Source organism: Oxyura jamaicensis, chromosome 5 (genome assembly GCF_011077185.1).
Source record: "Oxyura jamaicensis isolate SHBP4307 breed ruddy duck chromosome 5, BPBGC_Ojam_1.0, whole genome shotgun sequence".
Lineage (NCBI taxonomy): Eukaryota > Metazoa > Chordata > Aves > Anseriformes > Anatidae > Oxyura > Oxyura jamaicensis.
This window is the reverse complement of record NC_048897.1, coordinates 38200696-38263084: the sequence shown is the minus strand read 5'-3', so window position 1 is coordinate 38263084 and position 62389 is coordinate 38200696. Positions and strand designations below refer to the sequence as shown.

The 62389-nt window shown below is 40.2% G+C and overlaps 1 protein-coding gene and 1 long non-coding RNA gene across 8 annotated transcripts; both read left to right on the top strand.

Moving 5' to 3' along the window:
- The first annotated feature begins 1904 nt into the window (after positions 1–1904).
- On the top strand, positions 1905–8473 carry LOC118168662. Its single transcript, XR_004751722.1, has 2 exons — positions 1905–2080; positions 5548–8473. It is a non-coding gene; the product is annotated as an uncharacterized LOC118168662 (long non-coding RNA).
- Positions 8474–9948: 1475 nt separating this feature from the next.
- TC2N (tandem C2 domains, nuclear) lies at positions 9949–44167 on the top strand. Of its 7 annotated transcripts, XM_035328608.1 has the most exons (14): positions 10027–10084; positions 19580–19872; positions 21162–21300; positions 24750–24886; positions 25562–25795; positions 29496–29660; positions 33230–33321; positions 33954–34029; positions 34920–35020; positions 35802–35918; positions 36690–36881; positions 38714–38828; positions 39311–39510; positions 41878–44167. In XM_035328608.1, exons 4-14 carry the CDS (start codon positions 24820–24822, stop codon positions 41986–41988), a joined length of 1470 nt encoding a protein of 489 aa, XP_035184499.1. In that variant the 5' UTR covers positions 10027–10084; positions 19580–19872; positions 21162–21300; positions 24750–24819; the 3' UTR covers positions 41989–44167. The 7 variants fall into 7 exon arrangements, with proteins under 7 accessions (XP_035184504.1, XP_035184497.1, XP_035184501.1 ...); XM_035328610.1 differs by lacking the exon at positions 21162–21300 and having other exon boundaries at positions 9974–10084; positions 19586–19872; XM_035328607.1 differs by lacking the exon at positions 21162–21300.
- Positions 44168–62389: the final 18222 nt, after the last annotated feature.

The window sequence follows — 62389 nt, the reverse complement described above, 5'->3', positions numbered from 1 at the left end:
ACAGTATATGTGCAGAGAGAAGGATTCACTGCCCAGATTGACAAATGCTCCACAGAATTTCTGCTTCTGCTTAAACACTCACTTCCCTAATCCCTACTTGCAGGCTGTCCAAATTAATAAGCCTGTTATATTTTGCAGTCATAAATATTTTCAAAAGAGAAATATTGTAATTTAAAATGAATGGTTTCCATGACCCTCATCCTGCCACTTTAACCTACAGCCATTTTTTTATTTGCAACAGAAAATGAGCTTTCAACTCTTGTATTGTTTTACAACGTGTGAGCAATTTATGTTGAATATGCCAGCAAGGACTATCTTAAAGCTTTTTTTTTTTTTTTTTTTTTTTTTTTTTTTTTTTTTAATACAAGCTATTGATAACAAACATATAGTTGAATTGTGGTTTGTTTTGATCATTTCCTGGTTTAACGATGATCACAGAGCATCACTCTAAGTGTTCTTGTCAGGACCAGCCTGGATCAGTGTAGACAGGGATTTGTGCAGCAAGCACGAGCTTGTGAGCAGTATTTGGCTTAGCTCTGCAGAATAAGTTAGTCTCTGTAACAAGTAGCATTAATATAAGGTAATTCGGTCTGAACTGTTTTCCTTATACATAAATTATTAACTAGTAGCTAGTTCTCACTCCCACCTGCACTACATAGCTTGTGATTTTAGTACAAGAAAGGATTTTCCACCCACACACTATTCAATGACCCATGCCTAATGGACTTTTGGTGCTCATTGGCTGGGTTTACACTTCACAGGTGGAATGTTCTTATTTCAGCAAATTGCCAGGGCAGAGGAGGCTGGATCTGGTTTGTTTTGTGGGAAGTGAATAAACTTATGGTACACAGCTGCTCTCTCTCATTCTCATCACACAATTCACTGCAGAGATGAGGCAGGTAATACGACATTTGCTAGGCGTTTGATGTTTTACAAGGCACTCAGCTGATAAAGATCTCTATAGCTGTTTTTAACTCAAATGAACTGCTGCTGCTCATTTGGAGTTTCACAAGGACACTTCAGTTCCCTTCGCTGCCCTGCAAACACATTAATTCTGCATCACGTGCTCAAGAAATACTACGCTGAAAGGAAGCTGGCTAACACGCAAAGTGAAAGGGGAGAGGCAGAGTGCAGGAGCTCTGGGCGGAAACAATTCAACCAAGAAGCAACTGAGTCTCTAGAGCTGCTCAAAGAAATAAGAAAACAGGTCTGTGACCCATGACCAAAGCTTTCTGGGTGTTCAATCCCTAGCAGGGTGCCTTGGTAGAAGTGGGCTGACCAGGCAAGCACCTGAGCTGCTAGGCCTTCCGCTCATCTTGAGAGAAAATGGCCACTAGGAAACAAAGCCACCTAGATTTCACTGTTAGCATACGGCTCTTGTGACCTAATTTGAGCTTTTCAGACTTGATTCACTGTATCCTTCTCTCTCTAGATGCTTCCAGTCTGCTTTTCAGGTTGCTTTCATTATATGTGCTGTTGTGTTTGTTTTAGATGTGGTTGCATGTGGGATTGAATAGTATCACTCCTTCCTCTATTTTTGCTCTTTTCACAACACAAGAATAATCTGCTCCTACACTGCCCCTGAAGACAAGGATACCTCTGTTCAGCAAAAGCTCCCACAGGTGTGCAAATGAGAGATCTGCAGCAATGGTATCTCTGGAGATGACTTGCAAGTACAAACAGGAAAAGCAGGTTGCACTTTCTTTTCTCTCAGTACCGTCCAGCCAGCTGATAAAGGACACTGTGCTGCTGGAGAAATGGGCCTTGGCTGGGCTGTAAAACTAATATCCTGCAGGGATTTTAACTCCTGCTACACTTCCTTAAGGGTGAGATATGAACCATGTTTCCCTGAGAAGTCCCATAGGCTGTATTCTGTGCAGTAGAGCTCCTGCTTTCTTCTTCTCCCCCTCTGTTTTCGGTGGCACTGGTTACCACTTGGGCGCACAGGTGTTGCTGACTGCTGTTAAACTGTCCTCCTTGTCAGCCAGTGTGTGTAGCCATCACCACACTGGTGACAGGAAAAAATGAGTCCTGTATGGTTATTCCAGTGAGCCAGATGGCAGTGCCACATCTCATACAGGTGAGCCTCTTTATACAAGTGAGCACTGTCTTGCATTAGTAACTCATTAGGACAGCATGCACAATCCACAGCTCATTCATTCCACTGCAAGGGTTCATAGTCTGTACCCCCTTCGTAAGGACCCTCCCAAATACAAGCTGATATGCTGATCTTTAACAGCATTTTTTGTGCTTTAACAGCATGTTCCTGGTGTTAAATGTCCATTTTTCCTCACTAGCAACTGTTATTTTTCTTTTCCTGGACTCTTCCAAAGTTTAGTCAACATATCATTACAGAATGATCACCAAGGCCCCTTAAAAACAGTTGCGAGACACATCCTCCTTCTGTTTGCTAATAAAACTCTTTGCCAGGCATGGGATTGCTGTATCAGGTTAGTTGAGGGCAAGCAGTTTGTGGCAACCAGTGCACTGGCTGAGAAATGTTTGATTAGGTTTTCTAAGATCTTGAAGAACAAGTTCAATAAATCCTTGCTAGCTTGAATGAGCGTGCCTTTCATGTCCCACCACATTTTTCATTATGTCACTTGGATACAAATGCACGTGTTTTTAATGTGAAGTTAATCCCCGAGCTGCAGTGAAATGATTAACCCTTCACCCTTGAATTCCTTGCTACCATATGATCTAGTTCTTACAGAGCTAAAAGTTAAAGCAATAGTGACAGCTGCAAATGCTTGAGGCGAATGGATATTTGTTCATTATGGAAGGATTTAGTTGTATGTATATATGTTTTTGTCTTGGGGAGCACAGGTAAGGAACATGGCACAGCTACTGTGTCCTGCAAATAAATATTTGTACCTACAGCTATTACTGCTGACTCAGAATTCTTGAAAAAAAAGCTGTCAAGAAAATACTTTTAAGAACAGGCATCCTGCAGTTTGCAGCTATTAAACCTTCTGAACATGAACACAGGTTCATGACACCTGTGGCATTCAGCTCACATGTAAGATCAAGATGTACCAAGAAGGTACAACCCACTTAAGTCTGTTCATTGCGGTACATACTGACGGAGCTGCATGCTCTAATCTCACTGAACATTTATGCATAAAACCAAACACAAATTAAATACGCAGAATCATCTGCCTTGGGGAAAGGGGTCACACAAGGATATCCTTATTCATGCACTAAAATCAGTAGTAATGTGGGTGAAGGTTTTGACTGTGGTATGTTTGCTTTCCCATGACTTACAGCTTGCTGGATGAGGTGCAGCCAATGCTGCAAGAGGGCCTGCAAAGTGACAGCCGGGAAGGTAGGCAGCAGGTTGGCTTCACCTTATTTCATGTAACTTAAGGGTGCTGTGCATTGGTGTGCTTGTCTGGGAACATGGCTGAACTCTCTGCAGCTGGGCTAAAGTTTTAAAACTAGGGTAAAGTCTGATGATAACCTCTGGTTCTGCTTGTGTTATTGCTTATGTGTTTTAAGCCAGACTGTCCTGTTTTTATCTCCTTGCCTCCCTCTGAATGATGTGGCCAAAGCTCTAGCTAGAAGGTCAGTGTGTGCTCTCACACTGAACTGAGTAATTTTAGATGTAGAAGCAGCCTTTCAGTTTCTGTGGGTGACCTGTTACTGGCCTGTACTGATGTCCCCTCAGACTTCCTCATTTCCATGGTGCTGGCAGGCTTTAAAGTGGTGTGATTTCTGGGATAGCTTTTTGCTCTCAGCCCCTTTAAGTGAGGTAAAAGAAGTTTGTTTTCACCTGAAAACAGAGGGAAAAAACAAACAAACAAAACACCCATGTTTTACAACTTGTTGTTTGACTTGGTGCCTTTCAGGAAGGACCTTCTGTGTGCTACCCGTGCTCCAGTGTCTGGGTGACACCTGGCTGGCCCCAGTGTTCCAGGGAGAGGAACATCTGCTTGTCCTCAGGCAGGCCTGTGTCTTTTTTTGGGGGGGGAGAGAGGCCAGCTCTGAGGCACTGACCAGACCCCAGTGAGATGACAGCGAAAAAACGCAGAGCAGGGCAGTAGCACCTGGTCTCAAGGTCCCTGAAAAGGGAGGGGAGGCATGGAGCTGGCAGGCATTTTGACATCTCCGGCCCCTGGGTCGGCTGCCTGCTCCGCCATTTGTTTGGGCTGGCCAGTACCCAGGCCTGGGGGAGACCTGGAGGAACCAGACGGCTGCATCTCGTCCCCTTTTCCACACTGAAAGAGGTGGTTTTGGACAGTATGATAAGCCAATAGGCCTGGAACAATGTTTGAGGAATCACCCCAAAGCACCCCAGGAGGTCACTCTTCCCAGCCTGGTGGGAGAGCACCTCCTGGGCCGAGAGGGCCTCAAAAATAGCTCTGTGTCAGTACTGATATTGGGAAATAGCTGCTCCTGTGAGGTTTCCACTGGCCTGGGCCAGAGAGCAGTGAGAGGGATAGACTGTAGGAGTGAAGATTTCCAGCTCCCCACAGCCCCAGTGCCTGTCCTGTCCCCGTCCCCACAAATGTGCCTGATGTGTGGGGCTGCCCCAATCCCCATGTGGGGCTGTGTGGGGATGGCCTGGCTCCCTCCTGGCTGCCTGGCGGCCGTGCTCTTTGCCAGCTCCCTCCTCCTCCCCTTGCAAGCGGGGGTGTAGTGAAAATACAAATACGTACGTGCAATTAAGCACTTCCCTGCATTTGGACCTTTCTGTCCAACCTATTTCCAAGTGCAGTGCTGAAAAACCACAGGTTTCCACTTCTAGCTGGTCACAGCTATCACTCTTTGACATGCTTTTGAATCGGAGGAACAAAAATAGTTCTGTGAGATCTATTAGTCTCTGGCTTGTAAAATACAATACTTTCTTACTAGGTTACACTAATATTTCGTAATTCATTCTTAATTTTATTCTTCAATAAAACTCTGCACAAACAGTCTATCCCACAGGAGGAACTTCTGCCAGATCCCAGATGTCAAACACATTTGCTTCAAATACATGAGTTCGTGACCTTTTATGTTTGTTAATGTGACGCCATGGAAATTATTTATAATAAATAAGCTTATTTCAGAGTCAGGTGCTCTACAGAGCTTTTTCAGTGATACAACAGTCCTTCCTGAAACAGGTCTTTCCTGTTTTGTTTTTGTCCCTTAACACTGAAGTTTTGGGAACAATTTGAAAACCTGTTATTGAATTGAGTTCAACTGCTGCATTGAGAGGTAGACAGGAAGTCAAAGATAGCTCAGATTTCAAACCTTTCCTGAAATTGGCTGCAGATAACATTCTTCCTTTCTCTTTTATCCTTTACCCTAAAAATTCAGTTTTCAAACAACAGACCGTATAGATCCAAACAAATGCTAAATATATCGGCTTAAAGCACCAAATCTACTGTGAAACTATTGGGATTGTTTGGATTTAAATGACAGATTGAAAAGATTTTTGCACGTAAGATGTTCATTTTAAAGCTAAGGTAGTACCATCCACCCACAGTCTTCAGGTGCAAGAGTTCTAGAAAATCTCTGAAGGTGTCGGTGTGTTGATAATGTAGTTCTATTATCTTTTTTCAGCAAACGTGACAACGTCCTCACAAACCTGTGTGGGACCATTTCCTGTATGAAGAGCAGCTGGCTCTTAATGAAGCCAGACAAGAAAAAGACGCAATTGGAAAACACTCACAGGAACATGCCTTGGCTCTGCTTTGTTCTATTGTCAGCTGTGCATTAAGGTTTATAAAGTCTCCTGAGTTTATTGGATTCATCATCTTGGATTCCTAGACAGTAGCAACAGCAAGAAATGCCTCTTGAGAAGGAAACTGAACCTTTTGCTCCTGCATAAGCATGCAGTCCTGTTTGTCACTGCAGGCTGAAGCTGATGGCACAAAAACTCCAGATCTAGTACAGACTCCTTCCATCAGCGGTTAGCCAGCCAGGAACCTCACCTTGCTTTGTGCTAGTTTTGGGCTGATGGCCACTTACGACATGAAGACTGCCAAGTAGCTGAGAAGCAATTGTTGCAGCCTGCACAGATGCCACAGCCAAACATCTGAGGGACTGTCTGTGGAGAGACAGGACCAAAGTGTTCTGGTGCATGAAGGATGAGCCCACCTTGGACTTATTTTCCGAACGTATTAATGACCTATTTGTGCACAAGGAAAATCTGCCTTATAGCATGAGGCAAGATAAACCAGGCCAGGAAATCTCTTTTCAAATCCACAGTACATCAAATCTAAATGAGAGAAAGAGAGGACTTAATTTGGACGATGAAGTATCTTCATGTAATTTTTCCTCTAGGCATCATAGCAACACTTTCAAAAGATGCTGGACATACTGCAATAAAACTGCTCTTCTACAGCACTGTGGGAGGAAGCAACTGGCTGCAGTCTCAGATGGTGGACAGAATTACAACGGGTTATGTCAGGAAAGCATGACATTAAACGTACATTTGAAAAAAAGGAGAAAACAAAAAACAATAGTCACCGACTGAATTATAGCAGCTTTCTGTAACGAAGTGCGTGGACCCCACCCAGCATCTGCGGTAGAGGAGGGAAGGTGTCAGTTAAACTCAAAGGTTGTAATGGGAATGGAAAAAGCCAGTCTCCAGCTGAGAGTAGGACAGGGAGGATGAGAAATACAGTTTCGTGTTTCTCCCAGCAAAACCCCAGGGGATAAGGATTACTGCTGCAAAAACTTCCATGGTAGTAAAAGTCTCTGGCTGCAGAAGTTGTTTATAACAAAGGTGTATTAACCACTTATAGACTTCAGCAGAAAAGGACTCTGACATTTCACTGAAATCTGAGTTGCAGAATACTTTTTTTTTTTTTTTTTTTTTTTTTTTTTTTTTCCTCAAAAATCCTCTGCATATGAAAACTTCATTTAGTGGCTACACAGGGTGTTTGGCTGTGAACAACTGCATGCCGTGTGCTGGGGTTGTCTTGAAAACGCCCTACTTTAATGTCTGGACAGCTGAGCTCATCACTTGGGTATTACTGTATACACTACATTTTAAATCCAATCATAAGTATATTGTACATCACTTCATGATAATTTCTGAAAATAACTTTGGACATGGAGTTAGATGCTTACTTGCTCTAAAGGACTCTCAACTGCATAATTGCACTTGATATGTTTCAAACTAGGCAAGAACTAGGCAATAATGTTTTCCACAGACATGCACTTTTCTGCTTGAAAGCTTTCAGTGTGCTCTGGGCAAACATGATGTGCAAACTTGGAACTGCTTGAGATTTAAAATGAAAGTTGGCATGATTCAGAAAGTGTGCACAAGTGGTGGGATCTGGTTTCTGATGCAGAGGATCACTAGGGAGAGTTTATCAGGCTAGACTGATGCAAATCAGCAGCCTTTGTGAGCATTCCTGCTCACAAACTTGTTCACTGGCATACTTGTGCAAAGTGAAGAAAAAGGGTTATAGTCTGCTTGAAAGCTTTTGCATAGAGAATTACTCAAGAACACTTGTGTCGGTATTTACACATGGGGTTTTTATTGTTTCAGATTTACTTCTGAAAGGTATGAGGGCCAAGGAGGAAAGAAAGATAAAATGCTCTCCTGCCTGTAGCTCTTCTGTGGTCTTCTCTTCTGGCTTCTCCTCTTTCACCAAGAAAAAAACAAAATAACAAACAAAAAAACAAAACAAAACAAAACAAAAAACACAACACTGAGAAGTTGTAATTCAATAGCATAAAACAGACTTAGCAACAAGTGGAAAGTGTGCTGTGCAGAGGTTCAAAACAGATGCGAAGGGCCTTGCTGGAGAATATGAGAGAAGTGTAGCCCAGACTAATAAATTATCCCTGCTGGCTCTGCTGGTGCTGCTCAAGTATCTCAGCCCTGCACTTCTGGAGCTCAGAGTGCTGTGGTTTGGCTCAGCCAGCCCAAACCAGCCCAATTTATGTGTTTAATCTTAGCACCAGGGTGCCCTGACTGGAGGCAGCATGAGAGGGCAAGAGCAGCTGCAGAGCCCCCTGAAACTAGAAAGGATGAGTGGTTGCAGTGATGGTCCTGGGATGGACATGGAAGAGAGGGGCTGAGAGCAGGTATCAGTAAAGCATGAGAACATCACTGGGTTTCTCAAGTGAACTTTAGTTACATAAAAATTCAGTCAATCACTCAAGCAGAGCATGGGGCACTCTGTATGCTGGCAGGAGGCAGGCAAGGAATGAGGAATGTATCTGCAGTTGGCAGAGAGGTCTAGGCAGCAAAGAACAGAGGTAAATTGGTTTCATTGCTGATCTTCATGCTTAATTTGACTGGGACAAAAATCTTCTAAGGGAGATGGGAGTTATAGTTCCCATCCCAGCTAAAAAAAAAAAAATAGTAATAATAAAAAAATAGCACAGTAATGTTCTGTCCCTCCATGCAAAATAGGTCAGCCACATCCCTCGCCATGTGCAGCTGAACTTTGTGTTTATTGAAACAAACCATCCAATTTTCAAGCAGCTGAAAGGAGAATGGAAGGTGTGTCCCAAACCATCAAAAAAAGAAAAAAGAAAACAACAACAACAAAAAAGGAATGTGAGAAGAAGCCCCCTCAAACTGTGGAGGAGGACCCTTCCTGTGCCCTGAGAAAGAAGGAAGGTAGACTTGCAAAATTTTTCCCCCTATAACTTCCTTGTCAGAAATGCCCTTTATTATGTCCCTTCCTTCATCAGAGACGTGATTTGTGTTCCTGAAGGCTGGCTGCTCCCACACTGCCAGCTCCAGCAGCTGGAGAGCCACTCAGGCAGGACTGGAAATCACTGGAGAGCCTGAAAAATCCTTGAGCTTGAAAATGTTCATGTAATCTGATAATGGCGAGCTGCATACAGGGACTGTATCAGTAGTTAAACAACATGCTTTTATGAACAGTGGAAGAAAGTTGTTCACGTAATTCATTCACGTAAGTGAATTCAATGAGATGCCTTGAAATGTATGCTTAATGTGTGCCTCAAAAGAACTCAGATAATTTTGGAAGCTTACCAGGTTACTTGTATTGCTTTAAAGGAGTGACCACACATAATCTCATCAGCTCCCTTAACAGGAATAAGAACCACTCTGCTATGTGATATCCCAGTGCGGTACTGCTGGCTCTGTACAGAGACTAACAGAGACTCTTTGTTACTTCAAATATTCTGAGCCTGTGCTTTTGGCGAAGGCTCTCTCCTCACAGTGACTCTGGGGTTTGAAGTAGTTGTGTTATGCTGCATGATGACAGGCACGAAACTCTTAGTTAGTATCAGATCCGTGGTGCTATTAAATTGAAAATAAAAACATGTCACCGTAGAAAAACGGCACTCTTGGTGGATGGGGAATCCCCAAAAGGCTGGAGTTCAAGAGCAGCTAGGATGACCATCCCAAAACCTCGCTGACTTACTTGTAATTTTAAAGCACCTTGAAGCATACAAAATTGACTGGAGGAAAAACACCTTTTTTTTCCCTACAAATGCAGCCCCACTTCCTGCTCATACCTGGCTCCAGAGGAGAGGAGAGGCCAGGCAAAACCACCTGGAGACTCACAAAACCTTTGCTTCCTGCAGGGAGATTTTTGAACCAGAAATTCCTGCGGAAATTTCTGAGCCAACCCACCAGTAAGTCGCCCTGCAGGCTGTAGCAGGGGCTTTCCCTCACATGCTTGTGTAAAGCCAAACTTGACAGGGATCGACATCCCAGCTGGAAATGCCATTTGCTAGAAGAATATAAATATATTAAAAAAAAAAAAAAAAAAAAAAAAAAAAAAAAAAAAAGGACTTTTCTCGCTGAAGCAGAGCCCGATGTTGCTTTAGCGTAGCGAGGGGCAGCGTTGGCACTGCCTTTGCCAGCGTATCGGTCCAGCGAGCGACAAGGACGGGCACCTGGGGGCCGCTCGGAGAGAAACCCGGCCCGCTGAGGCGGGGAGCGGCCGGCGGGGAAACTCCCGCTCCGCCCTGGGCCCTCACCGGGACGGCCGCGAGGGCCGGGCCGGGGCGGGAGCGGGGAACGGGGAACGGGGAGCGAGGAGCGAGGAGCGGGGGCCACCCCCTGCAGGCTGGGCCGCAGCCACCGCCCGGGCTCGGAGAAGGCGGCGCCGGCAGCGCGGCGGCAGGTGCGGGCTGGGCGCGGGGAGCCCGGCGGGAGGTGAGCGGCGGGGAGGAGAGAGGCGAGGAGAGGGACCCGGTGGGGGCACGGCGAGGAGGCAGGGGGAAGGCAGGGGGTCCTCGCGGGCGGTGGGTTATTTTCCTCGCTCCTCTGGAGCGTCCCGTTGGGCTCTGCAGCTCCAGGAGAACCGGTGCTGATCGAGACCGCCTCGAGGTGTCCTGCCGGGTGTCCCTGATGTGTCACTTCGTGGCTGCATGCAACGTATCTGCCCTGTTTATTGATGCTTGGGATATTTAAATGTGAATATGCAAGTGATGGTTTTGCAATCTCTAAATTACTGTTTTGTCACTAGGTAGGTAAGTAAGTCCTGGGAAACAAAAGCAACATGATAGGTTTTGTAAATGTGATATATTTCACCTGCATACTGGTTGTTATGTTGAATGGAACAGCATGTTTTTAAAGTCAGAATTCTTCAAGGATCTGAGCGTATTGATCTATGTGTTTTTTCCAAGTAGGCTAAAACGTACCAGAGTCATTCATTTTAGGTTGGATATTAGGAAGAACTTCTTTACTGAACGGGTTGTTAGTCACTGGAATAGGCTGCCCAGGGAAGTGGTGGAGTCACCATCCCTGGAGGTCTTTAAAAGACGTTTAGATGTAGAGCTTAGGGATATGGTTTAGTGGAGGACTTGTTAGTGTTAGGTCAGAGGTTGGACTCAGTGATCTTGGAGGTCTCTTCCAACCTAGACTATTCTGTGATTCTGTGATCTTGCAGAACACTAATGCTTAAAGGCAATATTACTGTGCAGTTTGTGTTACAGGTGATGCTGCAAGTCTGTAATGCCTTGCCACCCCACTATCTTATCAGTGGGGTTTTTGGCATGAAGACCTTTCAGCCTCTGCATTTGGCTTGTTTAGAGTGTGAACTTGACAGCGTGCTTCCAAGATTTGGCTTGGGTCTATATTTTCTAAGAAGCAGCAGACCTTGAGAAATGGAGGCAGGTAGAAAAATGGTAACCATATTCAGCTGTTACAGAATTAAATCTTCATATAAATTAGGCCCAAGATTAAATTGTACTTAAAACAGCCTCAGGCTGGTATTACTATAAGAAAATGCCCTTGTATAATCAAAATATTCTGTCTGAATTAACATCTAAGCTGTTATACCAGGCAAGAAATAAACTAACTAGATCACTTTCTGCAGGACTGCTTCAGGTAACTGGAGATACAGTTTAGCCAAAGCTCAAATGGAGATCATATTAAAGTAAGCTGGTCTTGTAACTTTCCTTTAGTGTGGAAGCATGCCAAGTGTTACATGTGATGCATTTCTCTAGATAAGAATGGAAAGGTAGATATCATGGCCATTCCTTCAGTTTACACTTCCAGTCGGTGCTGTTGTGATTTTGCAGAAAGGGAATGAGATCTCAACAGCAGTTTGCTGGGACAGAACTGTGAAGCACTTTGGCATCTAAATGATCCTGTGGGCACCTGCTCGTCAAGGCTAGACCCTTGCAGTCCTAACCCTCACTTGAGGATCTGCACAGCTCGGGTATTTCTGGTAAGATTTGCTGAATGCATTGAGGTCTGCTTCTTGATGTGGTTTAAGTTTTGACAGTGTTAGTTAGGTGCCTAAGCTGTCCTGGTATCCACAAGTGAGTGAGGTGTTCCTTGACAAGTTGCTCTTGGAGAGATCAATTATCTTTGAATTATACCTAGATAATGGGAGTGTGCTGCTCTGCCTATCCCTCCTTGCTTCTTATTCAGTAGGTTTTGTGTAGAACTGTTACCCAGCCATGAAGGGCAAAGTTCTGAATTTCTGTCTTTCATTTCTCAAGTTTGCGCTAGAGCTGTAAACTTGTATGTTGTTTGGGTCTGGTAGTCTCTGACTCCTTACTTATAAAACTGTTTTGCCTTGCTTTTAGTGCAGAAATATTCATTAGGTGAGCTGTGATCCTGTAACTCACTGGAAAGGCTATAAATTCAGGAGTGGGGAAGTTTGATTTCTAGTCCTTTTTCCATCTGTATGTTGAATATTAAAAATTACTTGTGGAATACATGTAGCTAAGGAATATTGATTTCAAGATAATATATATATTTTAATAAAGTGTCTCTTGATTCTTGTAAATACATGTAAAAGTTACATCTACTAAGAATGCTGCACCTAAATGCATGTTGGACTCCACGGAAGTCCCGTTAGTTCCACTGTCCTTTCCTACACTTAATTTAGGTGATGAATCCCCAAGTGATTAAATCTTCTTTTTTGCTATGCAATGGAAAGAGTGAACATACATGGAATTGTTCAGTCAGTTGTGTTTATAAGCTATTCATTTATTATGGTGGAGAGCAAGCTCAGACTCTGATCTCATTTTCTTTCTCCTAATCATGAGGCTCAATCACTTCACTTGTTTGTTCTGTCACTTCTGTTTCCTACCAGCTGATTTTGATTTTCACTCAGCCTTTGTTCTTCGTAGTCATAGGTGTTTCATTTTCAAATGTTACCCCAGAGTAGTGGGTTGGCTCTGGAGGGGACTGTCCCACTCTGACTCCCTGTTTCCCCAACAGTGCACTTTCGCCCCACCCTTGAACAGTCATCTGCGGGAAAACTTTTTTTTATAATCATATTTATATATTTTGATAGTTTATTTTTCCATCTAATCAGTGAACTGGGCTAACTCATTGTGCAGCTGCATGTTTATTAGATCCAACATGAGTGGTTGTTGGCACAGGAGAGCAGCACTGTCCCTCTTGGTAGCAGCCAGCAGCCCCCTTGCTCTCACCATGCCTGGTAAGCAGAGCCAGAGGGCCTGAATTAGAAGGGCAGCTTCCAGCCAGGCTCTCACTGACTTAGGCCTTCTTGTTCTTCATATGAATCCTACCTGCTTTGCCTTATATCACAAGTACCTCTTGACTTTGCAAATATTAAATTTATTTGCTTGTTAAAAATGTTGCTGATCTCATTCAGTTAACTTTGCATGACATTTATCCAAACCTACTGCTTCTCTGTTCAGACTTTTAATTTTGTAAGAGAACTACTTTGTTTGCTCTGAATTGGTACTTCTGAGATACCTTAAGTCTAGTAAATATTCTCTCACCAATCTAAGTAGGACAATACACAATCTCTGTCAGCAGAGAGCTTAAGATCTCATCTCTTTAAAGTGAAAGGCAAAGTGAAAAGCAAAGTGGACTTTGACTTCAGGTAGGAAAGGCAGAGTTTGGGCAAACCTGTGTTGTCATTCTGGTGAGTAATACTGTTTGGTCTTCTGAAGAATTTCTTGCACAGAGAAAAAGTTCTATAGATCACTTCTTGCAGATGGGATGAATCTTCAGACCTAAACTGAAGAGCCTCATCTGGGAAGAGGTTCGAATCCTGGATTTGATTTCAGCTCATCTGTATTACATCACATCCATTAATCATGTCAATACATCAAACCATGAGGAATTAGTGAGGACACTTCTCTTAAGCATAGTATGAATGAATGTTTGCTTGCCTGTCATCACAGCTGAAGTTTACATTAATGCAGTGCCAGAAAAAAAAAAAATAAATAAAAAACTCAGAAATTTGATGCTTGTCCTTCCTGCAAATTGTACCCCAGTCTTGTTTTGAAGCTTTGTTTCTCAGTGACCTAATAGCCATGCTATTATAACTGGAAGGAACAGATAAATAGGCCTCAGACTAACCCCTTTGGTGTCTGGGGAATTCTTGTCATTGCATTGAGGTTTGGATCTGGCCCTAAAAGCAAGATCTGGAGAGGTGGCATTGCCAGTCAGAACAGCTTTGAAGTCCAAGAAAGCAATCCAGAAGGACTATGCCCCAGTGGCCTCAAAACCTGCTAGGCACTTAAATTAATTTGGCACCTCACCCTGGGAGTCTGAAATAGGCTTGTACGGTGTGCTCCAGCCTGGGGAAGCGGGTGCTTTGCTCCCTGCCTGGCTCTGCAAGGCGGTGAGAGACATGGCTGACCCTGATGGCCTCATAGGCCCAGTGTGCTCAGGGTACATCAGCGCACACGTATAGCTCCACAGCTTCATCTGAAGCATGGAGAGAAAGCAGGCTGCTTCCAGCCTTGGGACAGCCTGGACAGCACTGTGGGGGCTTCTTCCCATATGTTTAAGTTCAACCTCTTGCTCCCACAAAGCCCCTGTATCTCCAGGCTGAGGGGTGGAGGTGGCCCTCTCCACTCTGTTTGGGGAAGCTGGGCCAGCGTGCACAGCACGGGGTGGTTCATGTGGCCAGAATATGGCCAAACCCTCGACCAGGGCTTGGCAGGGACTGACAGGGAGGACAGAAGGGGACTTAGGTGGGCTTCCTTTGAAAAATTCAGACAGGAAGTCTGTTTTGTGGACATCTTCTGGTGAAAAAAGTGCCTGCTGTACAGCAGAGAGGAGAGTTAGTCAGAAGGAGGTTTTACAAGTAGCTCGACCTAGCAGTGCTGCTGTGGCTTGTGATGAACTGGGACAAAAACAAACACCGTGTCCCATTTTGGAGAGATTTGTAAATTTCAGAAGGGCACTCAAGAAGGTTCTCAAGGACAGTTTCAGTTCCCAGCAGAGGAATTTTTTTTTTTTTTTTTTTTTTTTTTTTTTCAAATGAGTTTGTGGCTTTTAGATAGAGGCCTCTTAATCTTCACTTCAGGTTCTCTGTCTTTTTGGCAGTGATTGGAAGGAAACTAAAAATCTTCCTTCACTAAACCTTGACCAAACCCGGAACATCTCCAGATTCATCCTGGCTTTTATTCAACTTAGTGGTATGTTTATTTCCAGATCTAGTTTCACCAATGTGTGAAATCATAGGCCAAAATCTCTTGTGAAGGGTGTTGTTTTAAACTCCACGGGATAATAATAAAAAAGTACATTCCTGGTGTAGCCATTGTTCACTTTGTTTTAAGCAATTCTGTCTGGAGAGGGGAGAAGGGGAATGGTAAGTTCATGGTGCCAGCTTTTGCTCACAGCACCAAGTGGAGCCCCACTGCCTTGCCCCATAGTTGTAGCAGCATCTGGGCAATAATCAGTATGTTAGGTGCTCCTGTAAGTTGAGATGGCTACAATTTCTGCTGGGTTCTTCCCATGTCTGTCTAAAATTCTTTTTAAATACCTCCTCTATGCAGTGTCTGGTTACCACTCATCTACTTGGGCAGCTGCCAGCTACTCCATCCTGTTCACATCTCTGAAAGGAGCTGCTGGGGCTGTTAAAAGTGATTGTGGGCCCCTGGTCTGGGTGGGTTTAAAGCAAAAAATAATAAACAGTTAGACCTTATAATGATGGGATCCTCCTGGACTTCTATTTTTAAGTGTGTTTAGGCAATGTCCTGAGCTCAGTGCACATGTCCTGTAGAGCCATACTCCCAGTCTGGTTCGGATTTGAATTAATTAAGATCAGTTACAGTTTCCTGTTCTTGAGTCATTTATTTAATCTGCTTTCATGTATGGTATGTACTGGAGTCACCTCTTTCCTTTCTTAATCCCAGCCATAGTCTTTTAACCTTGATTTATGGAATTACATATTTCCTTCCTCTCACTGGTGTTTTAACTGGTTATAGAATGTTACAAGAAGCTGAATAAAGTATCTTCATCATATGGAAACTTGTAATTTGCAGTTTTTGTTTTCATCATTAAACAGAATAATAATTATATATAAAATAACTATTACACAATTAAAGTAAAATAACTAACGAGAAATTGCTTCACCTAAAACAAAGCCTAGATGTGTGTGTGCAAGTATATATAAAGAAATTTCCATCTTGACTCTTGTAGGTCACCAGAGTTCCTTTAAAATAGTATTAGTGGTAATGAAACAGTATTTTTCTATGCAAGACTGTTTGGTTTTTTTATGTGTTCTTTTTTTTTTTTTCCATGTATACAGGAAGAACTATTTTTCACGAGCTGTCTGAATATTATATGCATGTCCATGTGTTTTCTGTGTGGCTCCATGGTCATGGCAGATGGCTGAGGATTTCTGGATGCCATTCAGTGTTGCATTGAGCTCAAAGCTAGACCCATTTAGTCTTGCTAGGGAACCCCAGTGTACAGACAGATGCTTTTGTCTAAATACCACCTTTTTGGCTGCCCTGTTGAAAAATGCATCCAGATGTTTCCAGTTCTTTGGTATCAGGGCTACAGAGGGACTGCTGTTGGTTCTATTTTTGTTGCTTGCTGGCTTTACTGCAGAAGGAGAAAATATCGGATTAAAAACTGACACAGAATACATAAAGAAAGTCTTAAGTATTAAGTTAGATTATAAAGTAACCGTCAGTGATAGTCATAATTTTTTCCTAATCTGCTTAGAGCAAAGGACTTATCTTATGTTGAATTCTTTCCATGTTCTCATCAGAGGCCAAGTTCTTTTTACAGAGATTTCAGTCTCTAAGTTTTCTTCTCTGGTGTCCTGACTTCAACTCTTGCTTTGCTGTTTTCCATCTGAGTCCAAAATGATCTGCAGTCCAACATAATGGATTTATTCCTTTGTGTTTACTGCCCCAATACATACCATATTGTACATCCTAGTCCAAGTCAGTGAATTTATCTACAGTTCACAGGAACAGTGTTGTCAGTACAGTAATTGGATGAATTGGTTCCTTGCCTAATGCAGCATTAGGAAGAAATAGTATCTCTATCAACTTTTTACAGCCCAGCGCATAGGGGATTCTGCATATTAAAATCCCAAGTTTTAAGCTTTGTCATGGGATAGATTTATAATGTTCTCTTCTTAATTCAAACATAAATCTCACATGAGAAAAATTGGCTCAGATTTATGAAAACCGTACTTTTGGCCCTTGTAAATGATATTATTAATCTCCTGCATACTGGGGCAAGCTTGGATTAAGTCTGCATTTAAGAGCTGCAGGTGCAAGGCTATAATGCTAAGAGTAGGGTGTCCCTGGGGGGCATGTCAGAAGAACGACTTCTGATCGTGTGCTTGTGCCAGAGCTTGTTCCCCTTCTCCGAGGGGTGTCTGAAGAGCAGAGGCAGTTGTTCCTGTAGCACAATAGCTCAGACACACACCTGCTCAGCTTTATTTTTCTTCAGGGAAGTAGGCAACAGCAATTATTTCTACTTTGTGACTTACTCTCAGTTTGGTGGTCTGTGTCTGGGCTGTGGATGTGATGAAGGCTTTTTGGCCTCCTCCAGTCTGGAGCCCTGGGAAGAAGCAGCTGCTGAGCTCAAGGAGACCACAGCTAGATTGCACAAGAGCTCTTTGCAGAGGGTTCAACTCAGGGCCTGCAGGAAGGGAGGCATGCATTAGATCATCTTCATCAGGTCAGAGAAGTTGGAGGGAGAAGGGGACTTGCATAGTCTTTCACAACCGTACATAGGAAGACATGGCTGTTCCAGGTGAAGCTTCTGCCCTGGTTCCCTTACAGCTAGACCTTCTCAGCATGAGAACATATAAAGCAGCTAGTGGGATGCCAGGAAGCTCTGCTTTTTCCATTATGACAAAGGCTCAGCTAAGAATTGACTTTAAGGTAGTGTTCTTGCCTCAGGAGAAGCCTGTTACACTTGTATAGGTAATGTTTTTGTGTAGTTGTCACATCCTGAGTGCTAATGGTGAAGTATTGAGAACCACTGCTGATTACAAGGGTTTTAAACCTTACATGCAAGTGTTATCTCTAGGAGAGTCCAGCAGACTATCTTCTATGTGAATGCTGTGAATGCTCCCTGCAGTCCCCTGTCCTCCTCCTTTCTCCACTTGCTCAGAATCCAGTCAGGAGGATGCAGAGTCATGGGGGACTGGTCACAGTTCGGGATCTCAGTACAATGCTCTGGGAATGAGAGCAATTTTCTCCTTGGAAGTGTTACTTAAAGACACCATTCTCACCTTAGATTGTTTTGTGATGTTGTTTAATCCGAGGTGTGTAGTTCAACTGTAGTATGAGCATGGAAAAAGGTCAGAGAAGTGGGATAATACATTGAGAAGAACTATACAAACGGATTTGAATGGTGTAAAACATCCAGCCTTAAGTTTGTCCACATGGTTTTGTCCATTTAGCTTACTGAGGAGAAATGTAAGAGGTTAGATCTCAATCTTTTAAAGCCTAAGGAAAAAAAAGACATACTACTGATAATTGTCTTATCAAACACAAAAACTGCAACAACAACAAAAGTCACTGGAAAAAATTATATTGGCTAAAATATTAACGGTGAAGGTGACCAGCTATTAGAGTGTCCTGTGAAATAAAAACCATGCATCTTCCTGCCCAGGTTGCTCAATATGGTGCTGGGGATAGTGGCTGAAATCCAGTGGTGTTGGTAATTCAGGAGGTCGGAACAAAGGAGTTTAAATGTCCTTCTGCTCTCAAAAAGTAAGATTCTGTTTAAGCAAACCATAAGTAAATGAAAGGAATTTGCAGCAAAAGATGTGCTCATTTGGCCTGCTGGCCCATTTAGTTCTGGTTTTCATTTCTAGGTTCAAATGGAAAATGTAAAGCCCCCAAAGAAAATGTAAATACAGCCCCTGCCCCCCAAAGGTGCTTCCTGTGCCTAGGCAGTTGGTGGTTAGTTTGCATCATGGAGCACAACACTTTTCCCAGCAACTTTTGTCTTACTTCTGTTACCACATTTAGTTGTGTAACTGTAAAAATGCTCCTAGGCTCTTTGCCCCAGGAAAGCTATGCAACAGTCCATCGTAAAATCCACATCATCTAAACTGGACAAATGATGCATAGTCTATTTTTCTTTCAGTTTTATATGTGTAGTTACACTTTTTCTTTATTTATTTGCTGCATTAGAAATGTTTTCCATCTCTTTATTGTGTTTCTGTCAAGTTGTTTGCAAGTTGTCTCTCACGAACAAGTTTTTCTGGTTGTCTTTCAAAACCCTTTCCATAACTTCTCTTTTTCTGTTGTGTTATTTCAGTATCTCCTTCGTGATCCACCACTTTCATAGTGAAATCCATTTCTATTTCCAGGCAGAAAAGAAAGGGAAGTCTGTTGCATTTTCTTTTCTTTTTCTTTTTTTTTTTCTTGGAAAGCAGAAATAGAATAATCCATCTGCAAATTCTGAGAGTTTTCATGCTTTCCCTTAAGTTCCAGGTACCAGTGGAGGAGAAGGTTTTATGTACACACACACACACCAGTTACTGCAGATACCAGTGTTGTGGGGTTCTCCCAAACCAGGCATAGTTAGATAGGAGCCTCTTGTCATGCACCCTGTACATGTGCGTTGCCATGATGTTTTTCTTTTTTTCTCCTCTCCTTACAGACAACCTACAGCTGCCAAGGCTTCTGATGAATAGGAACAAAAGCTTGTGTCTGCTCACACGTTCAGACCTATTTGAACTGCCTGCGTCCTCTGTGGGCATTACAGGTCAGACCTGCCTACAGGCACGAAACAAATATAGGACTTTAAAAAAAAAAAAAAAAAAAAAAAAAAAACACCAACAAAAAACTGTAAACTTTGGCAAGTGTATGCCTGTGCCATGCATCTGCATAGGGGTGTGTTTGTGTTTGTGCCATCCTTGCTCACAGAGTAGTAAAATACCCTAGGGGCAAATTTCTGAGAATCACTTAAGCTGTTTTATTAGTGTTCACTTTTTTCAAGATGCAGTGATCACAAGCTACCCCTCTTCAAACGAAGAGCCCCGTTCTGTACAGCTCCCAGACGCTCTCCTTCAGCAACAAAACTGCTGAACAGCTGGCTCTGGAAGCTAAACCATGTGCACAGTCTGTGCCATCAAAGAGAGTCCGTCTGACCTGCAGCAGAAGCAGCTTGTGCTGTGCTGCATTTTTGTTAATCGTCTGGAGACCTGTGGTGGTGCTGTTATGCTCTGTGAAGGATTTTCGTGATTGGAATTGACTGTATCTCCTGGGTCTGAAACGCAGACAGGCAAAGAGGTAAACGTGGTATTTGGCAGAGGTGTGAAACAGCAAGCTTGAGCTCGCTTTTTCCACAGGGAAGATCCTCAGCTGTTGTTCCTCTGGGGCTGCTGGAGTTGTAGACACTTACATCATTCAAGGATTTGTCCCAGATGCTTGATAACAACCGATCATCCCTGTTTCCGGATATTTTCTTTTACACCTCTTGCTTTGTGAGAATTTAGAGCTACTAGAAATATTGCTGTGACGTGTTTCTGGAATACAGATCTGAGAATGTGTTTTATATGTTTATGGCTGGCAATAAATCTCGTAACGATTGAAACCTCTGGCTTAGCCAGCTTTCCCAGTTCAGGATCAGATACTTCACCTTTGTTTCTATTGCAAAATTTTAAGTGTGTTGTTACCTGACCAACTCCTATTGAGCAGTGCTATGACTAAATGCAGTAAAATGTATCAACAGCCTACAGACTTGCTGCAAAACACGCTCCTTCATCATGAGGCAGCTAAGACCTGACATTCTGAGACTGCCTTCAGCTTTTAATATTTAATATTGTGATCATCCGTTTTCTATCATGTTCTTTTTATTTAATGAGTTGTTGAAAATATTTACTTCCTTCTCCAAACATCTCTGTCTTGTAATCATTCTGGCGGCATCTGGAGCTGAAGTCTTCGATACTCTGTTTATCTGATTTAGCTCATTCAAAATTTCTATCAGAGAAATCTGGAAATCATTAAAATAATTTATGTTCTCCATCTAAACCCATTAAAGTAGTAGTGATTGTAATTCTCTGGACTCTGTATGTGTGTGGTTCGCCTTTAAACTTTGTTGGTTCCAGGATGTTCTAATAAACTTGGCTTTCCTTCTACATTAGTGGGGAAGGACTGTTGCTGAATTATATTTGATCATCTTACTTTGGCTTGATATTGGGGAAAGAGAAATGAAAAAGATTACTGAAATCGCTGAAGAACACCAAGAAAGAGAATTTGAGACAGCAATGAGATCTGGCTGCACTTCCTTCTTCTGCTGCAAGTGGTTTGATTTCTCTACTCTTTTTATTGTCTGAAAATCAGCAATTCTTCTTTTCCTCCTGTCCTTTTCTCACTCTAGTATCTCCAAAGTGGCGGATATCTTTAAAGTAATCATATTGCCTAACAGAAACTGACCCCAAGATTTAGAGAGAGGATCAAGGAGTCCCAGCTCCTTGTTAATGTGTGTTGTTGGGATGTCAGTACAGCTCTGGAATTCAGTAGTGTACCGAACAAATGTCTCTCTGCAGTTCTGGTTTATCTGGTAAATCTATTCCCAGACAGATGTAGGTTAGTACAGCCTTTTAACAACTCTTAAATGATACACTGAAGAGTTCTGGGGAGCGGACACCAGCACTAGCTTCTGGCATATGGGTGAAGTTTAACCTTTGATATAGGTACCTGCTTATGTCAAGATCAGTAAATACTTATTTTCTACAAGGTTTTTAGTTCATTTTTAAGTTGATAAAATATAAAACAGAATCTGATAAATTTCTGTCTCACATGGTTAAGACAAAACTTTTACATGCACTGGAAATATTTGCCTATTCATAGGCATTATGTAAAACATAGATATGATAAAATAAATGAACTGAAGAAAAAAATATATATATATTTATCTCTGTAGCTAAATTATGTGGATTTTTTAAAAAAATATTTTATTTTTTTAAATTTTTATGAACAAAGCAAAGTGCTCTAAGCAGCATGAGGGAAACCTATACTCAAATGATCTGCTTCTCGGCAAATGCTGGCCATGCTATAAGTGTATGGAAACAAGTGCAAATTTTATGACTGGCTTTCAAGCCATTATATTTTTAAGGGCAAAAAAGTCTAAGTATCATTCCAGTTTCTTACTGCTGGAACTTTATTTTCAAAATGCTGTATTTAAGCTCAAACTGAATTGGAAACTCTAAACTCTGTGTCTATGTACTTTGCCGTTGGCTACTGATAATGCCCTGCCTACAAAACAAGTATCTGGAAATAGCAATCTTGGAGTGTACTCTTCTGTAGAAGAGGTAGTGACGAATTGCTTTTATATTTGCCTGCAGATAGAAAGAAATGCATGAATGCTTCCTTATCTATAAAATGGGGGCATAGGGAGTGTATTATGGTCTAAGAATATCACAGGCTGCATAGTCTTACTGTGAAAAATGTGGCCTTTCTAATGTTAGGAGTGCAAAAGATATAGAATTGCATTATTACTGTTAGATCATCAACACCAATATATAGTTTTTCTTTCAAATCAAGGCACTCAACCCAGTGATGGGAAGGCAACTGCTTGTAAATGGTGATTTATGTTTATTTACTGACTCACATTTATGGCTCCAGCTAAGAAATTCAGGGGAAAGAAATTACTACCATAAACTGAATTTTCTCTGATGCAGAAAAACTACTTTTTCCACTTCATGTAGCTGGAAAGCTGGGTGGTTGCTAACATTTTGGTTCCTTCACTACCAGTAGTGAATAAATTCAGTCTGGACACTTTGAGATAAAAGATTGTTTTGCCTGAGCAAACTGCCACTGACACTTAGATACCATTGTTGCAAAACTGAGAGCAAACGAAGCAGCTGTTTCAGCCTAGTTTAAACATGGTGAACGAGAGGAAAGCATATTAACTCCAGCTGTGTGCTGATAACAGCTGTGAAGGAAAATCACTGCATGGGAACCTTAAAGTAAACTTCAAATTGTAGCATGCTTGGCTATCGTGAGTACACTTCAGAGGGTGGAGGAGAGGTGAAAAATTTATCCTTAGAAGTGTGGAGAATTTTATGAGAAATCCTTGTGCCTCTTTTTGTGTAAAGGTGCAGCAGGTTCTGTGCTTGGGCGGTATCATCTCCCCAAATTTGCAATATGAATCTCATCCTTTACTTAAACTCGTGGACAGTTTTGTGATCAGTGCAAGTTTTGAGTGGGGGGTTCTGTGCAGAGTAATGGTGTCCCTTTCTAACCAGACAGCAGTGCAATGTCCTGATTTAAGGAGTATTTTTTGGGTATTTTTAAGCATTGTAAGCTCGCAGTGGTGTTCTGTTTTCCAGAATAATGTGTACCAGTCTTCTTCAGGCTATTTCTGAGGTTTTTCTGTACAGGCCACTTGCATCTTGTTCATTTTGGTCTGCTGGGCAAAAAGAGTAGAATAAAATTAGAGGAAGTAATTACTGTCAGTAATAAAAATAGCAACAATTCTCAGAGAATTTGCATTAAAGCAAAAGCTCCCTTAGGTCTTTGCTGCAGTAGAATAATGATTTACTTAAGTTTAGGTCTAATGGGAATACATTTTAAGAACTTCCTTCTAATCAGGTTTCTGTGAAAGCTCATAATTAAGAATAATTCTGGAACAGTTATGTAGTTGTAATAACAAACCTTAGTATATTTCACACTCATATTTTAAAGATGAGAAGTTAATTCAAGCCTTCTCCATGAAGCCATATGCTCTCATGACCTTGCAAAGCCCATAACTTAAATTATAAGTAGCAATTCTGAGAGTATGGAAGAGTGCAAAAGATCGGGTCAGTGAGGATGTGTTGTATGTGGTCATTATTTGCACATTGACACATCTGTTGGTAACATTCAGTTGCACCTACTCATGGAAATAAGTAATGTTAAGAGAAGAAAGCAAGTTTTCTAAGATAAGGTGTCTAATATTTCTATTTGGCATCCAAATTGATTTGTGGGAGTTGGGGAGTAGCGAAAGAAAAGGTTTTGGTTGATAGTTGAGATACTGATGTTATTGCTCTTATCGGTATTTGTGTGGTTCCCTGCCTGTCTTTGAATACCTATACAAACAAAAGGACTGTGCTGTTCAAACTGCAGATAGGAATAGCATCTGGCTGGAGCATGGAAGCTTCCAGCAGTTTCCTGTGACCAAGATAACCAAGCAAACCTGTCCGTTTCTGTGCAATTGTCACACTCTTCCTGCACTATCCCCCTTTCTCCCACTTGCCATCTTTCCCATCCCTCCAAATTCTGTTCATGCTCTCTTTGGTGTCTTTTGCTAACCTCCAAGGAGCTGGCGTCATGTCTTGGGTATTCTGTGCAAAGAACCGTGTGTACTTTAGGTACATGTAAAAAGACTAGATTCAGGCGGCTAAAGTTTTGGACAGGAGGCAACACAGCTGTCTGTGTCCCTCTGAAAAGAGAACATAACCATATAAATAAAGACACTTAAATGAGGCCAGTTAGTATTGTCATAAAGTTATTTTAATGTTAACCAGCTGTTATAGACTTGGTCTCGCTCTTCAGTAGATTGCATGCATTTTGGTTTGCTGGAAGCCAGTGCTCTCTATTTCTGTGTGCATAGCAGACAATTATATAATAAAACAGGTTTTCTGTTTCATGTGCATACAATTATGAGAAAGCAGTAGTTCCTCAAAGAAGGCAATTTTGGCATCACTCATAAAGACTGTTTTCAAATGTAAAATATGGAGTATGCAGAATCCAAAATGTAAATGGCTACGTATGTTAACATTCTACATGAGCAAAAGAGAATAGGAGAAACATGACCAAGGGAAACATCTTACAAATGACTTGCCAAAGCATACGAAAACAGATGTAGAGCTGAGTAAATTGCAAAGCCCAGTGACACACACAAATATGAGGAGAATTTTAGTGTTCCTGAAACAAGGGTACTTATTTGAGTGGGTCACTGAAAGTACTGACATACTGTATGTTAAGGTGAGTTTCTCTTTCCCTGTGCCTTTATATAAACTAATAATTGTCTCAGTAAGAGAAATCTGATGGCTCTGATCCATTTATTACTGACATAATTTTCATTGACCCAGGAACTGAATCCAATTAGCAATCACATATTCAATAACATAATATTGCATGTTAATTTCAAGTATTGTCATCTAATACAGTTGCTCTTATAGTGTTTTTCAGGGTTGGTAGATATGGTGGATCTTTGATTGTGGTTTCTTCTGAGCTGCAACACTGAAAACAATGGCGAAAGAATATATAAAGAACTGCTGTAAATGGTGTTTCTATGCAGAAGAAGAAAAAAACGATCGTGAGTTCTGACATAATCACATTGACTAAGGGTTTTGTTATTCTGGGTTCAGTAATGATGAGATTTTCCATTAATAAAATTATTTTGTCACTCCTGATAAACTTGAATTCTTTTACAACATCCAAAACTCATTCCACACCTCCACTTGGAGATTGGACACGTACTTGTTAGTGTTATGAACTGGAACTGAACAATAAGACTTATCTGAAGTCTGCTCCTTGCAGCCTGAAATGTTGTCCAAAAAGCCAGCTTTTTTACCTAAGGTTGTGTGAAAGTCTTGTGTCTCCCAAGCTCTCTAAAAGTGAATACTTTTTTCTTTTTTTTTTTTTTCTTTTTAACTGCCTGCAGATTTAATGTCAGGATTTTCTCTGGTGGCTTAGTTGTTTGCAAAACTGTTGTATACAAGTGTACAGAGTGCCTCCTCTAAAAATTTACGAAGAGCAAGGCAGCTACAAATATACAAGCTTGGGCAGCAGAGTATGTAATAGTACAACAAGTATCAGGAGGATGAATATCTTATCCAAGTCCTAGACCTGAATGCTAGTAAAACTGAATGCTAGCAACAGTTAAGTAATGTATCAAGCACAGATTCTATTAAATAAGAGATCTGTTCATAGTATTTTCAAAATTTAATGCATATGTGGACTGTCTGTTTTTCTTATTCTTTATTTTTAGCAGTTTCCATCGTACAGGAATCTGAAGCAATAGCTGCAAGAAAGCCAACTATTGTAGAGCAACCTCCATTGTCTTCTGTGTCAGTAAAGCGGCAAGTTGGCTGTTCAGAGGATTATCTTCTTTCTAAACTGCCCCTGGATGGTCAGGAGGTACCATTTGTGGTCCCCCCATTCAAACTGGCTTATGTACAGCCCAAAAACCTTCCTAGTACCTCACATGCTGGAGGGATTCAAGGTAAAATATAAAAAGTATTGCTGAAATAGCATGTGTTTCTGTGGGGAAAACCTGAATAAAAATTACTGTACTTCATTAGGTATGTTAACCAGTGTCACTTTCTAGCCAAAGCCTGAGAAACTTTTTTTTTTTTTTTTGTGAAATTTCTTATTTTGTGCATTGTAACACAATGGTATCTCCCTCACTATTTATGTATTAACTAAATTTACTACTCAGCTTATAGAGCTTTAGAGGAGGAGTATGTCTTTCTTGTTTAATTTATTCTGTCATAGTACTTCAAAATAGTTGTTTAGTATCTGCTGCTCCTTGAAAGTTTTCAAGTATTTCTACTGAAAACATATGTTTGCAAAACTTTTCCTAGAAGCCTGGTCTTCTGGCTTTTCTCTCTGAACATCCAGAGAGCTTTTGGGAAGGATGTTACCCCAGTATGAATCTTCGTGATCTTGCATGAATGAAATGGAAAGAGGGGATTTCACACTAGTGTTCATACTCAAAGTATTAGAAGACGTTGAAGAAAGCCAAAGGTCTGTGAAAGAATTTGTGGAGGCAAGAAAAGACCTAATACATCTCCATTATTCAGATCACTTAAGGAAGGAAGGAGGGTAGTCTTTTGCATTTAATGTTTTAGCATACTAACACATCTTCCTTTTCAAATTTCATCAACAGGAAGCATATGCTACTACTTGGAGGAAAGTGTTTTTTGTTGTTGTTGTTTTTGTTTTCCATTTTTATGTTTTTTTTTTTTGTTTGTTTGTTTTTTCTTGTTTGTTTGTTTCCTATTTCCTGTTCTTTTTGTTACTCTTTGGGTGGCCAGCGGTCAGGTCTCAGCAGCATGTGGGTTGCATATGATGACAGGATGCTTTGCTTCACAACAGTCTTATACTTCAACCTCTGTCAGTCCTACGCTCACACAGCAGAAATGACATGTATGCAATTTAGGCACAGTGGCTTTTTAAAAGAATGGGAGCATGGCCCAGTAACACAAGTCAGAGGTCATGTGCTATCACTAGAGATGATGAGGACTTGAGGTCTTCTCCAGAGATGTGTAGATTTAGATAAGGGAAAATTTTGGTATGAGGGCATAACTGAACAGTTGCTTTCTCTAGAGCTTTTTTGCCTCAAGGACATGATGAGCTGATAATATGTTTTTAGTCTCATGTGACTGGATTTCTTTTCAGAGGGTGGGAACTTAAGTAACTGAAAAAAGTCAGCCACATGTTGCATAATAACTAATGCAGTGCTACCCTTTTCTGTTTGTTCTGTTTGTTGTTGTGATGGTTTTATTCCCATCATTCTCCCTTCTCCCCATGTCTTTGCTGTTGCTTCTTGTCCCTTGCTTCTCTCCTGCTACCAGACTTTCTCCTCTTCCTCACCCACCCCTGCTAATAACACTAGCACGAGAGCCAAGCTAATCAGTATCGCACAGCTGAGTGGTATAGGTTGGCCATTCTGTGCCTGATCTCTCAGTGGGTTTTATTTATGATGTCCACCTCGCCAGCACCCTAATGGTTGGAGTTGGAAAATACAGGGCCCTCCTTGTCTCTGAGCCTGATCTGCTTCAGGTTTTCCGAGAGATGGCCAGCAGAAAGCAATCCTGATGTGTGGGGCTGCTCTCTGCTACCCGCCTGGCAGAGCCAGGCTGCTGTGCCGAGAGATTGCTTGTTGTATATGTTCTTCAGTAGCTAGTTCTTGTAAAGAGTACTTGGAGAAGGTATGGGAATGCAGGACATGCTCCTGGTAAATCGTCTTTCTTACAGGATCCGGGTTCATACTTTATCATGCCTGGTCTTACCTCATACTCAAGATACCGTACAGATGAAGTCCATAAAGGACTCTGAGGCACCAGTGTTCTCCAGGGGGAAGGGAGAAGGAAGATGTGTTTAACGACCTCTAGATAAATGTTTTTTTTTATTCTTGCTGTTCTACAAAATCTTATCAGTCAGTGACTTATAAACCAGTGACTTGGCTTCATTGGGAATTATGCTTCATCATCATTTCTGAAGGGCCTAGTGAACAGAGTGGCCCTTTAGGCTATAAAGCCAAAGATCTTCTGGCAGGATGACCTGGCTGTTCATAATTGTCTCTCTTGAGCAAATATTTTAAATTCTTGAATAAATATTTGAAAAGTGGATCTTATGTCAAGTAGGCAGCTTCCATTTCTTTTTTAAAAGTGAGTATTTATATTTGGAAAGTACAGCTTTAAGCCTCATTAAAGCTGTGTTTAAAATGCAAAGTTTACTTCTAGGAAGATTTACTAAATACAGAGAAGTGTGCTGTCATTCCTTCTTTACATTAACCAAAGCACCAACAATACAAAACAAAACCCCCCCAAAAATAAAACCACTAGAGTATTTGTTTCTTAGATGTTGTTAAATATCTGTAGAAGTCCAAGTTCTTCCCTTTATTCCACTCCATTTTCTGTGCATGTCTGACCATTTTCCTTTATTGAAACAGGACATGCTCAGTGTTAGCTCTTGGCATTCCTCCTTAAAGTAGTTAAGTTCTGGCAGCCCTTCTCAGTATTCACTGCAGCATGTCTCATGGTATTGCAGAAGTAAGCTAGCAGAAGGGAGTGTGCTCCTGGGCTGGAACATTGAATTTTCTGTCACCTGTTGTGCAGCAAAACTTCACAGCCTCACTTCTAGCATTCACCCTCATATGGGTTCTGCTGGAGCCCATTATACTTGAATTCTTGCCTTATCATCTCACATTTCCCACCTCATTGTTCAAGTTATTCTATTTTACTTACTCTGCTACCCCCTTGAGGAAAGGATTTTATAGCAATAATGTTTGCCCCTTACGGTGTAACACGTGCAGAACTGAAGGCACGTGGTAATGGAGTAATGAGCTATTTCACAGGTAGGCTGAAATCCAGAGGGGTGACGTGAAAGAAGCAAATGTCAGAGTTTGGCAGATTCCAGGTCACCCCATCCCCCTTCTCTGCTTGACTGTTCTGTTATTGCAAGGCTTCTTTTCACTCCAGACAGACAAAATGAAGCACTACAGTGGTGTTCTTTGCTGTTCTGCTGACCAAGGAGTGCATGTCTTGTCTGAAATAATTATAAATTATAAATAAAGGAAAGAAAAGTAGGGCAGCTGTGCCGTAATGGACTGAGTAAACGGCTGGGATTCAAGCATTTTCAAATCAGTCTTTTTGTGTCTCAGCCAACAATTCAAGTCATTTTGGACCAGTAATTTTACCACTGACACACTTCCTATGGAAATTGGATGACAAGGAGATTACAGTTGCAAGTTGCATTATCTTTCCATGCAAGACTAAAGGACTGTGGGTCCATTAGCCAATTAGGAATACCCTGGGGGATTGTAGTCATATAAGTCAGAGGTTTTCTGTATGCATGGCCCTACTTTTCTGGTGAATTTCCATCTTGGTCTTTGTCTTTAAAGCCTTCTGTATTTTAACTGGTTAGGCATCTATCATGGAACACTTCAAGACAGGGTACGCATAGATTTTTATGGCCAATTTCATTCCAATATTTCCTAGCATGCTGTTGAAATCTGACGTAATACACGTCTGTTTTCTTTTCTTTTTGTTCTGTGTTTTTGTTTTTTCTTTTTGTTGAAGCAGATAATAATGAAATATTTTGTCCTTTGCCCTGAAGGCACTCAGCCTGCCTTGTGAAAACAAGCAGCATGTGTTATGTCTGGAACTGTTGCATCTGATGTTTACTTGTCTCCACAGAATCTGCCAGAGCTTCATTTGGTGATCGGAAAGCAGAACTATGCAGCATGTACCAATGGCCCCAGTATGATGTATACAACCCATTCTATTTGGAGCATCATGTTTCACCAGATCTGATTAGGCGTTTCCAAGCAAAATCAGATAATAGGAAATTATATGGATCAGGTGAGAAGAGCTGCACTCTTACTTTTCTGTCTTCCTCCAGTTCACACTGTGCATAGGTAAGAGAAAGTCATTAGACTACTGAAGACATGCTTGATTATAGTAGTTTTCAGACTAGTCTGTATACTACAGACATTTCCTGGTTAGTGAGTTGATCTGTGGAGCAGGCTCTGCTTGATTTCCAGATGTGCTTTTACTTTCTGTCATTTGGGGGTTTAATAAGGCTTGTATGCATCACACAACAGTAGACATATTGGCAAAGAGAACTAGTGTAGCTGCCTTTGATCCAAAACACGATGTAGGACCGAGAGTCTAGCTACCAGAAAGAGGAGTATTTGAGGGAGAAGGAACAAGGAAATCAAGTAGTATGTTGAGTGGAAGAGTACCCGAGGAACATATATATGGAGAGGGAAACAAGCACTAAGAAAAACATTCAGGAGCAGATTATGAGAATAGGAACAAAATGGGAAGGTGATGCTGTATGCCTGCTTTTATGTACTTTGCTTTTGAAGATGTAGAAATGTCTCCAGTTCTTACTGTGTAAGTATGTTTAGTAACAGGGGAGGGCTGTGAGATATAATCAGTTAAAGTTCAGATACAAAGTGTTTGGCTACCTAGGTAAAACTTTTGTACTGTTCATTGGTTTATGTATCTTGTGTAATGCATGCTGTTTACAGTAAAGTAGATGACTAAGTGCTGCGTACTGTAAGTGATTGCTAAGGTAAACCCATTCAGAAAACTCACGCTCGAAGAAATGTACACACATCTCCATCAGATAGGAAGCTGGCAACAGCATGCATTTTTAAAGATGCCTTTGTTAGAAAGGTGCAGCATGCTTCTTTTACAGGTGGGAAAAATGTCTCAGTCAGTGTCCTGTTGTAAAATTAATTTTGAATCACCATAGAAACTAAATGAAAAGATTATTCCATATATATTTTTTTAAGAGGAGAACAAAACACATGTATAATTTAAGCACACATATGGTTTTGCTAGGCTTTGCAAGCACCTGTGGGAGCCAAATGGTTTCATAAAATTGTCTTGAACATCTTCCCTTCAGTTCATCATCTCTTCCTCCGTTTTTCTTCAAGCCAAGTAAACACTTCACTAGTTTTTGTCTTGGTAAGCTCAAACACAAAAAAGGTCACTTAAGTATGTCTAGAGTACAGTTACAATATTCCTTCTTCCTCCAGAGTTTTTTAACAGCTGTTTCAAAAGCTAGTTTATTTTCTTCGTGTGTATCTATAGACTCTAGGCAAAACTCTAAGCCTATTTTGTTGCACTAAGTGTTGAAATACTTTTCACTTGAGTTGACTCAAAACTACAGAATGTTTATTTGGAAAGCATGAAGTGAACTCTCTGATTTTTCATGTGAAGTCCCCCCTCTTCATCTTAACAAATAACTGAAAAATAAATTGATTAATATTCTTCCAAAATTGTAGTATTTTTTGTCAGCAAAGTATCTTTGATTTTTTTTTTCTGCTGCTTTATATCTTATAGACAGCTTTCTCAGTGTAGAAGCTATTTTTTTCCATTCAAAACTTAAGTTTTTGAAAAGCACCATCTCTCCTCCTTGTCCCCATGTTCACCCTGAGGTTCTTCAAAAACTTTAACTAGCTTTACTAAGAACCCATAGCAGATTGTGCTGTCTTTAAAGCATTTCAGTGATTTACTATCTTGTTGTGGTTTAACCCGACAGGCAGCTAAGTACCACATAGCTGTTTGCCCATGTGGAATGGGGGAGAGAATTGTAAAAGGTAAAAGAGGGAGAACTTGTAGGTTGAGATAAGGACAGTTTAATGATAAATAAATAAGAAAAGAAGAAGAAAAAAAAAAAAGTGATGCACAATGCAATCATGCAATTGCTCACCACCAGCCAACCACTGCCCAGCCAGTCCCTGAGAAACAGTGGTCCCCTCCCGGACAACTAAGAATCATGAAATGGTTCGGGTTGAAAGGGACCTTAAAGATCACCAAGTTCCAGCCCCCCTGCCATGGCAGGGATGCCACCCACTAGATCAGGTTGCTCAGGGCCTCATCCAACCTGGCCTTGGAAAGTTGTTCTCTATCTTTTTATAAGCCCACTTTAAGTACTGAGAAGCTGCAGTAAGGCCACCCCTGAACATTCTCTTCTTCAAGCTGAACAGCCCCAGCTCTCTCAGCCTTTCTTCCTAAGAGAGGTGCTCCAGGCCTCTGATCAACTTTGTGGCCCTCCTCTTTTGTGACCCTCAAACTCCTCACTGACAGGGCAGTGTGAGATGCAGAAAAGTCAAGCAACACTTGCACAAACAATAACTAAAACATCATTGTTTTATCAACATGTTTTTCATCTTAAATCCAAAACACATCACCATACAAGGTACTATGAGGAGAATTAGCACTATCCCAGAGGACAAATTTTTAGGCTTGAGTAAAGGAATAAAGAACTGTGTATCTGTTTTTCAGTAGTTTGTGAAATTCACAAATTTTAAATATGGAATTAATTTCCATAGCCATTACCAATTTCAAATCAATATGGGGTCGGTCTTTCCTATCTGATCCCCTTTTAGCAAACAAAGTTTTTAGATCTGCTTGATATTATAATGCTATTTCTACACCAGGCTCTGTGAACTACTCAGTAAGCCCTGTTGTGTAATATGCAAGCGAAAATTTGGAACCCACACCAGACATACCAACCTTCATTATATTTCCCCACAGTAGCGTTGCTCCTTTCCTTTCCCTCCCATGGCTGTAAAAACTTTTTCTACCTTTTGTTCTCTTTTTCTTCCTTCAGAAAAGAATTATTCTTTATTGCATCTCACAATAAGCATAATTGGTTATTGCTTTTGATGGCAATAAAAATGAAATAAATTTTCAGTAACCAGTGATGTGATGTAATTCTATTAAAGTATGATCAATTAGTTGTAATGGAAGCCTTCTGAAATACCAAACCACAACAATACAACAAAAAGCAAAGCATTGCATTGTATGGTCCTTTAAGTTAAACTATACTGCTTTCATTCATTTCAGTGTGGGGTCAGTTAGAAAACCTCTGTAAAAACCTCTCAAACACTATTGGAGTCAGCAAAGATTCCTTAAGCACTGGTGTTGTTTTAGATTTCATTTTCTACTGTTGCTGTTCCACGTTGAGCAGGCAGCATGCTTTTGCCATTGAGATCTTTACTGTGAAAAAAAAAAAAAAGAAGTTAAAAAGGATACTAGGCTAAGCCAGAGTTCTGGATGAGTTAATTATAGACAAGGCTTTCTGTTTTGCTAAAGCATCTACTGAAAACACTGTTTCTGTTGTGGAAGCAGTTTTGAGGCAGGCTCTCCGTTCTACCAGTGCTATCAATGTGACTGAGCAGGATTGACCTGTTTCAAAAATGGAGTTGATTAAGTTGTTATAATGGCTTCTTCTCACCATTTTGTCATTTCAGGAGAGTGTTTTGGGAATGGGAGGTGGGGACAGGTGGTGACATCCTTCCCTAGTTGTTATTTAGCTAGGTTTTAATTCTACCATGGGTCTACTTAAATTTTAAAAACTATTATTTTTTCTAGCAATGACACGATATGTACTGTTCTTTTTGTCTCTTTAGTTAATGATTTAAGAACTAGTGCTTTGCCTGGATCACTTGATTTAAGTCATTCAATGTTTGATCTCAGAAGCCCACCTCATCGATTCATGAAGGTGAGTACTTCTTGTACCTTATGTGTACCTTCAGTTCTACTGAAATCTCAGCACATTTGGTGTATCTATTTTTGTTGCATAGTATTTTCAGAGGAAACACTGAAGGGCATTGTACTGTGCACTGGAAGGGCTAAAGGGAGAAGTTCAATACCTTGACTGACTTTAAGTGTTTATTTTCCTGATGCCTCCTCTAGCTACTGCTGTAGTCCAACAAAGCTGCTGAGAAACTTGAGTAGGCTTTTAGTCAGGACAGGAGAAGAGTCTATGGTTCCTCATTTTGTTATTTCTTCCATCACTTGAAAAGTGGAACACTAAAAGTTTCTATTTATGCAAAAAACAGTGCTCTGTGTTTGTTTGTTTTTCGCAAATCATCTGTTACGTGACACAACGTTGTATATCAGTAAGTAAAAACATTGGAGTTGTCCTAATGTGTCCTGTATCAGCTCTTTGCGTCAAGGCAGTAATATCATGGTAGATCAAGAGATTAGTAGGGAAACAAAGATTTGAAATTGCTTGTTATTTTGTTTTCATCATGTCTTATCTGATAGCAGAATCTCAATGGCTTTCTGCATCTATTGCTCTTACTGAAGTGGTGGGTTTTTGTTTTTGTTTTTTTCTCTTCCCCTCCCCAGAGATACGATTCATTCTCCAGTGTACCTAGCAGTACCTCCTCCAGGAAAGAATCACAAGGCAGTAACAGGAGTCTGGGTACGGTTTGTTTGTTTAACTTGTAATGAATACTTGCAATGTTAAGCTCTCTTAACGTTGTTTGTTTGTTTGTTTTGAGATGATTAACAAGTCACTTTGGAAATTACTTCACAATTTGAAGTTAAGAGTTTACAACTTGCATGTTCCTGTTATTAGGAGGTTGAGCAAATTGGGCCTTCAAGGAGTGCAAGTCTTCATGCTTTTGAGAAATTTATCCCTGGATTTACTACCCCAGTTAACTAAGAAATTACAAGTTTTCTGTTAGGATAGGATGTGGCACCTTGGTCACAGCTCTAGTCCTTTTTCATGTATCAGTATTTTTCTGTAGAAAGTATTTGGAACCCAGTATTTGTATTACAATGAGAATTATTCAAGAATATTGCATGAAAAAAAGTATCCTTAGTAAAAAAGGATGCTGAAGAAGTGGAGATGATGCAAAATAAATCCTCAAAAATGATTCAAGTGCCCACAAAAGTCTCTTTTATGAAAGTCAGAATTTCACAGTGTCCTCAATAAAATAGAGAAACACTGGGTATTAGGTGGCTCTTAGAGAAAAGTGTAACAATAAAATGTTTATTAGCCTGGTTGAGAGGGATAAATAGCAGGCCAATCTATAAACTTAACAGTGAAAGTGATTAAGGGAAGTGATAGATTCTAAATGTGTTTTGGGTGTGTCAGAAACATGCTCCTTTACTTTCTGAAAGGTGTTTGCATATAGCGTAAGTTACCAACAGGTGTTAAGATATGTCAAACTTAAGTTGAGAGAAGTTTTCAAAGATAGACAGTCCACATAGTAATGAATTCCCCTATTCTTGGAATAATTTTTAAGATACTGTATTGCTTCTAAAAACACTAATTGGTGTTTTTGTTTTTGTTTTTGTTTTCCACAGATACTATTACATTATCAGGTGACGAACGAGACTTTGGAAGGCTGAATGTAAAGTTGTGTTATGTTTCTTCTGCGGAACAGATCTGGATCACAGTTTTACATGTAAGTAATTATTAATAAGCAAACATAAATAACCTGATCATTGTTTACTCAAATGACTATTTTACTATATTTAGTGTTAGGGTAACAGAGAGTCTGTTTAGCAAGTGTAATGAGAGTTAAGGAATACTTTGAGGAGAAAAAGGAAAAAGAAAATTACCCCTAAGGATTAATATAGGCACAGTTCAGTTAAATGGTCTTATTTTGGAGTGAGAAACTGGCATGGGTAGGGAACCTGAAAAGGTTATATGCTGGTCCTGGTATAGAAATTTTCCCATGGAAATATGGAGGCAGAAAATTGGAGCAAAATTTGGAGGCACCATTTGTCTGACTAAATCTAGTAGTTCCTTCAGGGTAGAACTGTAATAGCACTTCAAGGCTGTATAGTTCCTGCAGTTTTTTTGTTAACTACTGTGATGGTGTTATGCTGACTCGCTTATACACTTCCAGGAACTGATTAATTTTTAGGTAATGGAACTTTGAGTACTCAGAAACCTTGTGACTATACGAAATGACACATTTGCAAGATTACATAAGGGATTTCAGGATTTATATGCTGTCAAATTCCCACATAATGATTCAGCAGATTTTAGTAATTTCACTTTTTACTCTCTGCTGTGAAAGTAAATTATTAAATGTTCTGAAGTGACATAATCATTACACCAGCTCTAATTTGCATTCAGTATTACAGGAATTACAGCAGTATAGAAGACCTTGTGGTTTTAAGTTGTCTGAAAGCTGGAGGCTTACATTGTCTCTGCTGACTCTGTTTCCAATGTTGTAGTGCAAAGACCTGAGCTGGCCTTCTAGTTGTGGAGAAAATCCTCTTATCTATGTCAAGGGAATTCTCACACTGCCTAAACCAGTGCAGTTCAAATCCTCTGCCAAGGAAGGATGCAATGTAAGTAGAAGCAAGAAAAACACCAAGAAATCCTTATCCCCATATCCTTTCCCCAAATCCCTTTAAATGGCTTGTTCCACTTCCTCCCCTCTTATCCTCTCTTGCATATTTCCTTTCCTAAGTCTGCAGGACAGGTATGAGATACACTTATAGGGGACTGAACCATGCTGGTCTTCACAGCTGAATGGTGGGGGATTGGAGAAAATCTGGACACACCTTTAGATGCATATTCATCCTGGGGAAGGTAGATGATGATGTGCTACTTCCAGCCCCTCACTAGGGCAGGAGACAAAGTTCATGCTTTGTCTCTACAGAAAGTAGTAAAAATGGGTCATGCGGCACAGGAGTCTTGATGGTGCCAGTATAGGAAGATGAAGGGGCTTGGAGTGAGGGGGTGGGATGTGAAGCAAAGTAAACATACTGTAACATGACTCAAATGTTGAAGAATATAAAATGAGCAGAGAGACTGAATCAAAAGGCCTCTGGAGAATTTTCTGTCGTAATATGTGTAAGCTGTTGTAAAGCTCCAGAAGAGAGAGCTTCAGCTCATTCTGGTAGTGAACAAGGATACAGAGCATTGCCTGCCAGGCTGTGACAATGAGATGGCAAGTCTGCATGAATTTAGCCACTGTAAAAGCACATCTTTCCATGACAACCTGAAATGGTATCCAGGAGCAGTTGCTGTAAGACCAGGAAGCCTTTATTTCTGGGTTTTGTGTTCAGTGTGACTCTCTTACAAAGATGATGTTACCTCTGTGTCTTTCTTTTTAGGACATTGAATTTATGGAAACTTTTGTATTTGCTATTAAACTGCAAAGCCTGCAGGCTGTCAGATTGGTATTTAAAATCCAGACACAGGCTCCTAAGAGAAGAACAATTGGAGAGTGCTCCTTGGCATTGCGGGAGCTCAGCTCAGAGGAGTCAAGTCATTGGCTGGATATATCTCCTCCTTCCAAATCATCTGTAAGTGCTAATAACACAAAAGTGTATTGTCATATCACGTAGAAAGAGTTGTTGGAAACAGAAGTAGAATAATTCAGTAATAATTTATTGTCAACAGCAAACGCAGTTGTTTTTTTTTTTTCTCCTTTCTTGGATGGGGGGCATTTGATGGAAAAAAAATGCAGACTTTTGAACTAGGCGCATCACTATTATGGTCATAAACTGTAGCTGTTTCTGGGAAAACAACTAGAACTAGCTCTCCCACAACATGGCCCACAGCTGGAGGGAGGGACATTCTGGGAAGACTTTCAGCAAAGGGCACCAAGTAATTGCCTTTTCCTACCAAAAAAGCATCAGAAGATCCTTAGGACTAGCAGCAAGAGCTCACAGCAAATGGAATTTGATTTTGTTGTGGAAGAAAAGTGCTAAGATCTTCAGTGGCTTGAAACTGCACATATATATATATATATATATTCATGTTCAGATTACATGCTGTGAAGTAATAATTCAAATAGTTCATTTCCATTACAGTAATAAAAAACAGGTGGTTGTCAAATGTCATTTTCACAGTGGGATTTCCTTTCCCCCTACTTCCACTTTGTTTGTTTCTTTTACAGATTGTGTCTAGACATTTGTATTTTCAACAAATTAAACTTGAATTAGCGATTCAAAAGCAAATTTTATCTAAATGTGTAAGTAATATGAGTGACACTCTTGATTTCTAACATAAGTTATACTTGGCATTTGTAGTTCTAAAAAGTTTTGCTTCAAAAGCAGTAACTTGTTACAGATTATGTGAAAAAGGAAGCTGTTTGAGAAGCCGCTTTATCCCATCTCATTGTGTCTGTGTCGGCTTTCCTCACCATTATATCCAAGAGCTCTCCAGACACTGCATCCATGTGCTTCCTCTCATGTTTATACAGAAATTTTGTGGCTGAGCTGCAAAGAGAATTTGGGTCTCATAAGTGAACTGGAACCTGATTTCTCTTCTTTATCTGATATGTTGCAGTCTTGCTTGGTGCATTTTTCCGTCTCTGAAGTCCATTAGAACTTGAAGGGAACCAGGACTAGCACAGGCCTTTTAATTGGAGGCTTTCAGAAAAGCTGGGTCTCTCTCCACAAGCTCACTCCTGATGTTCTTACTGTGTCCAGAGTACATTAGCCTCTGGCAGAAAAGTAATAAGGACCTCAAGGCAACTTTGCCACTAGCAAAAATTCTTTATTTAAAAAAAAAAAGTCAGACTGGAGCTTTCAGTACTCTCAGAATGTGTGTCTGCATTTGTGTGTCTAAGCATGTGAAACACATGTACTTCTACAACACAGGAAAATCCACAGCATGCTGTCATCCTAAGCATTCGTGACATTAAATGACAGGGCCTTGTATCTATGTAAAGTGTTGCTTTTATCTTCATATTACAAAATTCAAAAGGGTGGAAGGGGATGTCCACAGGTTTTCTGTTAGTGAAGCATGCCTGTTCTCTCTCTTTCACATCCACATTTAGTAGAGCTACTACTGCGTGTCTGTTTTTTCCTCTGTGTCCACTCTTACCATTGAGGAATCTCCCAGGTGAAACTTGAGGTTTATTTTCCAGTACCTCTGGCTGCAGCCCATTAGGGCCATACATGCACTGCACATAAGCAGTGCATCAGTGGAGCACGTGTACTGCAGCTGTGACAAGTGCAAGATGCATTTACTTACTGTGCATCTGCAGGTTTTATATACAACACATATATTTCTGTCCAGGAAATCCCAGATAGAAATGTGGGAGCCCAACATATAACAGAATTCCTGCATTTCCTGAGTTTATAAGCAACTTAATCCAGATGTTATGGCAACATTCTTCTGCTTGTAGGTGTGCCGCGCAGAACTTCAAGTAGGAACTTGTTTTCAAGCAATAAACAGGAGGATTCAGTTACAGATTCTTGAAGCACAAAACCTTCCAATTTCATCTACACCGCTGTCTTTATGTAAGTTACATTGATTGTCTCATGCCTCCTGTCTAAAACCATTTGTAACAGGTAAAATGCTGCGTGAATGGGTTGGCAATCCTTAACATTCCTTACAAACCTCAAACTAACATATTGTGCAGTAGATTTCCATTGCCAAGGCTTGTTTCCACAAATGTCTTACCTGATTACATTTTGTTTGATTTGAAGCTATGCATTTATGTATTTTGGAAGATTTTTATCCCAGTATTAATCCTGACATACAAGAGCATTAACTTGCACTTGCTGTTTGGATATGTGTTAATCAGTTCAATACTAGTGAACACACTGTTTGTGTGACCAGTCAGGAAAGCTATTGTACAATTCTTTTGGCCAGACTTTTGGGAAACTGTTGCAATTTGAACAATACATGTGGATCTTGTCAGTTCCTCTTTGGGTATGTTTGTGAGTAACCCTTTGTGTGTTATGCCTTTTTTCCCTCCCTCTTTTTTACTTTGTGCTAGATTTCTTTGTTAAAGTTGGAATGTTTAGTACAGAAGGGCTGATGTATAAGAAGAAGACACGTCTTGTGAAATCTACTAACGGCCAAGTGAAGTGGGGAGAAATGATGATTTTTCCAGTTAGTCAAGCTGAACAAGGAATTAGTTTTCTCATCAAACTCTACAGCAGAAGCTCAGTGAGAAGAAAACACTTCCTAGGACAGGTTGGTTTCTGCTATCTAACATAAAATGCTTTGTTTAAAATCCAGTTCCACAAGATTTCTTTTGGTATGAATTTTAAAATACTTTAAATAAGGTGGCATATAGGAAGATGGTGAATTCTAATAACATCTTCTGGCTTTAACCCAAGAAGGAACAGCACTGGCTCTTAAACATGCACGAACATCAGAATGCATGTTGACATTTGATCTTTCTTTTAAAAAGAACTCTTTTATGTCATTTTTGTGTGGAGTGTTGTTATGTAAAAGATTGCTTCTTACAGACAGATGTATGATATCCTCCTTGCCTCTAAGGCTTTCTAAAGAAAACAAACATGCCATTCACACCAGCTCCGCAACCTACAATGTCCTCTACAGAAAGAAGGTGTGTTGGATTACAACACTCACTCACAAACAGGTGTGTGTAGAAGGGAAATGTCAACAGCTACAATAGCAGACTGCCTTTCTGGGTACAACAGTGCTAAGTCTGCATAATGTTCTGAATGTGTATGACAAAGTGATAATCTGAACAAACAAAATGATTAGTTGAATGCTCCCCCCCCCCCCACCCCCTTTTTTTTTTCCAGCTGGAACTTCTGTAGTATCTCTTTGAAAGCATTTATGTGAACATATGTATTTAACCACCATAAAAATTGAAAGTCTGGTCTCTTTTTATTCTCTCTGCCCTCTTTCCCTAGTTGTTCTAACTGACCATTATTCTGTCCCTTCTTTCTCTCCTTTTTTTTCCCTTAGTATAATGAGACACATTTGTACTTAATGTTCAGCGCTTTCCCTGACCCAGGCAGATGTACTAGTAGAATTTTAATATATACGTAAATGAATAATGTGGAATTGATTTTGAGACTCCAACTGTAAAGTTTCTTACCAGCTGAAGGACTGCACTATCCTTAGGTGCAGAAAATGGTAGCTTCCCAGCCTGGCAGTGGATCTTGTGCATGCTGCACACGTTCACTTGCAGGAGATGCTGATCTGCTATAGAAATGATGTGCCAGCAAGAGTTACATGACCTTCCTCTATTCTATCAAGTATCGTGTCACACGAGTTCCATCTTTCTGTGATTGTGTTGGTAGAATTGGATTTGGAACAGAAAAAGAAAAAAGTGTGCTAGCAAGCTGTGCTACTTTGGGGCAGAACTAACTGGGTATGATTTTGCAGTCACTAAGCAATATGTGAGGTCATCTCAATCTGATGATCTCAATCTGATGAGTTTCATTTAATCATGGGTCTTTTACGGGGAGGAAATGAGCTACTTCTGCTCTTCAGAGATTATGTGGAAAAGGTTGTTTCAGCTCATGCAGGCAGACATTGCCACATAACACATGAAGACATAAAATATGGCTCAGGGAAAAATGTACTTTAAGCAATTGGCTGGGTAGCTGGAAAAAGATGAATATAGCTGGATCTACTAACGTGGTTCTTCAGAGAATGATGTTTAATTGGATGCTGTTCTAAAACAGACAACACTTCGATTAGGCTGCATTTATGGACATGTCTTTAATCATGAGCAAGATGTATGTTGAATCTCTGTGGATGAAACATCAGCTGTCTGTGGTATTCTGGAAGGCATTATTCTCACTTCTTGAGGAATCATGCCTCAGCAGTGTGGGCTAAATGTACTTCATGGTGCAGGTTTCTGAGAAGTATTAAAAAGGAGTCATTCTTGGAAGAGTGGAGGAAATAGAGTCCCGTAAATAACGATACCTACTTACATAAGTAGAATTCTTTTGGCAATGGAAGCTGGTGATACTGTTTAGGGGAAAAACTTCCTACTTGTACTTCATTTCCTTGTTCAAGGGCCGCTATCCATTAATTGAATACCGAGAAGAAATGGACTTTTACTGCGTGACTATGTGTGATACAGGCAAGTTAGTAACCTCTGTGGAATGCAGGTTTGGCCCTGTCTGTTGGAGTGTGCAATTTTAAATGCTCATGAAAATGCTGGACAGCTAACTCTGGGCGCCAGGTGGCTTGCTGCCAATTGGAGTTTGAGTGCGTGGTCTGGAGAGACATCACTGCCCTGATGGGTCCTTGACCCCAGCACATCAATTTGAATGGAGCATGGAATGCTTGACTTAAAATATGTTATTAAGTAGGGAAACATTAGTGTGTAGTGAGTTCTCTAATTCATATTTGTTTAGAGACTAAATGTAAACACAGACTGCCTGTGTTCCCAGCCGAAAGCCAAATTATGTTAGTCTTAACAGAACTGTATTTGTTACTAATACTTTGGTCGCAGTCTACATGTTGCATCTCATTCTACACTTTAATGGTATTTATTTAAATCTAACAAAGCCTGAGCCTCTGTTACAGCAGTAAACTCAATTTGATTTCTTTTTTTATTTCTTACCGCAGATCTGGATAAGTTCTGATAGCAGTAACAGTGAAGCAGTAGAGCAGTGGGAAGATACCATCACTAACCCTGAAAAAGTTGTTGTTAAATGGTACAGCCTTGGTCCATCTTGAAGACTGGAGATGAAACTCGGGACTGATTTTTCTACAAAGATATACTTTTTAAAATAGTATAAATTTAAAGAAAAATACTGTCTACACAAGTTGTTCAGAAGGACTCCACTGAATCAACAACTCCACATTAACTGGAAAAATTAAATTTCACAACGAGAAATACTGGCTAAATATTATTAAGAGGAAGACTTAGAAAATGGGAAGAGCACTCACTTGATATTAAATAATCCACCAGGAAAAATAAATATTTGCGCATTTTAGGCTCTGCAAGAGTATAGAAACCCAGTCTTGGAGAGAAACAGCTTGAATCAGCATCATCTTTGCTAGTCACAGACTTCATCCTCATCTTTAATCTTGTCTTTGGCATAGACAAGATTTTTTCCATGGGAATCAGTCCGATCAGTGGCTTTATCCTAGGTACCTCTAAGGCTCTGGGGCTGCACCTGTGTTAACACCATTTGACCAGAGTAATGTGTGCCTCAGCAAGTGGAAAAGCTGTGGCTGTAGCAGGAGGCATAAAGGGAGCGATGCAATAATGCAGCACCCAACGGCTTTTCTAATCTCTGCCTCTGATGAAGGGTTGCACTGTGTGCCAGTATCCTGGGTTTTCCCCCATCCTTCTCACTAGTTTAACCAGAGGGATTTAAAAACAAGTTTCTGTGACTAACTGTGATCTTTTCAAGCAAGGCTCTCCAGATTTGCTTTGTTTGGTGACTGCTGGTTGGAATGAGTGGAATAATGCAAAGAAGTATCAACTCTGCCTAGGATCAGGGCCAGGTTTTTTAGATAAATTATTTTTATTATATATAATTTAAATAAGTAAATGACTTCCAATCTAATCAACAATCTTCTACCATTTGCTTAGTTTACTAAAAGCCAGACTAACATACTAAGGAGTAAGCAAATATTTACTGATATAAGTGCTTTTTTATGCTAATTGAAAAGCAGAACAGTAAAGGAATCCGGTTTTGTTTAAAAGATGGGCTACTACTGCATAAGTATTTCTTACATGTACAGGATGCTGAAAAATTGTGTGGAAGTATATATTTGTTACTAGTTCTCAGCAAGAAGAAATTACCATATTTTTATTGCAAACGATATTTTTCCTATAAAAAATCCTAAGATTATTTTTCTACTAGTCCCCGTATTTTCAGTGGTCTATTCATAGTTATTTTTAAGGGGGGAAAATGCCATGTATATAGTAGATAATATATACTTCTAAAAGCAAACACCCCTTTGCACTGCATTAACTACTGGATTTAACAAAAATATATTCCATTAGAGCCATTGCTTACACATTTAGTGTTGGCTGTCTGAGCTGCTCAAGTATGTGTTTGTATAGACACTGAATAACAGTATCTTTTTTATAACTTGGAACCCATTCAAACATCTGACACAAGGACTGGAGTGGTGGTGAGAGCACTCACTGCTTGAAGGCAAAGGAACAGTGGGGGGCAGAGAAAACACTGTAACAGGAAAGCATGTTGTTTTTAAGCAGAACTCAAAGCTTCTTTATTTTAGCCTTTTTGACTTCAAATAAAGGCAAAAGGGAAAAAAAAAAAAAAGGAATCTTCGTTTTTTTCATCAGTTGTTAATTGAAGCTTTTTAAACTTAAACCGTCTAGATTTTTGTTGGTGAAATTTAATGTTTTCAAAATTATTAAACAAAAGGACTTCTCTAGGCTCTTACAAGCTCAGCTTTTTGACCAGTTTTTATAAATGAACTGAAACAGTTTTTGCATGTTACTTGGAGAAAGACATTGGTTCTTGACTTGCAATGCCAGATTCCATCCAGCTATGGTACTTGGGATGAACCTGGCCTGTTGGGTAAAATGAAAAAGGGAATTGGACTAAGCTGATGTTCTTGGAGTGTCTTCACTTGAATACGTGGATCTTTTTTATTCATTGTGGCTGAACTGCACTAAACAAAAGTGCAAACTGTTTCCTTATGCAGAATGCTGTTCCGTTTGAAAGAGAGGACAGCGAATATTCCAGTGTTTTGGAGGATACAGTCACCACAAAAGTGGCTCTACAGCGATTGCCAGCTCAGTGGATATTGTGTAAAATGGACTTTGTTGGCTATTTTTAGGACACAGCCTTATAAAGGCCTAACTAGTAACGTCTCATTTTTCCTATGTTAATATTTAATCTGTGTTTATAATAAAAGTTAAGAACACAAAGTAATCCATCTCTTTCTTCAATTGTGTTTACTATCATCACAAACTGAAGTTCAAGTCCTACCTTTTCGTCTGAGAAAATGCTGACAAATTGAACTATTTTTCTTGTAGTGTTGCATGTGAGGGCATTGGTGGCTGACAATTTGTGGATGTGTATGAGGCTGTTTTTGTAAGATGCAGCCAGGTACTAGAGCACTCTGAAGAATGTACTCTGAGGCCCTGCTTCATCATGTGCTCATTCCCAGCTGTCCAGATTTTCTGTGTTAGTGTGTGCATTCATGTAAGGATGCAATGAATTCTGAAGAGTTGGGGTGGAAAAAAAGTTTGCTCTGCTGTTCACCAGCTCTGAAGTTACTCAACTAGTCTGACATTTTAGCCTCTTCTTCAGAAAAAAAGTTACATCTTTCTTCTTCTCTTAACTTGCATTTAAGTTGCTTGTTGTGTGAATGTGTTCCCCAGTATGCCCAGAGCACTACAGTGTTCTTGAGGAAACTGATTTAGAAAGCAACCATTTATCTGTCCCTCCATGCAAAATTTGGCTCTACTTGTTCCCAATCTCAGCTGACTCGGTGCACACTCCTTCACTGAAAGCCTGGCAGCTGGGCATTGGGATGCCCGTCTCTTGAGCGCACTCCAGCGCTGTAGTATGTGGTGGGGTAGAGATGATGAGGAAAATAAACTTCTGTTGGGCTGTTCTTTTTTTTTTTTTTTTTTTTTTTTTTTTTTAACTCCTGTCTTACTTGTCTCCTAATTACTGGCTCCCAAGATCCTGGGAAGAAACCAGGAATTCTCTTTCCATGCACTACCAAGGAAAATCATCTAGGAATGAAGAGGGATCTGCCCTGCTCAGGAACCAGAAATACCCATTAACTGCATCAGCATTTACCTTGTAAATAGACCAAAGCTGTGCTCCAAACCAACCCATCACCATCTGAAACAACACTCTGGTTCTCCTGATGACATCTGTTTTGGTGCTTTGGAGGACATCTGACAGGTAAAGGGAATGTCCAGAGGATTGTTTGCAATGCATTGGATTGTTCTGGAGGCTGGGGACTGCCAGTAAGTTATTTACACGAGGCTGTGTATGGGAATGGAGATGGTAATCTACAAAGACCTTTCCTTCCAGCCTTCTTCATGTGCCACATGCATGGTGACAGGGTTCTGGGGTGCCTGCACATTGGCTGACTGTTGAACAGGATTATGACAGAAGATGATTTGTGGTGTGGTAGAATCAACCAGCTAGAAGACCTTATTAGCTGCCCCATAAAGCATTTTTCAGTAATGATTCATTGCATCTAGAGGTTGTCGATGTTCGTTATGCCAGACAACCATCCCGAGGAAAAAACATGAGAGAGAGAAAAGGTGCCCATTCCTCTCAACAGCCCCATGGTACAACTGGCTTTAAATGGGGTGTTCCAGCAGGTGATGTTTCAATTTGAACATATTTAAAAATCAGCTAAAAATCACCTGAGATGCCTTGTGTTTTAAGTGCAGAACACTTTGCTTTGCTGCTCAGTGACCGCCTCACTATATATGCATACGAGACCTGGCTCCTCCAAATTCAGTTCCTGGCTTACTTGAGACTAAGGCAGCCTATTAGAAGAAAATTACATATCATTTGAAGACCAATCTATGACACAAATTAGCAAGGAAGTTTATGTACTGCAGCATACATGCAATAGAAGGAAAAAAGGTGTCTCAGAGCACTCTTCTGAAGGTGACAGCTGTATGTTGTCCCTTTAATGCATGGTCAGCCACTAGTTTGATTATAAATTACATCCAAGTTTACTGTCACAGAAAAATACTATAGTGAAGGTTGTACAAGTGGTTTATAGGTGGATTTTGGTGTTGCTTCTAGATAGTAACTCATTCAGCTACTTATAGCAATCTTTATGAAAGCAATAGATGTTCAGAAGCTGCATTGGTTTTATTTAAATCAGCACAAAAATGGATGTAGGTCAACTGGAACAACAGTTACGAGCTTATGTTAAATGTTATTCAGAGAGAGATCTGTGTCTGCTTAGTTAGAAACCAACTGTAGACAAACCAGATTTTTCAAATTGTGTGTACATCATTGCATTGGTTAATTAAACAGTTCTGTTTTAAGTTTGTTTATTTGTGATTAAGAGCATTCTGTATGTGAACAAGGCCAAAAAGTTTATTTTTCAAGTCTTTACATCCCAAAAGCATGGCATGGCATGCCTTTTAAGGAAAAAAATGTAAGATTCTACCTCAAAAGATGAGTGGGTGTAACAGCTCTTAAACCACAATGCTGCAAAACATTAGTTGGAAAATAATTGTATTTGAGTATATCTTTTGTGATCGCAATGTGAACAGTGCCATCCTGCTAAATCCATTAGGCAGTCCCTAGTTTGCTCTTTTGTTGGGAGGACATTTGTATAAAACAAAAGGTAATTTGGTAAGCATTCGATTAAGCACATATGCTGTTTGACTTAAGGACTGTCTGCCCGACGGAGGTTGCTTTTGAGTTACGAGTTGATTTTGCAGCCAAAGCATAAGGTTGTCTAGAAATTGGGGGCAGGGTTGTCCCACTTCTGACTTTCTTCTTGCCAAGATATGTATGACATGGGAGGGAGGCTGCATAGTTGTGGAAAGCTTGGCATAAATCAGGCTGGACATGATATACCCTCCTTGTTTTTCCAGCTTCTGCTGTAAAATTACATCACCATGTAAATACAGCCCTGTACATGATCTCATGCTCGGTGTATGGAAAAAGCCATCACTAAAATCAGCACCATGTTCCACAAATATTGCTCCAGCAGATTTACATTCTTCTCTCCAGCTTACGCTGAGGGACAGTCCATGGTCTCTCACAACCCATGGCAAAACTCCCATTGCATTCAGCAGCAGCAGCTAGTCTTTAGAGCTCTTCTGGTTATTTCAGCATTGTGGTGGTGTTACTTCTCTCACAAAAGGTTACAGACAGCTTAATTTTTAAAATGTTTTCCAAATAGCTAAAAATCTGTCCACAGTGATGTTTCTGTAGAAACTTAATTTCACTGAGAATGGATCTGCATCTCTTATACATTATGCAGTACTTTACATGGGTATCGGTGGCTTTCAAACAAATCCTGCATAGTGATTTTTTTTTCTCATATGTCTAACTGTGCAGCTTCTTCCTTCCTTTTATTTCCTGCAGAGTGCTCTTCTTGCTCTTGAAGTATAAATACGTCTTTTAAATGATGTCTGCTTGTGCAACTAACTTTTTGATTATCTCATAATGTTTCCCCTTTCTTTACCTGGTGTTGGGACCAGCAATACTCCTGCCCTTCTTTTGGAGTTTAAAGAACTAGCTGAAAAAGCAGAAGGCTTTCAGTCCTAGGACTCAGATCCTGTTTGGTGCTTTGCATTCCTGAGCTACATTTGCTTGCAACATGTATGGTATGGAGCTTTTGGAGCTCCCTGGATTTCTGCTGTCTTTGAATGTTGTCTGCTGGCATTGAATGCAACGCTGGGATAAATCGGTTGCAACCTCTTGTGTATATTTGCTTGCATTTTTCCTCCTCCAAAAAATACCTTAGGAAATCATTTTGAATGGCAAGAAGAGAAGGAGCAAGCTGTTTGTGCTTCTGACCTTAGAGGGCAGTCTGCTTGCTTGACTGCTATTATCTGTGCTGTTACACCAAGTGTTAACAGCTTGAGGAAGTTGTGATGAGATCTGCACCGCCAAGCGGAGAGAGGCTCGTACCTCCTGTATATATGACTTGGGAAACACTTGTTAGCCGGGGGACTGGAAACCCTTGCCAGATGCCCAAAGGGAGGAGTAGTCGTGTTGTACTTTCTGTTCTTACCTTCAGAAACTCTCTGGAGTTACGCAGCAACTAGATAGGGAAATTTTCCATACCAGGAATTCTGTGGCTGACAGGTTTCCATGGAGCAGAGCACTGACAAATAGCCTGGGAGCCTTTGAAAAATAGGAGTCATAGGAATGTTAGTTTTAATTATAGCCAAGCCTTGTCACGTGTCAGAGAGAAGAAAGAACCCTCAGTTTGAGATACAGAGCACAAGAAGAAAATGGCATGGGCAGAAAGCAGGGCTGGGTCTCCCCTGTGTTAGCATTCATCAGTCCCTCAAACACCAGTCATGCTTATCTGCCCCTTTTCCTGCGGTAAGGACAGGTTGGGTGGGGGATTGTTAAAGGGCGGTAGCGAAGGAGGTGAAATAAAAGCAGAGTTTTGTTTTGAAAAACAGTGTAACGTGCCTGTAACTATTGACAAAGCTTTTATTTGACGTGACTTAAGATAGATGATTACGCACTTCGATATTTGCTTACGTTCTTTCAGTACTTCCCTGGTATGAGGCTGAATTCATCCGCTTTGTAATTAAATAATGCTTCGTTCTGATGTGCTCATTGACCTTTGAGCTCTCAACCTAATTATGCCTGATTGCCTATGGATTAGTTCCTCATGGCTGATTGACTGCGGTGTTCAAATAGGGGTAGACCTTCCTGAATCTTTTTCCTGCACATCAGGTAGTTACAGTTTCTCTTCCGGATAGATTCTCTGGTTTCTAATAAAAAATGAGCTCGTGTCAGCCCTTCCATCAGCTGGGAACCGAGAGCTGACTCTCCCTTCTCTACCCGAATGTTTTTTTTTTTTTTTTTTTTTTTTTTTTTTTCCTTGAAAGCTTTGGGAACAGAATTATCAGTGACATCTCTTCCATCAGTCAAATTTGACTGAGATGACTAATGGGCTCAAAAATTATTGTGGGCCTTGGAGAGAATGAGAGAAAACAGGCTATGCTGCTTCAGGACCTGGGGCTCAGCTGTGCTTTCCTCTGTTCTCTCCCAATCCAGAGAAGCTTTTCAGGTCATTGCTGATCACAATTCCATCAGTACTAGTTCTCAAGGCAGCTTAAGCTGTTTCTCTGAAGTTGCATTTGTTAAAGCATAGGTATTCTGGAGCAATATGCTATGAAGTTGGCCACTTGCTGGGGTTTCACAGTAAAGCTGTTTTAAAGATCTCCTTGAGTGAAGAGAATATTGATTTACCTTGAAATCACCATTTATTAAAAGCAGAAGGAGATATTCAGTTAAGTTTAGTACAAAGAAATGTTTCTAAAACATCATTTTTTGCTGATAAAATCACCAGTAGAGGCAGACATCAGATACTCTTCTGATTTTCGGCATGCACATCTAATTAGGAATCCATTAAAGCTCACAGGCCATGATAACACCTTTCTAAACACCTAGCCTTGCTATATTTAACACAGCGCTCTCACTGAAAATCTCCTTGTTCCACCAGCAGAGCACTGCCTCCTACAGCAACAAACTTTCCTGAACCAAGGCAGCAGGATCCGAGGCTGACTTGCTGGTGCATCTAGAGTTACAAACTAGATTTTTAGATTAGATGATGTGAGTTCCCCATGAACCTCAAATTACTTGAAAATGTAGTTTAGGATACTATTTTTTTTTTAAGAACAATACAGGTAAGTCCTGGAAATCTGGATGAAACTGAGATGATCAAATCTGAGTTTGTGATTAATATGGCTGGCTATCAAGACCAAGCTGATACACCTGTGTTGAAAGGAGTGGGTTGCAATGCCCATGAAACAGAAGTAAGGAAAACAGGATAACTATATGGGCAGTTACAAAAGGCTGCAAAAGCAGGCTTAATACACTTCTCTAATTTCAAAAGCAAGGAAGTCAAGCTTTGGTGATGGTAGGGCTCTTTAACCAAGTTTCTGTGCTAAGGTGAAGCAGGTATTTGCTGTGATTTGTTAGACTCGGTTGTCTCCCCACACTAAAAAATTTTGTAGACCAAATGCAACCCCACTGGCTATGATTCTTTAGTGTGGACAAGGTGTATATGTGTATAAATTATAGCTTTAAGAGTGATGGATTCAAAGGTATGCCACAGTAGGATTTCTGGTATTAACTCTGCATGTGATGCCAAAATTCACAGAGGAGAAAATATGGCATCAGTGTGGACTCTGTATTCTCTGTCTAGCAATATCGTTCCTTCTTCTTGGGAGTGAAATATGTATATAAATACCCTTTTTGAAAAATACAGCAGATGTTGATATTCTAGTCCAGCTGAGCGGTATTTATGGCATTCACTTGTTCTCTGCTACTTTATTTCATCAGCATTTCATTCCATTTCATTCCCTTTCCCTGCCTGCACCTCTTCTAGTTGCCTAAGAGACAAAGCATAGTCAAACACATCCAGCTGTTTTACTCGCTTTAATCAGCCACTGGAAGATCATTGGAATGACAACTTTCTCCTGTGCTTTAGAAACATTTGTCAAATCTGTTTGCAAACGTCCCTCTGAATGTAGAGATCAAAGCACTGGCCTGGTCAACAAAAGCAACACGAGTAGCAGTCATGCCAGCTGCATCATGACTGCAGCTGGAATTTTGGCAGAGTAGGCCACGAATCCCATGTTCTGGCGCGGACGCTCGGCTGGTGCAACATAAACTGGGCTGTGCGTTGGTAGAACTGCGCCAGCTCACCTTAGCTGGGAACCTGGGCATGCAAGCCACAGAAGCTAGTCTTCTGCTACCAAGTAAGATCACGACTGTTGCTGTTCGTCCCTTGGGAAATGTCAGTAGGCTGCATCAGGGTCTCAGAGGCAAGTGGCCGTATTTCAGGGCTGTATTTCACACCTTCAGCAGCTCGTGTGAAAATGGGAATGGAGAACGCTCACCTATAGCCAGGACTGAGGCAGGGTTACTCAGCATGGCCTTTCATACCCCTGGAGATCCATGAGTTGCTTTCTCCGTTTAAATGCTTCCTGGTGAAAATACAGCTTCATGATCAGCTAATAAGCCATATCCATTTGCATCTGCCTTGCTAAATAGGATTTCATGATGCAACAGTGAATTGGGAGGTAGATGTGAAGAATATTCCTTTGTCAACACTCAAATAAGCTGCTTAATATTTCCCTGAACTTGTCTGTAAGCTGCAAGTAGGAAGCTACTTCTACCTTAACAGAAAAGGTTAAGACACTGAATTGTCTGTGTGTCCTCACCTGTGTTACTAAATTCCTCAGGGACTTAAAACAGCAATGATTTTTTTCAGACATTTGTTTTTTCTTCCTTTGAGTTCCTGCGATTCTTACTTTGGGCAATGCAAATACATTGGCCATATTTATTTTGACTGAGATTGGATTTCCTTCATGCAATATTCATTTGATAACTGCTTTTTTCTCAGATGATATTTAATAACTTCTTTTATTAACCAAATTTGATGTAAAATCTGAATTTTGGGTTAATTTTAATATTTTAGTGCCTCTTTATCCAGGCACTGTATGGCTAATGAAAATTGTAAAGGTTGTTAGAATCGAAAGCGAAAAAACATTTACAGGAAGGGCATACAGAACTGATTGCTGAGTTGTAGTTCTAACAAGATCAAATATAACCCTAGTTGATTATCCCTGAAAGTAGTGTTTGAGTTTGTTCAACAATCTTTGCAAAACAATGCAATGCTTTCTGTTCAAAGGTGTCTTCTTCTCTCATCTGTTGAAAGAAACAATGGGAAAAGCAAGAATTAAATTGGCCACAGAACTGGGATAACTCCTCAACTGTGAGCCTTTGGGGTCAGGCTTGAGGCAGCAGTGAATGGCTCCTACCCTGCTGCATGAATTTTGTGCCAAATGGACATGGCTCTCCAGGTCTGTTGCCAGTTACAGGATTTGAATCATAATACATAATATCCATTAGTGTGCTTGTGAATGATCTGATAGAATGCCTTTGTGTAGTAAAGTGATTTCTAGTTTCTGGGATCCTCTCTATTTCACAAAGGAGTTAACAATGCATGCTTGGAAGAGCATTCGTTACGCTGTTAGCCCAGCATCCCCTGGGATTTAAGGAGTTCTAACGTGCCCGGCCTTACAGGTACCATGAGTACATTGCCAAGTACAGAAAATGTTATTTCCAAGGCTGGAATTCTGAAAATTTCAAGCATTAAAAAACAGTTCTCTACCTGAGCTCTGACAGGTTCTGCATCTGCAGCATCTACAGGCTGCATTCTTTTCACAGCATGCTCGATGAAGGAGTCTGGAAATCCTGGAAGCCTGGCCCTGAGGTGCCACAGACTCCCGAGAGCATGCCTGGCAGTGCAGTGCTTGAGGCTTTCACTGCCTCTTAATGGACAACAAACTGTAAGGCCTCACAAGAGTTTCCCAGCACCAGTACCCCAAGCACGGATGATGACAGTGTTAGTGCTGCCACAAAGACATTCTTCACGGGAAAGGCTCGGGGGCCATGTTGTGATGGATGAAGCACATAACTGTCATGAATACACCCTGGCTACTGACCGCCGTTAAACTGAGTCACCGAGTGAAAGCAGAAACTAACGAGTGTTTGCATTGGGAACTGGCATCCAATAGTCTGGCTGTCAGAACCAGATATGGCAATGAAGAAAAATCTCTGGTCCTCTGGAATTCCCTGACTGTAACTTATTTGTCATCACACGTGTGTGTATATATATGCCTATAAAAACATATACTGGGAGATAAATGGTCTTGGCATCATAAGAAATGGTCCTGTTGCTGAGTGAGCTTGTTCATGTGAGTAGAAGTAAGCCAATCAAAAAAGAAGGTGATGTTTCTCCAGATTCCATGCTAACTAGTAAATGTTGCCCAGGGAGCCAAATTTCATATAATGTCCCTCAGTGAAGCTTATATCCTTATAAACACCAAGCTGGCAGTCATTCATTTCCAGGCACGTAGTCACTGTAGGCTCATGAAGACTTCTTCCACAGAAAGCTTCTTCAGCAGCAGATCTTTGTAATGTTGGCTGTAAATGTAGGAAAAAAAAAGGTGCAAAATAATGTGAACTGCCAAGGAGGCATAGATCAGTACCACATCTGTAAGGTCAGATATTGCCACACTACAGACCCAGACAGTTACCAGACAGAAGAAAAGCATGTCTTGGTACCACCATCCCGGCCGCTGGGGAATGACGCAGTGGTTTGATGGGTTTTGTGCTCCTCTGGGTTTTGAGTGCACAGTCACGTCAGGGACAGTATTCTAGGGTGCTGAGGTAAATTGCTTAATTGCTGTTTATTTAAGCTGATTGCAGGCCTCCCAAATGATGTTTACTTTTTAAACATTTAAACATATTCTTACGTCTGTAATAAGTTATTCTGCTGCTAGAATGTATGGGAAGGAGGTAGTAAAGGCAAAACTATAGCACAGTAATTTCTCGGGGTTCATGTTGAAAGCAGCAATGGGCACAGTGCACATTTTCAGACCATGAAACTGATATTTTGTGCTTGGGAAGAAAGATATTTGAACAGATAGTGGCAATATAGAACTGTCACAAAACAGGAAGTGCCATGCTGAGGCTATAGGTGAGAGTTTTGTGCAGAAGGTACAGACGTATGGATTGCTGCACTCGGTGCTGGGAAAGCCTCAGATGGAGGATGATGTCCAGCTGTAATCATTATCTTTCCAGATGGATACAGACAAAACAGAGAGAGTTTAGAGGAAGCAACAAGGTTATGAACAACAAAATCTGACCTGTGAGTAAGAAATAAATGTCCTGGGTTGTTTAATCTGGCAAAGAGAAGACATGGAGATAAAATTCTAGTATGCAAAAGTTAGTTGAAAAATAGGACAGAGAACAATTGTTCTTTGTGTCTACTCGGGATGAACTGCATACTCACCTGATCACAGCTGACAAGGAAACTAGCTAGGAAATAGCTGGTTCTAGTTTTCAGACTGCCCAGCAACACGTTAACATCTCTAGGCAATGCTGAAGCAAGAACGTGCTCAGATGTAACCTGTGTACCTTAACAGTTTGATAGTTGTTGAAGATGAGTGAAAAGGTGCCTTTCTTTACTTACCTAGTTTGCTGGACTACAGAAAATTCTTTTAAAAATAGTTCTTACCAGCAGTCCAAAACTGACATATGAACATTTTTCGGTGAAGTTAAAATAAAATCTCTTTTCCTATGGCCTTTTTATTCTTTTATGAAAGTTTGGCTGTTCTCAGAATTAAACCTGACAAAAAGTTCATCTTACAAAGTGAATTTGAAGGATTTGCCTCACTGATGTTGAGGAAATAATCTTATATGATTCACCCATTAGGTATGTATATATTTCTGATATAGCAATGGTCCACCTGGTAAATATAATGTTGGCACTGCCATACTTTTCAGCAATCATAGCATCTCTATCTTGTATTCAGTACATTAATTCCTTATTGTCTGTTCTACCCCATAGGCCGTGTTTTGTAAAAGCTTTCCATTATCTAAGGCACAAGCAAAAAGCTAAAACAAAGGTTTATTGACTGCCTCAGTCATGGGCCTCAGTCATGGAACACACGAGGCCATCGTGCATTCCTCAAGCACCTTTTATTTCAAGGGGTGTGTCAAGCATGCACAGGGATCCCATTCAGGCCACCTGCCAGAAATATAGGCTTATAAAATACCATAAAGTCAGTAAATGAAAAGGTTTAGTGAGTGCTGTTTTGATCTCATTTTGGAAGCTCCCTTAGTGATTTCCATTGTCCAAACCCATCTTCATCCGTTTAGCTTTTAACAGTGGTATTTAATGAAACAGGAATAAATACGCTTGCAATAAAATCATAGTGGTGTACAACCAGAGTGGGTTTTGTTGCAGTTGTGTCTCCTGGAAGCAAGCACCACTGTACTGACATCAGTGAAAATGCTTTTAATTCTTTTCTTTTCCTTTTAAGCCTCATCCCATGGTAGCATCACTTTCTTTTTGACTTACCAACTGGAATCTGATATTGCTGTCTACAGGGACCACAAGGATTTAGTCACAGTGAAGAGCTATGCTAATAATGGAGAACAAAACACTGGCAACAACAAAAGGTATTCTATTCTTGGTCTAAAACTGTATTTGTCTTCATTTGGTGAACTGGTGGCTTCTCTGAACCTGAATATGTTTTAACTTATTAAAATGTAAAAGGTAATCCTTAAATATATATATAATCTATTTTAATGAGATACACAAGGTAAAGTTTAAGAAGGTAGCTTTTTCTTCTCTGAAGTTACTGTAACAGACAGTTGGAAACTAGCTGCACCACTTGAGACCTTCAAAATTAATCTGTTTACACTTCAATCCCAACCAATTAACATTTGCAGTATAGTCCATATCTCCACGTGAAACTGATTAAGCATGTTATGAATTTAAAAGCCCATGAGTGCTCAATCCTCTTTGTCAGAGTTTGACACACAGGAACCTCTGCTGATTCCCGAACAAGACCAGGTATAACAGGACCAGGCCTACCATGTCTCATGTTGATTTTCTGCCAATGGTATTTTATTACACTTAATTTACACAATTAATATATTTTTTTCATTTTACCGAGCTTCCTGTTAGTAACGTGACATTTTGTCAATGGCATATAATCTTGAGTTCTTTTGCAATATCGTGTGGTCCAATGCCAACTTTTTGTTTAAAAAGGGTGTGAAAGGATTTGGCATATAACAAAATGATGCTAAACATTAACTGTGATGTCATTTGAGCACCTGCCACATGAATAACCCCGGATACTCTCACAGATGCAGAGTAGAATGGAAACTTTTCCTTAATCACTTTCAGCAAGAATTCTGCCGTAAAAACTCATGTGTCCTTTCTGTATTTAGTTACTAACTTCAGTAAGAGTTTTGTTCCTGTTTTATGGACCAAGGAAGAAAAATAATTTTTGGCTGATACTGAATACCTAATTACTAGAAACCGTGTGCTCTGGACAAAGGCCAACTCTGATAATTACATTTTGCCTTAGTCAGCTTCTAATTCATTTCATAAACTGTTTAATGTGGCTATCATTTTCCCGTCTCCACTTGTGCTGTGTTGCTAGGTTCTCTTACAGCACCGTGATTCACCTCTGCTCAGCTGATCTTGCAGGTTTTCCTCTGAGCGTATAAAGCTTTAAAATGTTGTTGTTACAAAATGTAAATTTTGCATTAAGGCGTGGTGTTACAAAAATGAAAAATCATGACAGAAACCACGAAAGGAGATGTTTAATAGATTACTATGAATGTGCAGTAGATCTTGTTTAAAAGTTTATTTTTAACTACTCAGACATTCCGCCTTGGAATGACTGTTTATTTATATTAAAAAGTCAATGGCCATGAGTGTTTTGAGGTTTTGCCTGTGAATCACTGCACGATAAAATGAACAGAATTGTGACTTAATGGAGTACTTACTGCTAAGTTCTCTTACAATCTTGCTTGTGGAATAGACAAAACAAAGTGTTATCATCCAGCTACACTGCTATATATATATATATATTTATATATATATATATATTTTGTAAAAAGCTTAGGCCTCAAGGCAAGGCCTCACTGTGAAAATCTGTCTTTCCATCCAGTCGTTATCACACACATTTACTATAAGTGTTCCTTTGTGTACAGCTGTGGAGAAGAAAAAAAATTGCACCCAAATCTGCAAGCTTGGGGTTTCAAAATATTGCATCCCATTTAAAGAACAGGAAAACTGGATTTTAAAGATGTAACTGATGGAATTGAAAATATACTATGGAAAGCAGGGTAGAAATTTCAAACTACATCTCACCATATTCAGTCACTGGAGACAGGGCCAGGGAGTTCAAATGTCAAGAGACAGATCAGAAAAAATTGTAATTCAATGCTTATTTTTTCTACATTTCACAGAAAACCAAAACTCCTGTAGTACAACTGCCCTTTGAAAGTAGCTTCCAACCCCAGCTATTCTGTACAGATTTGTTGTTGAAATTAATGTTAGCTGAGTGAGTGCAGTAAGAGAAGCCTGTCTTACTCTGTCAATGATACAAAGGAGGTGGCCCCCATTCTAGATGGAACCTGATTCACTTGACATGCTGAGAAGCAGGAGCCATCTTAAGAGAGAGAACCTTTTCTTATGGGGATAGTGGCCCCTTGAAACCAATGCAGTTACTTCGGAAAAGTAACTTCTAATGCTATGCTATTCCTAAGGAAAATGCAGTATTATGAAATTACAGAACCATCATTAATTTCATCATTAATGTATTTTCTCGATAAACTATTCATTACTCTCATTATATTCCACAAAAAAAGGAATAATAATAAATAAATAAATAAATAAATAAAAAGAAGCCTCAAGAAATAGTCATGCCCAGGTGAATACAGGGTAGTAGAAAACTGATCTGTGCTTCTATATGAGTGAGAGTTTACACATTTGGTTTATGTGTGCAGAGATATAGGTACATGTAGAAGGGACTGTAGAAGAAACAGATAGAACCGCAATACAGTTGTGTACAGATTAAGACGTTGGGAAGAACAGAGAAGCACATAAGGAAGCTGACAAATGGGCAGTACAGCTGAACTTGGCTAGACACTTGTGCTACTCTGGCAATACCAAGTATTTCTGAAAAGTATTTGATTATTCAATATGTGCTGGCTGCTTGAAGATGCTCTGGAGTAAATCAAACCAAATATAACGTTTTTTCATAACTCTCAATTTACAGCATGAGATGGCAGAGATTAAAGTCATTTTCATGCTCACACACTGTATTTTCCATATCTTTAATGTGCTTGATTTTCATTAACCTTAATTCTGAGTTTCCTAGGTTTATCATGTTTAGCTTAGGAATAATAACATCACTAAAGTCATCTGGAAAAAATTGTCTGGATTTTACTCTACATTATAAAATTCATTTTCAAGTAGTTTTGTCAGGGAATAGAATTCCCAGTATTGGTTGAAACAGTTTTGGCGGAAAATTAGATTTTTATTAAATGCACATTTTTAAATAAAAAGCCTGCTTTCTGGGGAAAACCTTGTTTTCTTTTAAATTAACTAATTAAATACTCAGAACTAGTCTTTAAGCCAAAAGCTAAAAAGCTTCGCTTTAGAAATACTTCCCTTTCCCATGGGAGTTATAGCTCAAACACTTTATTGTCCTCTATTAGGACTTGCTCTCTCTCAAATGAGACAGCAACTCCAGGGATGCACTGCAGGCAATCAGCAGGACAGGCGACTGACAGACATAGTCACAAGCCAAAACTGCAGGACCCAAAACTGCTGTGAACTTACAGCTCACAGGACCCATCAGGATGACATTTTCTAGACTTAAACTTTTGGAACTCTTAGGAAATAGCTGCAAATGTGACTTCCGCATTGTTCCAAGATTCAACACATTCTGTAATACAAAATTTCCAAGAGCAGTGGGGAAAAAAAAAAAAAAAAAAAAAAAAAAAAAAGTCAGCTTCTGTCCCTTCTCGCTCTTAGAAACTATGATTATTCAGATATCTGAATATGGGAACTATAAAAGGTTTGTTGTGGTGCGTGTTTGGCACCTGGCACTATTGATCCCACTACCATCCAGAACGTCCAGCTGACGCTTAAATGTCTGTATGTCTGTACTTGGTGTCTGTAAGTTTGTTTGCATAGAACTAGAATTTATATAGCCCTTAACAATATTGTAAAAGAAAGTTCATCCACAAAATGCCCATCAGCATGCTTGGTAAGCAGCTTTATCTCCATTTACAATAATCTTACACTCTCTCCCATTCAACATATGGTTTCATTTTGAAAGAGCAGACTTACAGTAAACTGCATCATCAGTAGACAGATAAATGCTATAATTCATAACAGCACATCTGTTTGATGAAGATTTCCCATACTTAGTGAATGTTTAATGGTTTTCTAAAATACTAACTTTATTTATACATTTTGACATTGAGTAATATATACAGCAAGAGAAATGATTATTCTTGCCCGTTCCCCCCGGAATTTTAGGTTTCCATTTATTTTACAAGTACATACTGATGTTTGGATATCTAACAGAGATGCTAAGCTCAAGATCCTTTGTACTTAAGAGGCAAATAGGATCTTAATTCTACCTCCTGTAGGCATATGCCAAAGAAATGCTGTGTTTGGGGCTGTTCCAGACTCTTGGGAAACAAACAATTGCCTGTGTATCTGCCATTGTTGCTGGTTTTGGCCATGTGTCCATAAGGGCACTGAAGGGTTTTTGTCTTTTATGTCCATGAATAAAAAGTTTAACCACTAATAGTGGAGTCACTTGGATATCCAGATGTGATAGAATAACAGTTTCTCCCTCAAGTGACAAGAGAATGCTATATCCCTCTCTGATGTCATACTTCAAGATGATGAAGTGCTGGAATGACTAGGGAAAGCAATGTACCTGGAAACACCTCATTTTCCCAAGTGACATTGGCATTCTCCTTTTCTGACTGACTGATATGAAAGCTGCTTTAATAACACACTTTGACTTTCCTTATTTCATTTCAGTCTAGACAGCTGCAGCTGTTTCTCAAGAGAAAACTGCTCATTTCTTATGTGTATGAGCCCTTATATTGCCTCCTGCTTAAGTGTGTCATCCATGATCAATACTGAGAATTTCACCTGCAGCAGCTGATGACTGCTCTGCAATTCACAACAAAGTATATAGAATCATGGAATATCCTGAGTTGGAAGGGACCCACAAGGATCATTGAGTCCAAGTTCTGGCTCCACAAAGGACCACCCAAAAACCAGACCATATGTCTAACAGCGTTGTCCAAAGGCTTCTTGAACTCTGCCTGGCTCAGTGCCATGACTCCTTTCCTGGGGAGCCTGTTCCAGTGCCTGACCACCCTCTGGGTGCAGAACCTTTCCCTAACCCCCAGCCTGACCCTCCCCTGTCCCAGCTCCATGCTGTTCCCTTGGGTCCTGTCGCTGTCCCCAGAGAGCAGAGCTCAGCCCCTGCCCCTCCGCTCCCCTTGTGAGGAGCTGCAGGCCACCATGAGGCCTCCCCTCAGCCTGCTGTGCTCTGCTCTGGGCTTAACAAACAAAGGGACCCTCAGGTGCTTCTCATATGTCTTGCCCACCAGACCTTTTATCATCTTCATAGTTCTCCTTTGGATGCCCTCTAAAAGCTTTATGTACTTCTTATATTGTAGTGCCCCAAACTACACACAGTACTCAAGGTGAGGCTGCACTAATGCAGGGTATAATGGGACAATCACTTCCCTTGACCAACTAGCAAGGCCATGCTTGATGCACCCCAGGATATGATTAGCTCTTTTAGCTGCCAGGGCACACTTGATTCATGTTCAACTTCCCATCAACCAGATAAAATTAATTATCAACACAGTTAAATATGGCTCTAATCAGCCAGAAGCTCAGTGTCTCAAATATGACATAAGAAATGGGCAGATATTGCTGCTGACAAGGCAGCAACATATACAAACCGTATTATACTGAAGTGAGAAGATATTCCTATAAGAAGACTGTGGGAAGGCCTAGTCTGGAAATGGCCTGAAACATGTCTACTGTGTAACATGTTTATATAAGTCAGCAGGAAAAAACTGTTCAGTATGCAGAGCTGATCCTGCAGCCCCTGCTCAATGTGCTAACTCAAAGCAACAGTGCAAATCCAAGTCTGGTGCTACTGAAAAGATATGATCCAGGAAACAACCTAATCATCAACAAACTAAAATCTGTAGGCAATTAGGCTTTGACTGCCTTTTGAAGGGCAACATGAGTAGCAAATTCCTCATCAGAGGAAACAGGTTGGCCTGGGATACAAACTCCTGAAATACACATCTCTTAGAATGACCAACAGCGGAAATCAACAATGAGTACTGACTTTGAAACCTGCAGGGAAAAAGGTAAACAACCCACTGAGATGCAGAGGTCAAATGCACCCTCCTAGTGTTATTATTTTCGGCTGGCTAAAGACTTAGGAAGCTGATACAATTGGTTTGTATTTCCATGATTTGCTTTACAATCATGTGATGGTATTTCTCTTTTCCTTTCTTTTTCTTTCTGATTTTTTTTTCCAGTAGACTTTGCAGTAGTTCATAGATTCTATGTCAAATTGGGCATCAAAACTGATATATAGCTGAATAAATGAGCAGAAGCTTGGTACAGAGCAGTGACTTTATTAAGTTCCTCTCTGTTTTTCACTTTGTAATGCACAATGAAAACCAGTCTCAAAAGGACTAGCAGTTTAATAGGACCTTGTAAAAAGAACACATGAATGAATAGGTCTTTGTGAACTGAGTAAATTTGAATAACATCATTTTTTTCTTACACTAGGATCTTTCACTTGTTCCACTTGGCAGTTTATGACTCCTTTGGCCACTGACAGCTGGATTCTGGTTCCTCATTAGATGTATACCCAAACTTCTCTCTTGAAGTTTAGCCAGAGGATCAGACATCCAAGGAAGTAGGATCAGTCTTGTCATAGTCATTTCTTGCAGCAATACCGTATCTAGTTGACCAACATTTAAGCTTTTTCATAGCTGTTCTTTACTGTTCAGTTGCCACCTGTTTAACCTGTTTACCTGTAACCACTGCAAGTGTTTTGCTTGGAAAAGTGAGGGGCTTATAGCCTTTTTGCCAGTAGTCATCTTAACAGTCTAGCCCCATCAACTTTTTTTAGCAAGTTAAGTAGCCCTATTGAGACTAATGCCCATATTCATATGCTGGAAATACATTCTACATGTTTATCAAAGCCAAGTCATATGCATGTTGCCTTTCAGGAATAACAGCACAGTTCTGTAAGACCATGCCATGAGAAACAGAAGAGAAACATTTTGGCCACTGAAATATAGCTCAAGTTGGTAAGTATAAGGTACAGATCCATTACAGAATTCCTAAACATTCCCAGAGCGAGCAAATATGAAGTGAATAGTTAAATTTGCCTTCCTTTATTTTTTTTTTTTTTTAAATGTATATATATATTATTTTAATGGGTTTCCATCAAAAACATTTGCTTAAAATTTGGAACATTTCTTAAAAGTTTTGCAGATCCATATGTGTGTTTTGTGCTTTTGCTGTCTTCATAGTCTTGGATTTCAACATCAGTTGTTCCCATAGTTATCTTCAACACTGTTCTCTAAATACAGTCTGATGTCGCCTCAAGTGTGTTTTGACACACTGGCTTTAGTTGAGAGGTAGATATGTATTGTTTTGTTTTGTCTTTGTCTTTTAGTTTGTCAACACTGAAGTAAATGTGCCAAGGCTGTGGCTTATTAACCACATTACCTCATAGACAATCATAACTGTTTTTTCCTTTGTATTACCCAACTCCGTTTATTTCTGTTGTTTACAATCACACTAAGCAGGCACCATCTTTTCTCTACATAGATGTGATGATTATGTTGAGAAAGTCCTGATTTACTTCTGAAATATTAGTATCTAATGCAAAACTAACATTAAAACAAACAAACAAACCTGCATTTATTATTTTAACTCCTGGTCAGGAATTCCGTTTGAGCATTGATCTTGAATGCTGAAGTGGAACTAATTAAAACCCTGCTTG

Excerpts from the sequence above, each read along its gene's own strand:
- TC2N (XM_035328606.1), top strand. The coding sequence starts at position 24,820 with ATGGCGAAAGAATATATAAAGAACTGCTGTAAATGGTGTTTCTATGCA. Across the intron at positions 24,887-25,561 it reads AGAAGAAGAAAAAAACGATC|CAGTTTCCATCGTACAGGAA; the intron begins GTGAGTTCTGAC and ends CTTTATTTTTAG. Across the intron at positions 34,030-34,919 it reads AGGCAGTAACAGGAGTCTGG|ATACTATTACATTATCAGGT; the intron begins GTACGGTTTGTT and ends TGTTTTCCACAG.